The 72,089-nt window shown below is 36.2% G+C and overlaps 1 protein-coding gene, 1 long non-coding RNA gene and 1 pseudogene across 4 annotated transcripts; 2 read left to right on the plus strand and 1 right to left on the minus strand.

The window, feature by feature from the left end:
* Positions 1-12,355: 12,355 nt before the first annotated feature.
* On the minus strand, positions 12,356-21,308 carry LOC149160199 (uncharacterized). Of its 2 annotated transcripts, XM_089436661.1 has the most exons (3): positions 21,037-21,308; positions 12,843-13,158; positions 12,356-12,728 (listed from the first exon to the last, which is right to left on the minus strand). In XM_089436661.1, the coding sequence occupies exons 1-3, from the start codon at positions 21,108-21,110 to the stop codon at positions 12,480-12,482; spliced, it is 639 nt and encodes a 212-aa protein (XP_089292787.1). In that variant the 5' UTR covers positions 21,111-21,308; the 3' UTR covers positions 12,356-12,479. The 2 variants fall into 2 exon arrangements, with proteins under 2 accessions (XP_089292787.1, XP_089292786.1); XM_089436660.1 differs by having other exon boundaries at positions 12,356-13,158; positions 21,037-21,303.
* Positions 21,309-35,039: 13,731 nt separating this feature from the next.
* Positions 35,040-36,126, plus strand: LOC149160200 (uncharacterized). The gene is made up of 3 exons (XR_016261202.1): positions 35,040-35,174; positions 35,272-35,326; positions 35,416-36,126. It is a non-coding gene; the product is annotated as an uncharacterized LOC149160200 (long non-coding RNA).
* A 765-nt stretch (positions 36,127-36,891) lies between these two features.
* On the plus strand, positions 36,892-52,927 carry LOC149160201 (hydroxyproline O-galactosyltransferase GALT5-like; annotated as a pseudogene). Its single transcript, XR_016261353.1, has 5 exons — positions 36,892-37,042; positions 37,198-37,483; positions 40,791-40,800; positions 52,362-52,490; positions 52,649-52,927. The product of XR_016261353.1 is annotated as a hydroxyproline O-galactosyltransferase GALT5-like (transcript).
* The last annotated feature ends 19,162 nt before the right edge of the window (positions 52,928-72,089 follow it).

Below are 72,089 nucleotides of genomic sequence, written 5' to 3' on the forward strand. Positions count from 1 at the left end.
AATTGTGCCCTTTGATACCATGTAGAAATTCCCACTGTAGATCACCTGATAATGCAATATACTAAAGCAAAATACTAGATCTACTTCTACAATCAAACTTTATGGAAGCTTAATCAATTTGATCTAGATCAATCAAAAAACATATAATAGAAAAGAAGAAATCATACACATGAAATACAGAAAAATATTTTGGGGAATGCCTCAGCTAAAAACCTCGCCATCTGTATTATCATACAAGTGGAAATATCCCAGGATTACACAAAGCTTTAGCTCACAAGCTATCCATCTCTCAGTACAATCACTCACTGCTGCTCATAGACAGTCAAAGGCTTCTCATAAACCTTCTCCTTTGCCCTCCAAGCCTCCTATTTCCTTGTGCAGTTTCTCCTCGGTCCTCAAGCTGCCACCTGTGTGTAATAATCCCTCACACACTGCTCTGACCTCTGAAATAACAACACAAACATGAAGGAGATAATTCCTTTTGCATAGATGAGTTTCCTTTATAGGAAAAATCCATCCAACTGATAGTACATTGTCCCTCCTCTAATCTCAACTGGGTCTCTGTCTAAACTGACATGCTTGAGTTATTTATGATAGAATATTCAGTTATCTGAAGTGCAGTAATTACATGCATACAAGCATTAACTAACTGAACTTACATTAATTTAAACAAACTATTTAAATCAATCTAATTGGACTTGACTCTATTAACTGAGCCAACTAATTACAACTCAAATTAGAACTCATTTCTATCTCTTTAACTAATGGATAAATTCCTTAATTAATGGAGAAACTGTTGCATGTCCCCACATAGACTTCAAGTTTGATTTTCCTTAACTAATTAACTCAAAATGAATTAATTAATTAATTTACAAACTGTTGTTAAGTTCAAATTCGAATTTTAATTCTCAATTTTAATCCAGGGACTGACTAAAATTGGAATCTATCCCGAACTACTAAAAAGAGCAATGTTATTTTTAGCATTTCTATTTTTCATTCCATGTTGCTTAATCCAGCACTGGTACCCAAACTGCTATTTATAGCAGTGCTATTTTTAGCATTTCTTGTTGCCATTTTCCACAGTCCCTCTCAACAAGAAAGACATTCAACTCGAACCCGACCCTGTACCTTTGGAATGTTCTGCATGCAACACTTCTACCAAGTGTGGTTGCTCCAGCAACTCTAGAAACAAAAAAAAACTCCCAAATGACCTTCTTGTTGGGCTGGAAACATACTCTGATGTTGAAGCTCCCTCTGCCGCTGACAAGTGCTCCTTCTCTAACCTCTAAGCTGCTGCAACACTCCATGCATCTCGCACTGTTGCACACCTCTCTGTGCCATCCTGCACTAGTGCAACACTCCTATGCCTCTCGCATTGTTGCAGCCTGCTAGCTCTGCACTGTCTTGGGATTCCTGCACTGTAGCTTTCTCTGTCGCTCCATCTACATCTGTTTCTACCCACTCAGCCAGTGCTGCTACTCCTCGTCCGGGCTCCCTTAGCAAGGTCTAATCAAATAATTTGGGTACCTCAATGATCCTGCCCTTATTCCAGCCTTCTTGGGACAAACACTCCACATCGCCCCACCTCCTACTTGGAGGTATGGATGCATGTGATCCCTCTGCCCACTTGGCTTGAAATTTCCCCCTACTGGAGGTCTCTGCATGAGTGGATGCCTCCACTCGGTCTCCTCTCGACTTCTCCAATTGTGGCTGCTCCACAACCTCCTAAAGTTGCTTCACCAATTGTGGCTCCTCCACAATCGTCTGAGACTTCTTCTGGCGCTGCATGTTGAGAGGTAATGTAATCTCCCTCTCAACCACCAAGTCTCTAACCTTTGCCTTGCTCCTCAAGGCTTTGCATGCATCTTGAACCTCAAGAGCATACAGGTTCTTGGCTAGCACACCAATCTGTTTCATCTTTCCCACCGTCACGAAATTTTCTGGAAAAAATAGCTGATTTTAAATCAACGATATCTCCCTCATCCGAACTCCGATTCAGCCGATTTTTTTTTTAATTTGGGTATTTTTTTACAAAGAATCCAAATCTGCTATTTGTTTTTGAAATTTTTTCACAAAAATTTTCAGATCTGCTCTGAAAACTCGCGGCCCAAATTTATTTATTTATTTATTTTTATTTATTTATTTATTTTACTGCGATTTCTCTTCTTCGTATACCGTTCACAGCTCTGATCACCTTTGCTCCGATACCATGTAGAACTTTTTCTACAAAACCTCGCTCTGATACCATGTAAAATTTTTCTACAAATCAGCTAGCTCTGATACCATGTAGAAATTCCCACTGTAGATCACCTAATAATGCAATAGACTAAAGCAAAATACTTTATCTACTTCTACAACCAATTTAGCGGATTCTTAATCGAACATGAGTAACATCAATAAGAACACATCTAACTGATATGGAGAAATCAATAACACAACACAGAATAATTTACCTGGGGGAAGCCTCAGTCTAAAACCCCAACTTCGTATTATCATACAAGTGGAAATATAGCCAGTACTACAAAAAGAATCATCTCAAAAGCTATCATGCTCTCTCTGCAATACCTCTGCTGCTTATAGACAATCAAAGGCCTCTATCTAACCTCTTGTCTGCCCTCCAAGCCTTCTATTTCTTTACGCAATTCTGATTGGCTCCAGTGCAGCCACTCGTGTGAATTGACCTCTTCACACACTCACTAACCTCTAATCCAACTACGCAATCTTGAAGGAAATAAATCCTCATCCATGGATGAGCTTCCTTTATAGGAAAAATTTCATCCAACTGACAGTACATTGTCCCTTCTTTGATCTCAACTGGGTCTCTCTCTGAATTGACATGCATGAGTTATTCATGAGAGAATCTTAAATTATTTGAAGTGCAGTAGTTATATGCAAGCATGCATTAACTAACTGAACTCACATTAATTTAAACAAACTATTTAAATCAATCTAGCTGGACTTGACTCTGTTAACTGAGCCAACTAATTACAACTCAAATTAGAACTCATCCTTATCTCTTTAACTAGTAGATAAATTCCTCAATTAATAGAGAAATTGTTGCATGTCCTCACATAGACTCCATGTTTGATTTTCGTTAACTAATTAACTCAAGATGAATTAATTAATTAATTTACAAACTACTGTTAATATCTAATTCGAATTTTACTTCCTATTTTTAGTCCAAGCACTGATTAAAATAGGAATCCATCCTGAACTGCTAAAAATAACAATTATATTTTTAGTACTTCAATTTTCCATTTCCTGTTGCCAAATCCAGCACTGGTACCCAAACTGCTATTTACAGTAGTGCTATTTTTAGCACTTCTATTTTTAGCATTTCTTGTTTCTATTTTCAACAATAATATCAATCATGGTCAACCATGTTCAATAATAGCCAGCCATGGTCAACCATGGTCGAATATTTCATTTTGACAATGATTGTCTCAATATGAAAATTAATCATGGTCAACCATGGTGCAACGTCGCGTTGTGACAAAGATTGTCTCGATATGAAAAGTAATCATGGTCAAGCACGGTCAGCCATTTTCCCTAGGGTTTAGTATTAATCCCTAGTGTTTATACTCCCTTGGGTTTAATAATATGGTCCAACATATTAAATATTTATATTTAATATTTAACCATATAAATTGGGTTTAGAATATTAATCCCTAGGGTTTATATGCCTTGGGTTTATAATATGGAGTTGTCTATAGTGCAACTTTCTGGAGTTTCTGGTGTCAGAATCCGACGAGAAAATTTATGGTGAAATCTTGATTTGTGTTATTTAAACTAGTCTTTTGACTGTATATATGGATTCAACACTTTGAAACACCCTTAGGGCACTTCTATTGTACAGGGGTTACCCATAAAACTTGTGATTTCAACGAATTCCTGCCTGATTTTAGAGAAATTAGACTGGAAAAACTTCCAAAAAATCGCACTATAGACAACTCCTTATAATATTAATCCTTAGGATTTAATATTATTCCCTAAGGGTTTATAATTATTTGGTTTTTAGTAATAATCCCCTGGGTTATTATTATTTCCTTGGGTTTATAATCCCTTGGGGTTTTAGTATTAAACCTTATGAATATGAACCCTTACAAGTAATATGAACCCAATGGTTAATACTAATATTATTAAACCCAAAAGACTGATATTATAAATCCAAGGTATTTAAACCCTTGGATGACCATGATTTATATTGTACCTAAAGATATTATAAACCTATGAATAATATTATACCCTAAGGATATGAATTCTTAGAATAATATACCCAAGGGATTAATATTATAAACCAAAGAGATTAATATTAAAAACCTAGGAAATATAAACCCTAAGTTTATTATCCCTCGTGTTAATATTATTCCCTTAGGTTTATAATTCCTTGGAATTCTAATATAAAACTTTGGGTTTATTAAACCTTTAGCTTGATACCCCGGATGCGGGTGTCTAACGCTGCCTTCATTGCGATGGGACTGGAGTGGGCGGAGCCGAGACGCCACCTGCCAGCCTTGTACAGCGGACCGGAAGCCATGTGGAGGGAGGATCATATGCAGGTGGGTTTAACAGGGTGTAAGGGAATGTTTGATGTTAACATTAATTTGTCGTCCATCTTCGCACGCGCTGGCTGGTATCGGCTCTCGGCTCCCATGAATGCCATAGTTATGGCGGGAGGGTCTCGAGGCAGGGGAAAATGCTTATTAACCAGTTTCCGCCATGGTTACACTCTGTTGTTCCTTGTGTTGTGTTGGATGGGCGCGGGTGCTGCTAGCTCGAAGCCTCCGTGTTGGTTGGGCTCTTGCTCTACTTCACCGTCTCCCGCTGCGGCTTTGGGCTCCCGTCCGCTGGCCTGTGTGTTTGGACTGCGATATACCTCTCCAGTGGTTTGTTCTGTAATCCATTACGGTGTTGTCATGCCTCGGCTCCGCCAAAGAATGCTCAGCCGCAGAGGCACCGCGCGGGGCGCTCCTTCTCGCCCTTCCTCCGGTGATGCCACCTCGAGTCAGCACCCACACAGTGGAAGAGGGAACATTCTGAGGCCCAACCAATTTCTCGAACCCAGCTCCCCAGGCTCCTCGTCTTCACCCTCCTTTGGCTCAGCAATCTTCACTTTCAACTGTTCTCTTAATCGCCCTCGGATCACTGCCCATGTTTCAGTCCTCTTTCTAGAGGAAGCCCAAGAAGAGGGCGAATTCAGTGTTCCGATGCCAATTACAGGTTCACCGCGAGAGATGGAACCGCTGGCTAGCATTGTCAATGACACTACAATGGCACCTAAGCCTTCGGTTTCGAACGAGAATGAGGCGACCCAAGCTCAAGACCTGGCTGACGGAGGATGGTGCAGGATCGTCGAGGAGATTCCGGATGTTTAATCAAGCTTTGCAGCTTCTTAACAGGTTTTGCGGCCCAGTAGCGAGGGCTTTTTTGTCAAATGTGTCGATCTTAGTATCTGCTATTGTGTCGAGGTCAATCTTTTGTTTCTGCTGTTTGTTTTTGCTATTTGTGTTCCTCTAGATCCCCTGCGCAGGACTGCAAAACAAGGTCTTGTCCAACATCTGTGCTCTGGACACTTGCTGTTTCATGCGGCCTTCCTTTCTGGCTAGCTGGTTCATTTTGCTCACTATGCTGTAATTTTAAACTTTTAATGTGAATAGTAGTATAGTCTTATTTAGAAAAAAAAAAAAAAACTTTTAGCTTTATAATATCAATCGGATAAGCTTTATTAATCTAAAAATTCATATTTATATTACATTATTTAAAATCACTTATATAATTATTATATAGTAATAATAAATAACTAACATTCCATATATAATTATTATTAAATAATAATAAATAAATAACACGCAATATTTTATAATAATAAGTATTTCAAATAATTAATAATTATTATTAATTATAATGATAAAATAATATTTCTATTGCAATATTTTTATATTATTAAATTTATTATTATTATTATTAGTAGATATATTATATAATAATTAATATGTATAAATAATTATTATTAATTATAATGATAAAATAATATTCTATTATTAAATTTTTTTTTTATTATTATATTATTTTTTATTATTATAATAATTAAAAAATAATATTCTATTATTAGATTTATTATTATTATTAGATATATTATATAATAATTAATATGTACAAATAACTATTATTAATTATAATGATAAAATAATATTTTATTATTAGAATTTTTTATTATTATAATGATAAAATAATATTCTATTATTATTAATTATAATGATAAAATAATATTTTATTATTAGAATTTTTTATTATTATAATGATAAAATAATATTCTATTATTAGAATTTTTTTATTATCATATTATTATTAGATTTTTTTATTATCATATTATTATTAGATTTTTTATTATTATATTATTTTTTATTATTAGTAGTAGATATTTTATTATTATTATTATTAGAATTAGATATTTATTTGGTAAATACAAATGAAGCTTACGATTATATCAACCACATTAATATTTAATCAATATTTAATTAACCACATTAATATTTAATCAACCATTATTTAATGTGGTATAAATTTATTATTATTATAAAATAACAACATTAATAAATTTATTATTATTATTATTAAATATTTATCTAATAAATATTTATTTTATTATTATTATTTCTATTATCAAATATTTATATATTTATTTATTATTATTATTATTATTAAATATTTATTTAATAAATGGGAATGATGGCGAAGAACTGCATCCGCATTGCCAGAGAACGTGTGGAGAAAGCCCTCCAGTACTCCTACAGGGACCGTCGTTACAAGAAACGGGACATGCGTGGCCTCTGGATTCAGAGGATCAATGCAGGCACTCGCTTATATGGACGAAGACGGCGGACTGCGATGACGGAAACCCTGGTTTGAAGTGGCACGAGGAAGGGGCACACAGGCGCAGAAACTGAGTGTGCCTCCTCGCCGGATCCCATAGGCACGACCCCGGACAAGGCGATCTTCCAGAGAGCCCCAGCAAAGGACCTTGGGACCCAAGAAAACCCTCGGCAGAGTCTGATTGACTGTACGCAACCTGTCCAGGGCAAGGTTCTGTCAACTGATGGCTACGATGCCCGATCTGGCCATGGGCAAGGCGAGTTCATTATTGTTGGGCTCATCCGAATCAGCCCCAAAGCCGCGCACCCCATCGACCTTGGAAAAACCGTCTTGGCCTCCTGCATGCACACCATCGACCTTGGAAAAACCGTCTTGGCCTCCTGCATGCATAGGACTACAGACGTTAAGGAGATCGGCCAGAAGCATAGCCCAGATCGGAGTTTCCAGGCCCCTGGGGCAGGTGTGAGGCGGGAGGAAATGTTGATCAAGGACGAAGCCGAAGCAAGTAGACCTCAAGGCAACGTATCTGCGGTAAGGGTAACTCCATTCTTTACTTATCTTCCCTTTATACCAGATCTAGTACAAGAGGCGTCTGCAGGGCCGACTTATAGAGCTGGATCGGGTATCTGGACCACGGAAGGTGGTCAGACACTCAGATCCGCCATGATGCCCAATAAGCAGAACAGTCCGCACCAAACCCTACTCTGGATGCCAGATAACAAAAAGTCTCCTTCAGATCGGGCTCACATTAGACAGATTGGCCAAGTTCCTGCAGGTCTGACACCCCAGATGGAAAATCGCCATGGCAGATCTGCTCCCGGAAGCACAAGAAGCCCTGACACTGGGTCTAGGCTCTTCTTAGACTCCTTTCAGATCCAAATTTCTCAGCCTTCAGGCAGAACCATCCTGCATTGGGTCAGTTCTTCAGATCTGGTGCTGGATCTCAAACTGGAGCTAGAACGGTGGATTGGGATCCCTTCAGGCCTTCAGAGACTCCTCTTTCAAGGCAAGCAACTTGAAGACCTTCTTCCCCTCTCTTCTTACAGCATTTCCAGGAACAGCTCTTTGGTGGTAACCCTTCGTCTGAGAGGAGGTGCAGCGGGACAGTCATCCTCTGCTCCTCCTTTCTCATACAAAGATGCAGTACACTCTGAGAACCCCAAACCCCCGGAGGTCCATAAATCTAAGCCCTTTTTGGTTGATAAGATAGACGAAGTCCCCTCTATTGAAATCACCCAAGATCTTGCAACCCAACTTCAAGAATTTGCAGAAAGAGCCATCATTTGCAGATTTAACGGACTGTGGCCACGATCTCAGGATCTCTATGCATGGATCCATGCAAACTGGACTCATCATTGTAAGATCAGTTTCTGTTCAAAAGGTTACTTCATTGTTCTATTTGATAACAGTAAGCATTATAAAAAGGCTTTAGAAGAAGGCCCTTGGTTCATGGGAACTGCAGGGCTCTTCTTGACCCCTTGGTTCCCAGATTTTGATCCAGCAACTGCCGTCATTACCAGGACACCTGTGTGGATCAGGCTTCCAAATTTACCTGCCCACTTATGGCATACTATTGTATACAGAGCCATAGGCAACACCTTGGGCAGTTTCATCAGTGGAGATTTCTGGCGGGAAACCAAAGGTCTCCACACATATGCCAGAATATGTGTGGAGCTAGATTTAAGCAAAGGACTTCCAGACCAAATCATTCTCAAGATCAATGACTTTGTTTGGACCCAGAATCTTGATTACGAAAACACTGCCTTCCGCTGCCGCCACTGTCACCTAACAGGGCACCTGCAGAATTCTTGCCCATCGATGCCTGCAAAATCGAAAAAGGGCAACTTTGCAAAGACCAGACCCAAACGTTGGACCCCTTGTCCTCCGCCGCCAGCAGTGAGTTCTGATTCCTCAAGCTCGGAAGATGAGGAGAGCGATGCAGAACCGGACCAGGCGCCTCAGACGATGGATCCGTCCACTGATACTCCTGCGCACACCACTGTCACAGCAGTCGCCCAGAAACGCGTCCATGAGACCTCCTCTTCTGAATCAGAAAAGGAGATCCCCCTGTTGGAGAACTCTAGTCTTCAAGTTGTTTTAGCTCATACTCCCCAGGATGGTTGGATAAAAGTCAATAAAAAGAAAGGGAAAAAACATCGTGTTGAGAATTCTGCCCCTGTGGGGTAATTGTCAGTTTCTGCTCTCAAGTTAATTGATGTAGCTCCGTGAATGGTTCACCCCTTCTCCGGGACCGAGGTTGATAGTTTCATCATTTCCGGTCGCCCGGTTTCTTGTCACTCTGGATTGTACTATATTTTACTCAATAGAAATAGTTTAATTTTACTGAGAAAAAAAAAATATTTATTTAATAAATATTTTTTTTAATTATTATTTCTATTATAAATATTTATATATTTATTTATATATATATATATATATATTTTATTATTATTTCTATTATTATCGAATATTTATATATTTATTTATTATTATTATTATTCCTATTAATAGATATTTATATATATAATTTTTTGTTAATGGCAGATAGAAAAGCTTACATACAGCTGAAGCTTAAACCGGATTATATCTGCCGCATTAATATTTAATGTGATATGTAACTTACGATTATATCAATCGCATTAAGATAGAAAAACTTACATACAAGCACATTAAGATAGAAAAGCTTACATACAAATGAAGCTTACAATTATATCAATCACATTAAATAGAGCACATTATTCACATTAAATAGAACACATTAAAATAGAAAAGCTTGTAAGATTACAATTATATCAATCACATTAATATTTATTATATCAATCACATTAATAATATGATATGTATTAATCACATTAATATTTATTATATCAATCACATTAATAATATTAATAATCACATTAATATTTATTATATCAATCACATTAATAATATGGTATGTATTAATCACATTAATATTTATTATATCAATCACATTAATAATATTAATAATATAGTATGTATTAATCATATTAATATTTATTATATCAATCACATTAATATTTATTATATCAATCATTAATAATATGATATGTATTAATCACATTAATATTTATTATATCAATCACATTAATAATATGGTATGTAGGTTATGATTATATCCATGACATTAATAATATATCAATCACATATTAATATATCAATCACATTAATAATATGGTATGTAGGTTATGATTATATCCATGACATGGTATGATTATATCCATGACATTAATAATATGATATGTATTAATCACATTAATATTTATTATATCAATCATATTAATAATATGATATGTATCAATCACATTAATATTTATTATATCAATCATATTAATAATATGATATGTATCAATCACATTAATATTTATTATATCAATCATATTAATAATATGCTATGTATCAATCACATTAATATTTATTATATTAATCATTAATAATATGGTATATATTAATCACATTAATATTTATTATATTATATTTATTATATCAATCATATTAATAATATGCTATGTATCAATCACATTAATATTTATTAATAATATGCTATGTATCAATCACATTAATATTTATTATATTAATCATTAATAATATGGTATATATTAATCACATTAATATTTATTATATTAATCACATTAATAATATGGTAGGTAGGTTATGATTATATCCATGACATTAATATTTATTATATTAATAACATTAAATAATCACATTAATATTTAATATGGTATGTAAGTCACGATTATAACCATGACATTAATATTTAATGTAGTATATTAATATGGTATGTAAGTCACGATTATATCCATGACATTAATATTTAATGTGGTATAAATCGTCGACGTCCACCTCTTCTTGAAAATCCATTCTTCATCCTTAATCAATCCTTAATCAAGGACATTAATATTTAATGTGGTATAAATCGTCCACGTCCACCTCTTCTTGAAAGAAGTAGCTCTTTAATTTATCCATTCTTCATCCTTATTTCGCCATTGACATTGATTCCACACCTGTTTACTCTCTGCATGTTTTAAGATGTGATTTTTACATGTTTCAAAATTCAACAACTTTGAATTTTAATATTCGGACCACAAATCAATAGCAAGATGTGATCTTAATATGTTCCAAAATTCAACAACTTTGAATTTTAATATTCAGACCACAAATCAATAGCAATCTGTTCCAAAATTTGACAACATTAAGTTTTACTAAAATTCAGACTACAAATCAATGGCAATCTGTTCCAAAATTCTACTAACATTAAATTTTACTAAAATTCAGAACACAAGTCATTGGCAATCTGTTCCAAAATCAATCAGACCACAAATCAATGCCAAATCTTCATTTCTTGAATTACAGGTAATCATGTTGCACATTATTATACCTCTTTGGTATGTTCAACGATATCAATCATTTCAACCAATGGTGTTCATATGCTCAACAACTATCAAATCCTTTCGACCAAAAAGTGTCCATATATGATGATTCGTTGTTCGAAGGTCAAGCCTCCAGCTTGAGGAGAGCCTTTTAGGAGCATTTATCAACCTCTTGATTTTGGCTTTTTCCAACTGAAAAAACGCCTGGAGAAGCTTTCAATGTCGATTCCATACATGCATGAACACAAGAATACAAATGAGACACGATCAAGCTCGACTTATCAATATGTTTTGTCATTTCATTTTAATGAACATTTCTGTATATCTTTGTGTGACCATCCTATGTAATCAGGATTCTCATGCTCCGATATTCTAGGCCAACTAACCTGAGCTATATTTCTTCTGTCAAGTTCTGCAACAATGTTACTGGGCCAACTTATTTGATCCATATTTCTTTTGTCAAATTTTGCAACGATGTTTCCGGGGTACCCTATTATTTCTCTGTTGATGTGGGGTAACCATTATTTATTTTTATAGATAGTGGAGTAGCGGTTCCATTTGGTTAAAAGCACTTATGAAACTTCACGTGTTTCTTTCTGCATGCATGCTTCGTCCATCGACTTGACAAATTCTATGTCACAATTAAGTTGATGAATCTGTGCCAACGTTGACCCAGGGCTCAAATAAAAGCTATTTTGGCTATAGATTGCAGCATAAGCCTTTAATGAGCGTCTCATGCAATACAATGTTATATATTAAGAGGGATCACCTAGGGAATAGAGACCTACTTTTGAAAAATGACTATGACTAGTTAGTATAGGACTTACTCATGATCAAAGAACCATTTGTGAAATGCAAAGCACATCATGAACATCCTGTGGAATCAATTACAGTAGAAACCCACAATTACAGTATAAGCATATTGCATCTGATTTCCTTTATACACTTATGCCATTGGGCAAGGATTTATTTTATGCACATGGCAAAAATGTCCAATTCTCCTCGCAACCTAAAAAGAAGTCAGCAATCATCAACTTACATACAATACATACAATAAGAGTGTTGCACATATCAGTAAATTGATCCAAAACTGTTACCAAGAGGACTTTGCAGAGCGTGAACTTCTTTACAGTGAAGACTTTGCAGAGCGTGAACTTCTTTACCGTGAAGATAGTGGAAATCCCTGTCTTGGTGTCCCATCTCAGTTGAACCACCTTAAGCCTTTTTGAAGGAATTTTCCATGGCATTGACAACCTTGTACATCTGCTCTCTCATTTGCTCTGCTATATCCTCAATTCTACCCGCAATCTTCTCTCTATCTGTTTTTGCAGTCTTCTCTCTATCTGTTTTTGCAGTCTCTGGTGCTTTATCCCCTTGATTTTTCAAAAAGCCTTTGGATGTTTCTTGTCCATTTTCAGTGTCCTTGATTGAATTATTCGTTTCATCTTCCGTTTCTCCAGCCACCTTTTTTCTGATATTTCTGGCCAGATGCTGTGTTGAATCCTTGGCTCCTGCTGCCTTGTCCACAGCAGAGTCCTTGATTGAATTATTCGTTTCATCTTCCGTTTCTCCAGCCACCTTTTTTCTGATATTTCTGGCCAGATGCTGTGTTGAATCCTTGGCCCCTGCTGCCTTGTCCACAGCAGAGTCCTTCATCTCTACGAATTTATGTCCAGCACTCTGCAAATACTCCTTGCCTTGTTCAACACTGTCTTCGACTTTCTTTTTTATAATGCTTGCTTTATTCACTATAGCCTCTTTTGTATCCATGGCTTTCTGTGTTGCTTCGTCTTTAACCTCGCGGATCTTTCCTTTGGTGGCATTCAAAATCACGAGTTCATTATCCAGCTCTTTCCAAGGTCCACTTTTGTAATGACAAAGCAAAGCATCGTCCCTGTGGCATGCAAATAACAAGTGTTAAATCGAAACCATCAACAAGCCCCCTGGCTGGAAACCCCAAAGTGCTCACAATTTGACAGTTCCGAAAATATTGGTCCAAGTTGGAAGCAAAGAGATTAGATAACCACAAACAAACATCACACCAAATGTTCACACTCTGACAGTCCCGAAAATATTGGTCGAAGTTGGAAGCAGCGAGATTCGATAAGCACAAGCATATGTCACACCAGATGTTCAGTTCCGAAACATTGTTCGAAGTTGGAAGCAACGATATTGGATAACCATAAACATACATCACACCAAAGAAACTCTTCACATCCCAAAGAGATGCACCCAACGCATAACTACCAAGTACAAGATATGGGGAGGATTTTATCACATCTAATCCGAGAAGAGGACTTTGAGATCAGACTATTCACAGGGTTATTATGATGATGAAATTGAAGCAGTACATCTTCCCTGTGAGATGTAAATAATGTGTGAAATGTGAAAAATAAATAATGTGTGAAATATTGGTTGAAGTTGGAAGCAGCCAGATTGGATACAAACATAGATCACACAAAAGAACCAAAGAAACTCTCCACATGCTAAAGGGATGCACCCAATACACAACTACCAAGGGAAGCGAACTTAGCACAAGAGATGGGGAGGATTTCTTGATTTTCATCATGAAACCCGAGAAGAGGACTTTGAGATGAGAATCTTCAAAGGCTTTGTGATTGCGAATCGTGATGATGAAATATTACATCTTCACTCTCAGATATAGTTTGTATGATGCGGTTGCTCTCGTCGGGGGTTGTTTGTGTGGGCACTATGTTACGATGAAATAGAGGAGAAATATCCTTTTCATTGACATAGTGGATTACGCGTCATCTCCATTGACGGCACCATGGACATGAACATGAATTGCTTCGTATGAACATGAAGTTCGTTCACATAGCCGCAGCATAAAAATCTAGCTATGTTAAGGATTGATGTGACCCATGCCAATTGTGACCCCAAGTGATTATCATTAATTTATCAAAATAGTTAATTGAAATGATATAAACATATGCATTATCATGAAACACACTCTCATCAATATAAACAATGGTATTTAAAAAACCCTCCTAACAATGAAGAATTAAATGATATCAATATAAAACATAGGAAAATGTCCAAACAATACATGTCTAAAGTCCAATTTATTTAGATTTCAATAGTTTTCTTATTTCTTGAGACAGGTTTTCTTATTTCTTGAGACAGGTTAGTTTTCTTATTTCTTGAGACAGGTTAGTTTTCTTATTTCTTGAGACAGGTTTTCTTATTTCTTGAGACAGGTTAGTTTTCTTATTTCTTGAGACAGGTTAGTTTTCTTATTTCTTGAGACAGGTTTTCTTATTTCTTGAGACAGGTTTTCTTATTTCTTGCAATTTATTTACAAAAGTGGAGTATTAAATTTAGATTAATAACATTACTTTTTCTTGCAATTTACAAAAGTGGAGTAAGGTTTTCAAGAAAAGGTTTTCTTATTTCTTGAGACAGGTTTTCTTATTCTTGCAATTTACAAAAGTGGAGTAAGGTTTTCTTATTTCTTGAGACAGGTTTTCTTATTCTTGCAATTTACAAAAGTGGAGTATTAAATTTAGATTAATAACATTACTTTTTCTTGCAATTTACAAAAGTGGAGTATTAAATTTAGATTAATAAAATTATTATTATTTTATTTATTTTATAAAACATAGGAAAATGTCCAAACAATACATGTCTAAAGTCCAATTTATTTAGATTTCAATAGTTTTCTAAAGTCCAATTTATTTAGATTTCAATAGTTTTCTTATTTCAATTTACAAAAGTGGAGTATTAAATTTAGATTAATAACATTATTATTATTTTATTTATTTTATAAAACATAGGAAAATGTCCAAACAATACATGTCTAAAGTCCAATTTATTTAGATTTCAATAGTTTTCTTATTTCTTGAGACAGGTTTTCTTATTTCTTGATACAGGTTTTCTTTTTCTTGCAAGTGGAGTATTAAATTTAGATTAATAACATTATTATTATTTTATTTAGGTGAGTATTAAATTTAGATGTTTTCTTATTTCTTGAGACAGGTTTTCTTATTTCTTGAGACAGGTTTTCTTATTTCTTGCAAGTGGAGTATTAAATTTAGATTAATAACATTATTATTATTTTATTTAGGTGAGTATTAAATTTAGATTAATAACATTATTATTATTTTATTTAGGTTTTCTTATTTCTTGAGACAGGTTTTATTAAATTTAGATTAATAACATTATTATTATTTATTTATTTTTTCCTTTTCTTGCAAGTGGAGTATTAAATTTAGATTAATAACATTATTATTATTTTATTTAGGTGAGTATTAAATTTAGATTAATAACATTATTATTATTTTATTTAGGTTTTCTTATTTTATTTAGGTTTTCTTATTTCTTGAGACAGGTTTTATTAAATTTAGATTAATAACATTATAAAATTTAACTAATTTTAATTATATGAGTAATTTATTTATATGAGTAACAGGTGGTTTTATTAAATTTAGATTAATAACATTATAAAATTTAACTAATTTTAATTATATGAGTAATTTATTTATATGAGTAACAGGTTTTATTAAATTTAGATTAATAACATTATTATTATTTATTTATTTTTATTTATTTTAGGTTAAATAGTAAATTTAACTAATTTTAATTATATGAGTAATTTATTTATATGAGTAATTTATAAATTCATATTAATGATTAAATATATTTAAAATAAATAAAATTTAAAGCTTTAATTTTATTAAAAGTATATAAATTTTGGTGTTTTTTTAAATTTATCATGTTTTAACTTATCAGTTTTGTAAAATAATTAGGATGCGATATCTTCAATTTTATTGATAAATTTATATTATATTTTATTTATTTATTTGCAATTTAGTAAAAAAATAAGAAATATTAAACTTAAATTAATAAGGTCATTATATTGATTTTAGTTAACGTTTGTGATATATAATTTTACTTGTATAAATAGCTTGTTATATTGCGTTGACAAGTATATTTAAGATAATGAAACTTTCACAAAATCTTTTATTACGTACATTATTTTGATTATACGAAACCAAAATATTCACTGTAATATTATATATATAATAATGTGTGAAATAGAAGGATTTCACACAGATGCAGAGCCACATTGAAACTCTCAAGCCCATCGCAGTATCTTTATTTGTGGTTATGAATGAGATATATTCACTGTAGAACGTGACAATCCATAAGCCCCTAGCCATTTTCACACCTTGCTAATTACAAAAATATAAATCAGAGTCAAGAATGTGGGACTAGATAACAAAGATACACACCCAGATGGACACAAAAAAAAAAACTTTTCATAAGCCAAAGAGGTCCACTGAACACACACCAAGTGATTGGTGGTCAAGAGTGTGGGACTGGATACTCGCAAACGCATGAGGACACAAAAAATCCAAAGAGATCCACTAAACACACACACGTGGTGTTGGAGCGTGGGACTGGATAACCACAAACACAGGACACAGAGAAACCCTCGGGCCTCCATGCGTCAAAGAGATCCATTTAACACACATGTGGCGTTGGAGTGTGCAACTGGATACCCACAAATATAGGACATAGAAACACTTCATGAGCCAACGAGAGATCCACAGGACACACACAAGTAATGTTGGAGTGTGGGACTGGATACCCACAAAAACAGGAGGACACAAAGAAACTCTCCATAGGCTAAAGACATCTACTAAAAACACACAAGTGATGTTGGGGTGTGGGGCTGGACAGCTACAAACACAGGAGGACACAGAAACTCTTAATCGGTCAAAGAGTTTCACTGAGGGTATGGAACTGGATACTCCACAAAAACAGAAGGACACAGAAACTCTTAATAAGTCAAAGAGTTTCACCGAGGGTATGGAACTGGATACTCCACAAACACAGAACACAAAGAAACTCTTAATAAGCCAAAGAGATCCATACAGAGATCCACTGGGGGCCCAAACTCTTAATAAGTCAAAGAGTTTCACCGAGGGTATGGAACTGGATACTCCACAAACACAGAACACAAAGAAACTCTTAATAAGCCAAAGAGATCCATACAGAGATCCACTGGGGGTATGGGGCTGGATACCAACAAACACAGTAGTCTCTGGGAGTGTGGGGCTGTATACCCACAAACACAAAAGGACACAAAGAAACTCTCCATAAGCCAAATACATGCACGGAACACACAAGTGGTGTTGGGGTGTGGGCTGGATACCCACAAACACAGAAGGATACAAAGAAACTCTGGGTGTGGGAATGGATACCCACAGACACAGGACACAAAGAAACTCTTAATAACCCAAAGAGATCCACTGAACACACATATGTTGTTGTTGATAATGGCAAAAGGGAAGATTCTATTACATCAACTTTAATATTTTTCGGTGTGTTGTTGATAATGGAAAAAGGGAAGACTCTATTACATAAATTTAATATTTTTGGGTGTGAATGGAGTAAGGGAAGATTCTGGACACGGGATTCTGGTGCGGACATTGAAGCAGAGAGGACACGCACAAAATCTTAATAAGCAAAAAGAGATTCACTGAGAACATACATGTGTTGTTGAAAATGGAGAGGGAAAATTCCATTACATCAACCTTAGTATTTGGGTGCAGAGTATTTTAAGTCACATTGATATAGCAAAAAGAGTTAAGAATGTGGGATAAACATGAAAGGAAAACTGAATATTTTAGAAAGGTTTGGAAACATTTTCTTTTTCCACTCTGGTGTTTAATGATCGCATCCCAAGCCCTATACTCCATAGGGAAATATACTACATGCTAAAATAATGAAGGAAATGGAAATGACCGCAATAAGTACTGTTTGAAAATTCAAACACCAGACATACAAAAGATTTAGCCTGATTTGTTTGACACAAACAGGCTCAGAGCATGAAAGAATGACACGTGATTGTTGCTCATCCAGAAGAATTAAGACGAAATAAATTATATTAATGTCTACACGTGACGAATATATAAAAGGGAACTGCTAGGCATACCAAAAAGATACAGATAAAGCATAAACCGGTAAACCCTAAAAATAATATAAATAGGTATAGACATTTTAACGTAGATATAGATATAAAAGAGCTAGTGTGATCATCGTCAATCACTGAGATTGTTCCCCAAAGAATGGCCCGGACTGAGTGGATCAGGCCGGATAATATGGAAGAGCTGGGTGCTTTCATGATGGTACAGACACAGACAAAACTTCAATGTACCTTAAGCCATAAAATCACATTATTCATTTGCTAACCAACTCTTTCCTTACAAAATTTTCGGCCTGCTCTGTTCCTGAACAGAGCAAAGGTTGGTTCAAATCCACTAGTGGCATGCCCACCCACTGGAAGTGATAGAAGCAACAGACTCAAAAAAATGATCCTATGGATTATCAATTTGGTTAACAAGTGCATATCAGTTGGCAAAAACTTTGTCCAGTAAACTAGACACACTGCTTATCCCATATTCATGAGTGAGTGGTTTCTAAGTCATGACATGCGCCTTATGTTTTTCCAATAAAGGAGCAGGATTTAATTTGCAAATGCACATTTGATGAATTAAGATCCTTGTGGTCTAAGACTTCATAGCTTCTTCACATTTTAAGGAAGACTTATATAGTGGCTCACTGATACCATATTTATTCAAAAATAGTTGAAAACAGGTTTGGAGAAGTCTGTGTCTAAGGCATCGTCAGAAACATAATGTCTAACCAAAGACAAGAACTAGCATTTGGTGGTTAAAGAATTTGTAGAGGTCAAATTAAGGCATTGTCAGAAAGATAATGTCTACTCAAACATCAGAACTACTATTTGGTTAAAGAATTCTCAAAAGTCAGTGGGGTTTAGGTTCGAGAAACATTATGTCTACTCGATCATCAGAACTTGCATTTGGACAAAGATCAGAACTTGCATTTCATTAAAGAATTGATGTTTCACATTGTCTACTCAAAGATCAAAACTTGCATTTCGTTAGAGAATTGAGATTCTGGATCAAAATCTGCATTTGGTTAAAGAATTGAGGTTTTGGTTCAATATTGATGGTTAAGTGGGGTTAATAATATTATTCTAACAACGTTAATATCCCAGAGACATGTCTTGTCGATCACCATTTACCCGTGCAAGCTAGCAGCTTCAAGCAGTTGGGGCTAGCTACAAGTCCCAAGTGAATTGCACCTACAAATGAAGTTAGCTAAAAGTCACCATTGACCTGTGCAAGCGAGTTGCTTCAAGCAGCCGGCGCTAACTACAAGTCCCAAGTGAATTTGGCCCACAGGTGAAGCTAGCTACAAATCCCAAGAGAGTTTGGCCCACAGATGAAGCTAGCTACAAGTCCCAATTGAATTTGGCCCACAGATGGATCTAGGTGCAAGTACTATGTGAATTTGATTTCAGCAGTTTGGGGTTATGGGCAAAAGTTTTACATGAATTTGGCCTGCTTCAAGCAGCAGTTAGGGCAAGGTGAAGCAGCAGCAGGGGCAAGTTGCAAGATCTAAGTGTATTTATCTCGCAGATGACCTGTTAGAAACTAGGTGCAAGTCCTGAACGAATTTGGCCAATGGCCAACAAATAGGGTTAGGTGCATGTCCGAGTACATATGGTCGGCATACGGGTTACAGAAGGAGCACAACTCCTGAGGAACGAGTGAATTTGGCCCACAGATCGGGTCAGGTGCAAATCCTGACTTCTAAATGAATTCGTGTATCTGTTGGCCCATATACAAGGCCAGATTTAAGTCCTAAGTTCCTGAGAAAATTTAGCCTAGTTGAAATCCTAAATGGTTTAGGATGGTACAAGCAATTGAGGTTAGTTGCAAATTTTACATGAATTTGGTCCATTATTTCAAGCAGCTGGGGTACGAAGTAGGGCTAAGTGCACGTCCTAAGTCTCACAAATGGGGCTAGTACTAGTACAAATCCTATGGCCTAGTGCATACAGTTGGGGCTAAGTGCAGGTCCCATAGATGGGGATAAGTGCAGGTTCTATGGGACAGGGGTTAGGAGCTCTATGTGAATTTAACCCGCTTCAAGCGGCTGGGGCTAGCCTGAAGTTCTACGTGAATTTGACCTTATTTCAAAGAGGTTGTAGATAGGTGCTTCAAGCAGTGGGGATAGGTGGTTGTCCAGAGTGAAGTGAAATTGGCCGGATCAAGCAGTTTAGTGCTATGGCCGGATCAAGCAGTTTAGTGCTAGGTGCCATTAAGCACACTGTCAATTCTCTGTCAATTCTCTGGGATTGAAGAGAGGCTCCTTTGCCGCACAAGGATATTAAGCATCATGCTTAAAATTCAAAAAACCTAATGCAAGAATAACAGGTCGCTGTATCAATCAGTCAATCTATATACATATATGCATAACACATCATTCATCATTTGCAGAACACATCATTCATCATTTCGTTTTGTTCGTTTTGTTTAAGGGATTTTATGGGAAGAATTGATTAATCACAAAAGCAGGTCCATGGATTTTAAATAGACAGTTATCGGCTCATGTTAAGTTAATAACATGTTAAATTAATAACCCGTGAAATTATGCAAGTCACAAGTTCAATTCCCAATTCCCACCACTGCGCACAACAAATTCCCACCAATGCCAAACAGCTCAGGTTAAGTTAATAACATGTTAAATTAATAACCCGAAAAATTATGCAAGTCATAAGTTCAATTCCCAATTCCCACCAATGCCAAACAACAAAACAACTTGGCAACAAAACAAGAGTCCATAACTAAGAAACCAACCGTCCATAAGTCAGAAAACAGAAGCAAGAGTCCATAACTAAGAAAGCAACCGTCCATAAGTCAGAAAACAGGCATACCTTGGGATGGAAGGTATTAAATGAGAGGCCAGCAACCGTAGCCTTCGCTGCACAATCATATACTCATCGCTCATCTTGTTTTCTATGAAACTACAATACCATCAAATGATGAAACCCACCCGCAACAGCAATTCCGAGGCAAAATAAGGACCATGGCACACTTGATATAACAGATTATCAAATGGGTGATCGCATCCTCTTCACCTCTGCAATCAGTTATATCCACCTTTTGGCGCTCAAACGTGTCTGCAGGAGGTGGAGGAATGTGGCAAAGGACCATGTACAGCTGTCTTGCTGAAAGTATTCCACAGATAATGTATGTTTCGTGTAGAATTTGTAGGACTTCCATGGCATAGGTGTAAAGGTGGCCAAAAACTCCTCAACCCATGCAAAGATGGCGATAAGGTTGTATGTGTAGTGACCCCTTGACTTTTTGGTTTTTATCCACAGGCTCGTTTCTCGTCTTGCATTCAAATTAAATGTGATTGCAGACCTATGGGATTTGAACCAATGAGTGCCTAATAGCAAAGTGCATTCATTCATTACCCATCCAAAACCTAATGGATTTAATACTTAATTGTTTACCTAATTAAAAAATAGTTAATTTAGTTTTTTTTTTGGAATTTCAAGAACAAAAAGCATTACATTTTATGTGATTACTTTTTTAGTTGTTGATAAAGTTTAGTTATTTGAAATAATTTAGTAGTTAGGAGGATAAAATATATTTTTAAAATAATTTAGTAAAGAATTTAGGCTTTTGTGATCTATATTAATTTTGAGAAGAATTTTCCGCGAAAATCATATAGAGATATTATTTTGTGGACGCCAACCAGTGTGGTTCATTGTTAAGACAAGTTGAATGAGCAGATCTTGCTATGCATTATAAATAGATCGGGCAGAATGTCCAATGACCAAATTTCCAGATCAAACGGCTAAAATGATAATAACTAAATTTACAGCTAAAATGATAACAACTATCTTGTTATTCATTATAAATAGATCGGGCAGAATGTCCAATGACCAAATTTCCAGATAAGGTAACGGCTAAAATGATAACAACTAGTTATCATTTTAGCCATAAATTTAGTTGTTATCATTTTAGCCGTTACCTGATCTGGAAATTTGGTCACTGGACATTCTGCCCGATCTATTTATAATGCATAGCAAGATCTGCTCATTCAACTTATCCTGCCCATGAACCACATTAGTTGGTTCGAACGCATCAACAAAATAATATCTCTATGTTATTTTCGCCAAAAATTCTTCTCAAAATAATTTAGTAGTTAAGAGGATAAGATTTCAATCGATTATATTCGATGGTTTTAAGAACAAAAAGCATTATTACTTTTTTATTTGTGGATAAAGTTTAGCTATTTGAAATAATTAATAATTTAGTAGTTAGGAGGACAAAATATATTTTAAAATAATTTAGCAGTTAAGAGGATAAGATTTCAATGGATTATATTTTGATGTGTAAGTACAAAGATGTTATCATTTCTGTAAATGAGAATAAATAGCAAATTATTAATTTAATATAAGATATTTGCAAATAAATTTAGTTATTTAAAATAATTAAGAGGATAAGATGTCAATGTATTATATTTTAATATGTAGGAAGATGTTGTAGTATTGATAAATATAAACATTGAAATGTTAACTCAATGTAAAAGGGATGTTGTAATATATATAAAATGAAGCATTAAAATAAATAAATATTACTAAGCATAAGGTGTACTCAATTTCAAAAGTAGTAAATGATTAGGTCTTTATTCATTTTTATAATTTTTTATTCCCCTCCTTTAAAGTTTGGTTTTGATTATTTATTTATTTATTCTAAAAACTAGCGTTATTTATTAATATTTGTTTTTAATAAATTAATAAACTAATATTACAATTTAAATATTATTTTTCAAAAACTAGTAATATTTGGTTTTAATAAATTAATTTAGATATTATTTTTCAAAAACTAGCCATTTAATGTAGCCGTTACATATTAATATTTTAATAAATTAATATTATTATTTAAATATTATTTTTTAAGAACTAGTAATATTTGGTTTTTTAATATTATTTTTCAAAAACTAATCGTTTAATATAGCCGTTACCTATTATTATTTTAATAAATTAATGAAACAATATCATTATTTAAATATTTTTCAAAAACTAGTCGTTTAATATAGGTGTTACATATTAATATTTTAATAAACTAATATCATTATTTAAATATTAGTTTCATGAACTAGTAATATTTGGTTTTAATAAATTAATTTAAATATTATTTTTCAAAAACTAGTCATTTAATATAGCTCCTTACCTATTAATATTTTTAATAAATTAATGAAATAATATCATTATTTAAATATTTTTTTCAAAAACTAGCCATTTAATATGACCGTTACTTAATAATATTTGTTTTTAATATATTAATAAATTAATATTATAATTTAAACATTATTGTTCAAATATAGCCATTACTTGGAATTATGTCTCTACATTGCTATCTATTTAAGCCTTTGCCATGGTCTGTCTCTTCATCTGGTCTTAATGATGATGATGAACCACACTTATTGGTTGGAAACGTGTTAGCCAAAAAATTCTCTTATGTGATTTCTACCGAAAAACTTTGTTTAATAAAAAATTGATTTAATTAATGATTTAAAAAAATAAATTGATTTAATTCAATTTATTTTATAGTAATTTTTTTTATAGAAATATAATATATATAAAACATTAGTTATAAATTAAAATTTATTTGACCAAAAAAATAATAAAATAAAATAAATTTGATTCATATTACTAATTATTATATTTCTATAACATCCCCTCTCGAACCTTTTTTTAGTTTTCACTATGTTTGACCTTTATTAATATGGGGAATTAGCTAACCCCTTTTATTTTTGTGGAAATCTTCTTTTCCTATTACTTTCAAGGAAGGAACTTTTTGCTACTATAATTTTAATTCAGTCAATGTCCTCTGATAAACATATTCGCTATGATTTTAAAGTTTTGTTGAATTAACCTTCAACAAGGAATGCACATAAGGTTTATTCGTTTAAGGTTGTAAATCTATTTCAGTTTCCTTTTTTTGTGTATTCGTCTTTCAGGGGCATCTTAATTGGCTTGAGGATTTCTTGCTATTGCGGCAGAATTAGATCTCGTGTACTCCATTTTGCAAGCTAATCAAGGGTAAATTCTACTTCGTTTAAGAAACCCATTTCTCATTTATTGCACGGTTTCCGCTCCATCATGGCTTTCCGCTGAGTTGGTGGTAACTTGGTTATGCCCATCTTGGGTTGCTTCCTAATTTCTAGGAGCAACATTCTTCCAGTTTTAGCCCTTGAAAAAAGTCATGTGTGAATTGCTTCCTTATTCTCTTTTAAGCATATTGTTTATCTCACACTTACTGTGTTATTCTAGTATAATGGGATGGTTTTCTTTTATGTCGATTCACAGCACTTTATTCAACATTAGGTTATTTACCACCCTTGATTTTTTTTATCCAAATATAAGAATACCTAACTTACACAATAGTCATATTTGGTATCATCATCTCTTCTTTTCTTTTATATAGGGACACATATTATCTTTTTCTTTCGTACAAATGGCCTTGGTCATGCTCACATTATGTATGCATAGGTTTAATATTATCTTTTTCCTTCGTACAAATGGGCTTGGTCATGCTCACATTATGTATGCATAGGTTTTTTTTATATATATTCACGTAGAAGTCTTAATCAGGGTTTTTTTTTTAACTGGGGTGCTTTCTCCTTATCTAATTTATTTTTATTCCGCAAACCATCAAGGCTTGAAAGCACAAGGTGATACGAAGAAGAAACTACTATGGTAGTTCAAGGGCACAACTTAGAGTAATATAGGCATGCTTACAATCCACAACAGATGACAAATTACATCATGAAATCTTACCATTGTACAACTCTGACTCGTTTAACATGTGGGGTTCCACAACTCTCTTCTTAGATTCACGTCCCTTTATGTAATGCAATTCACTGATTAAAGTACCTGGGGTCATATGTGCCATAGGATCTTTCCCCTTGCATCATTTGTGGTGTCCATTGCCTCAACACAATGTGTTAGTGTGGTTGTCTTAACAAAGTGATTCTTTAATTATATGTGCATTCCCATCAATCACCGATTAAATTCCATTTGTGCCTAGACAAGTCAATGTAGTTCTTAAAGATACCTATTTGGGGTAACTTTAATTGGTGGCTCTGATAACCAACATATGTATGTTAGTGCTACTATTCTACCAACACTCTCTTTACCAAAGCTTAGCTTTTATATGATTATGTGTCACATTTCTTTAGTTACCTCACTCGGCTACCCATCGGTTTTTTACCTCACTCTACCTATACTCACTATCCATTAATCAAAATTCCTTTAGAAAAAGCATCAACCAGTAGGGTAATCCTCAAAATTTTAACTAAATCACCCATGACATTTAGCGTGCAATCAATCATGTGCATCTTATTACATCAATTTATCTCATATCTTTAGACATCAAAATTCCACTTAACAATCATTTCGATCACTCAAACTACTCTTTTGTCATCTTCTTTTCAATTGTACTTAACCTTCCCACTTGCGAATAGTTATAGTTCTCGAATCATTTTATGATTCATTATTGTGAGTTTGTACTCACGAAATTGTTGAGTTCTGCAGTGCTCATATTAAATTTCATATTTTTGAAGTTGATTTTGATCTTACTCACTTTATATGTGCTCATTTGATGTGTAGCAAATATTCTTAGGATACCAACAACACTGTTCTGATGTATTCCCATTTCCATTTGGGGTCGGGGTATAATTTCGATATAATTATTTTGTTGCTTACAAGCCAAAAGTTCCAATTATATCACTTTCTTCATTATTTCTGAGACTGATCTTCATCCACTATTTCTTATGACTTATATCTGTTTCACGGATCCTTGATCACGTATTTTATTCAACAATTCTATTGACATATATTATTATGAGTCTGAAGTTTACAATAATCTTGTGCCCTCCGCATCCAAGAAATTCAAGAGTTATATGGATTCCTTTTTGAGTATATTTGCATATTTATGAGACTATAATCATACTCACCAATTAAGTTTTAAGCTAATATGTTACTTTTAACTTAAAATTTTCATTCATATCGCTTACTTTATTATTTCTAAGACTAGTCTTTCATTCCAAGCTATTACCAACGTTCATCACAATTCACCTCCAATGAACAAGGATTTTACCCAACAATTCCACTACATGTCTTAACCACTTGAAAATTTTTATTTATTTATTTAGTTTCTTTTTTTTATTTTTTGTTTTGAAAATAAATTTATCCCAACAATTCCACTACATGTCTTAACCACTTCAAATTTTTTATTTATTTATTTTGTTTCTTTTTTTATTTTTTGTTTGAAAATAAATTTATTTGGCTCCAGTTCTCAGACCTTTTTTAGTATTCAAAGGTTAATTCTAACAATGTTTTTTCCACTCAAAGAGGTCAAAAAAGATTGCTCCCAAAATTCTAACTTCAATAGGCCATAATATCTCATCTTACACAAGAAATTGTGAGGCATTATCAAATGATTTATGTACAATCCTTCATGTTTATGGTGTGTGTCAATTATTTCGTTGTTGTAAGCAATCTTTTGATGACTCTCAACATCAAGGGACTCTCTAGAAAGAAAGTTTTTGGGTTATTCTCGCATTAAACTTATTTATAATTGGGTTATACTATTATCACATAGGTTTATGTTTTTTATTGCCATCACAAGCTTTTTGGTGCTTTATAATTGGGTTATACTATTATCACATAGGTTTATGTTTTTTATTGCCATCACAAGCTTGTTGGTGCTTGATTTGGTGGAAAGGATTCTTATGGATTACCCAAGATATGTCCAACAACTCATAGTTACACTTTTTTTTAATCATAAGGGTTCTATTTTCTCCACTCAAATTTGACCAAGTTGATGACTCCCATCAATAGGTATATTTTGAAGATCATTATGCCATCCTCCAGCCTTAAAATTATTATTTTCTCGCATTAATTCACATTTTTGGTTATATTATGCTTAGTAAGAAGAGAAAGTGTTTGTCATTTTATGTGGTTTAATTGCAGGAAAAAGAATCATTTTTTAGGCAATATTGCAGGGGCTTGATGGAGACAACCAAGAGAGAATCTAGAGGGTTTGTCCACCTCCTTAACTCCCTAACTCATCTTGGGATCACAGCATCCTCTCTCACGAGTTCTAATTTATTGGCATTTGAGTAACTCCTAGTGCAAGTGAATCTCAAGAGGTATCAGATCCACCATCCTTGAGATCAAGGAGGGAATCAATCCTATTTCCAAGGGAGTTTTTATCAGCTACCCTTTTGTATAAATAAACAAGATGAAAATCTCATTAGGATTCAAAGTTTTGATTCAGCTAGGTGTAGCTATTGAGCTCAGAACTTGACATTGTCATTTTGAACTTTTATGTGATGTATGAGACTTTTACTTTCTGATAATGAGAAGTTGGTTATTAAGTTGCATCTGAGTTAGTTTTAGAGGACTGAGACCCTTGGGTTTGGACCCAACCCAGAGGCTTTGGTTCCTCTTTTGTACTAGTGTTTTTTCCTTGATTTAAAGCATTTCATAACTTTCTTTCATTCCAGTAGAGGTTAAGCTATAAAAAAACCTGTGATTGCAAGCTTCTAAATCACCTCTCTTGTGGGAGAATGGTTGGAAGGATTCAAAATATCAGTCCAAAAATATCGTGTTTATGATTTCTTGGAAATAGATGAATGTTATTTTTTCTTCACCACATTTTATTTATGTAGCTTACAAGTCAGTTCAATGTTCAAAGTAGTGTTGTGGCATAAAATAGATGTTATTTAAATTCAACTCATCTTTTCCATCATAGTTTATAACACTTTGTTTATTATAAATGGATGTATGCATGTGGTTGGTTGCAGGGTTGAGTTGATCTGCAGGGCATCTTGGACTCCTACAACTTCTCAACTAGTGTGAGGGGATTTAACACCTACCAGTTTCAACTAGTGTGAGGTGGTTGTTTCCAATCTCAAAGGGAAACTGACTAATGAAAAAATAGGAAAACTCAATAACTTTGGGTATGGTGCCATCCTTATCTCATTTGATCGAGAGGATTCCTCTTATTTCTCCACATTTATCTATAGAGGCAGGAGGACCTCGTGATCCTCGTATACTACAGTGGGTTTCGTTGATGGCACGCCACAAAGGTGGGGATGGTCCAATTATAAGATAGACTCCTGAGTTTTTTGGGTGGCTAGAATGCCAGATTATCATGATCGAGGATTGCCCGTATGCGAGAATGGATTACACTAGTGATTCAGATATCCCACTTCCTGTGGGAATGTAGTGGGGTGACATAGGTAAAATTTCACATTTTTGTTGTTTTGTGTTTTTTCGAATTTTTTGTTTGTTTTGTACAATGTGTGAACAACTATTGTTTTTCTTTCTTAAAAAAGTTGCAAATGTCGATTTAACACATAATTAGCCAATGCATCATTTAATGTGTTTAAATGTCTTGGAATGTGTTGATATTTGATGTAATCAAATTCTCCCTCCAAGAGAGAAACCCGCAAAAACATCCTTAACGTCATGAAACTTCTTATTGAATAGATCTTGTTTAAATGTAATACTATGAGTTGAGAATCTAACCTAATGATTAAACAACAAATACCAAATGAAATGGCATCAAATAATAGCTCAATAACTACACTATATTCTGCAATATTATTCGTTGTTCGATTAATGCATATTCCATGAATACTAATTAACTCATCAGTGGGTGAATAAACAACCCAAGTTGCGGAAGACAAATTCTGATTACTATGGCTAGTGCCATCAGCGTAACCAATGTAAGTTTGAGGGAGCTTTGACATCTGTAAATCAAGTGTAACACAAGATTAGCAAGAGAAGTAGAAGAAGATTGTAAAAAGATGAAAAATTTCCACACATGCATAATATGATACAACAATTTACAATGTATCCATGCAGAGGCACATTCCCCCTGAGCTTCGTATGATCTGCTTAAGAAAATAACAAGTTACTAATAGGCAAATGAAATGAAGGTTCATTGACAAGATCAAATGTAAGACTCGATTTAGAGGGTGATTTGTTTCATTTTTTAACGAGCTTGAGACAGAACTATGCTCATGAATTTCATAGATGGGTTTCATTTTTATGCGAGCTTGAAACGAAAATAACTATGCTCAGAGCTTGTTTCATTTTTAATGAGGTTGACACAGTAAAGAACCATCCTCAAAGAAACTTGATCATGGCTTCCAAATACAAGAAACACATGTCAAGGGACATACCTCAATGATGGCTTCCAAGAGGCCTTCATCATAAGGAAGAATAATTCTCTAGAAAGAACACATGTGAAGAGAATCAATAGGGGTAAGAAAATTGGGTTCAAAATCCCCCATAGGGTACACCATGTCAATTGTAGGTTCTAAGTCAAAATAATTCGAACAAATAATGAGAGGCTCGCTTGCATCGGTAACCAGAAACATGGGACAAGTTGCCACATAATTAACCAGTGGTGGGGTAGGTACCACTTCCATATAAGGAATATTCAGGGATGTCAGATGACTGGTAGTCGAATCAAGATCGATGAACAAAAGTTGGTCAATAGTCACAATGTTTCCAATGTGAGGGAAATACATCACTCGAAAGAGTGTGGACACGATAGCTTTGATGGCATAGACATATCCTCACCCAAGGAGTAAATTGAAATCTAAGGGGCCTTGGACTACCATAAGATCGATATAGACAGTTTTTCCTTCTAGAGTAATAGGTAACTAAGGAAGGACCCCTAAAGGCTCACTAATGTTTTCGTTAAAAGCTAACAAATTCTGTGTAACAGACACAAGCTAAGGGGAACCCAAATCTTGCCAAGTAGTTGAGGATAAAATATTGACAGAAGCACCTTCATCGATGTTTATGCGACATACATTCTTACCATAATCTTTCACAATGATTTGGAAGGGGATGGAAGAAGGAAGACGAGGCTTTGTCAGTCTATTCCAATCAAAGGAAATGACCTCAGTTCTTGGAGGTGGTTCTATGGAAATAGTTGAAATGCCCCAATGTGTAGAAGAATATGAAGTAATAAGAAGAATCTGAGTGGTATTAATTTCACTCTCTACAAAGAGAGTGGGATCGAATGAATATGGAATCGATTTGACCACCGGATAAACCAATGTTTCATCAACCTTAGTGATATGCGTGTCACTCTCCATTGGAAGGGTGGGATTAACTGTACCTGGAATTAGCTCAATCACTTTTTCAACTAATGGTAGGTTGGGAAAAAGCATATGGTAACCAGTTGGAAGTTGTTGTTGAGAAACGGTAAGGTTTTCCAACAATTTTTAGGCTTCACCTATGTGAGGGAAAAGGTGATTTTATGACTCCCTTCACACAACCTATAAGGAAACCTAATTTTACCAGGTTTCCTAGGAACCTCGATGGAAGTTGATAAGAATTTTTGGACCAAAATTCTAATACATTTGGAATACTAGGACAATCAATAAAAAGATGGTCACCCTTACAAATCTTGCAAGGTAATTTTGGCTTGTGACGCACTTTAGACGGTTCTTCAACATGTTCCACTCATAGAAATAGTTGGTTGGTTGACTTCTTTCTTACCTTGCTTCCTCTTCTTCTTCTTAGTCACATGGTTACTAGCATCAAGGCCTTTACCAAGCAAAGAAGAATAAATGGAGAAATACATTTTGGGTGAAGAAGGTAAAGGGTCAACAACTGGTTGGTGTTGTTGAGAAGGAGAAATGGGTTGAGGTGAATAACTTGGTTGAGATGGAACAATTTGGGTATTTGGGACTAAATAAGTTGAAAACAACCACATTGGTAAACCTATTGTGAATGTAGGAAGTGACAACGTAGCCATATAAGGAGGACTGACATTTCTAAAGCTAGGAAAAGCACTAGGATTCCTGTTAAAAAGGGTTTCTTTATTGGTAAAGTTCGAAATTACTGCCCTTAGGTTCAAGTTTAGTGAATTTAATTGATAATTTAAACAATATTAGCAATTCAAATTCACAATCCACAATTCACATCTAAAGTTTATAAAAAATAAAAACAATCAAATAACATACGTTAATAAATCTAAGGAATCAAATGACGCAAACAACCTTTTCACAATGAAATCACTATTTGGTGATGAAACCCAACGTTGTAGAGATCAATGTGAAAAGTGAATAGAGATAGAGTAGGTGGAATTTGTTACGATAACTTCACTTATGCCATCTCGAGTGAAGAATACCCTCCAAAAAGGTTCAAGTGAGTCTAGTCAATGTTTGCTCCAAGTATAGCAAGGACTTCCCACCTGCCGTCACCTTGGGTAAAATCCATAAGGTAATGATCTCTAAGGCTACCACATATAATAATTTAACCTGGGGGAACAGTTCCAGATTGGGCGTACACACAAGGGAAAAGTAACAAAGCTCAATTCCCTTGAAGGTTCCTCAACATGATTAATTTGAGGTTTATCCTTCAAGTGACTCCCAAGCACCTTTCGGCATCATTTGTAATGCGTGAAAATCATGCTATCGTAACCAATGAAGTAGGTTCAATCACTTCACTGGGTCCGATATGATCTCGTGCTTAACTCCCTTGTAAGAGGAGCTTCCCAGAGTCAAATTGTAATAGATGGATTTACTCCCTACTGCAATATTCTAGTGTTTGTTTGCAGCTTTGGAAAGTTAACTCACTTCCCTATTCCAAAGCCCTACTATCTGATCTAATGTAGGTGTAATGAGCCCTAGAAATATAAAAATTCTAATTTATTTTATTAGTGTTTCTTTAAGTTTTTGTTTACTCAGTAGGTTGATGGATGAAGTAGGTTCAATCACTTCACTGGGTCCGATATGATCTCGCGCTTAACTCCCTTGTAAGAGGAGATTCCCAGAGTCAAATTGTAATAGATGGATTTACTCCCTACTGCAATATTCTAGTGTTTGTTTGCATCTTCGGAAAGTTAACTCACTTCCCTATTCCAAAGCCCTACTATCTGATCTAATGTAGGTGTAATGAGCCCTAGAAATATAAAAATTCTAATTTATTTTATTAGTGTTTCTTTAAGTTGTTGTTTACTCAGTAGGTTGATGGATGTGAAACCGATGGTGTTATAACCTGACTCAAAACTGAATGCAATTGAATATGATATTGTAATATTTTCACTTCGACGAGTAAGGAAAGAGGTTTCATTTACTTTTCAACAATGCAAGAATCAATGGATCATTTTCAAAATGTAAATCAAAGATAATGCAGAATACGTCATTTTTTTGAAAAATGCAACCTAATTTCCTTAAAATCCAAGCTACAAAATGCAAAATTTAAACCTTAACAACTTCTGGCATACCCAAAATCAAACAATTAATTCCTCCTTCAATAGACACAAGCCATAATTTCAACTTGATGTAATGAATTACGAATCATTGTAAGCAGGAAATTTTGTTACCTTATAAAAAGGAATAACTACTATTCATTTGGACAAAAACAACAAACTTCAAATCAATAGTGGTGCCTTGAAAAATCTTAACTTTTTACCAATAATAATGATCCTTTGAAATCATGAAAAGAAAGAAGTAATTAATCTAATATTTTGACAGAAAAAGGACAAACTCAAACTATCTCAACAATGATCAATCGTTCTTTTGATTATTCAACAATTCACCAGATCAAACCGTGGAGCCTAATTTGCAAAGATAAAGAATTCTTCAAGAATGCAATTGTTGGGTAATTTAGTTGAATGTTAAATTAATTGCATTTATATGTCAATCCGGGTACGTGAGCTTGCGAATTACACTACACCATATGTGCTAGGAGATTAGCTCTCAATATTTATGAAAAACTTAAATGAATTGGAAACTTCAAAAGGGAATTAGATTCATTAGATTATTTAATATAAACTATGAAAGTACTAAGTTTTTGGAAATGAAATTAATGTTAAACTAGAAAAAAAAACATAAATATTATTGATCTAAGAAAACATGAGATTATATCCTATGAAAGCATGGATATTTTGTTCTAAAACTTACAAAATTTAATCTATGGAATCATGAAAATTTTTAATCTAAGAAAGCATGAACATTTAATCTATGGAAAGCATGAGTTTTTAATCTATGATAAGCATAAACAATTAATCTATGTAAAACAAACCATTCATGAGAATATTAAAGAAATACTATTCTCACATACTTCTAAGGGCCCTCCTAAGGACTACAAAGTGTTGAAAACTCAGATCAAGAGAAGATATTTAAATCACCAATTTCATTCAGAGTTGCACCATATTAAAAAAATTACATTCAATGGAAAAAATAGAGTTTTTCTCCTTCAATTAGCAACAACAATTACAAATTATGATCATCTTTGACATCTTTGATCATCCCTCTCGTTGAATAGACTGCAATCTATAGAATTTTGAGACAATTAACAAACTCATAACTTTCTTGCTTGAGTTTTGGTCATGAGATCAAATCAAATAAAATTTCATGGATTTTTGGATCAAAGATCATCCCAGATCTGATCAAACTTATCTCTATGCCACGAATTTGCTAAAGAACAGCTCGTTTAGGCTTTTTTGTTGACTGTGCATTAAATGAAAAATTGAAAATAGTAAATCCACGTAATCTGCAAAATAAGGCTCCAAAGAACTTCGAAAATATCTCAAATGGTAACAAATTTGAGAAAACTGCTCATTGCGAACTTAATTGGGCCTGTTTTGAACAAAACCGATGTATTTTTTCCGAAAGTTGCTTGAATTTCTTAGAAACCGTGTTTGAAGTGGACTGTTAAAAAAAATTGCGCTTTTCCCTTGATCTTTTGTTGGAGGTCCACATGTGCGAGCTGGGTGGAATTTGACCAATACAAATCCATATTGGAGCTTCTAGAAACAATGTCCATGTGTCAGATTTCCTTCTAGAGTGGTGCTACTACCTCAACCATGGAAATAGCTACAAAAATTTGACAAAACTAGAACAACTTGAACTTGCTAAACTGGCATTAGTAAAAGCATGCAAAATTCTTCTTAATTCGTTAAAAATAATGGAAATAATAATAATAAACCATGTAAACATGTATGTGGGAATTTTGTGCATTTATGAATAAATATGATTTAAAATGATGACAATGGGTAAATGGAATGGTGCGAAAATGGATGGTTTCATCAACAAAATTATGACAAATTGGAAGCCCAACGGCAAATCAAAACATTGAGTCAAAATAGAGAGGACTTTTCTAGAATGTAAATATATCTAACTAACCACAGCAATCAAAATTACATGGTCTCAATAAATGAAAAACTCAAATTTAAAAAAAAAATCAAGATTTGCGCAGCCAAATAGTTTGATTCAGTGTGCATACACATTGTTGATGAAAGGTAAGTGCGCAGTGTGATTAATATTTTATATAATCATTAATAAATTACTAAACAGAGTCATAAAATATTTAAAATTTTAATAAAACAAAATAACTATTTAATAGCAAAATTTTGTTTTTAATTACACCATAAGGCATTTCCCTTTGAAAACAACTCCCCTAGCTACCACAATGTACTTGTCTGCAACATAGGATCTTATGTTAGACGATTAAAGAGTCCTCTGCCATAAAATATCTAATATATATATATATATATATATATATATATATATATATATATATATATATATATATATATATATATAATCATTAATAAAATTACTAAACAGAGTCAAAATATTTAAAATTTTAATAAAATAAAATAACTATTTAATAGCAAAATTTTGTTTTTAATTACGCCATAAGTCATTTCCCTTTGAAAAACTCCCCTAGCTGCCACAGTGTACCTGTTTGCAGCATAGGATCTTATGTTAGACGATCAAATAATCCTCCGCCATTAGATTGAAACAGTTATAATGAGCTTCCTCGGTTGGAGAAAATGATAAGTGACACATTTGCATTGCACAACACTGAAATCTCACGGGATTTCTTTATCAAACCACCACGATGCTTATAGGTGGTCACATGCGTCGCTCTACAACTGGTTATCGTTCCTTCACCTTCAAGCACACATAGGTCTCACAAAGTGTTGAATGCTCAGTTACTCGCCACAAGTAGGGTTTTGTGTTTTCCATAACTTCTCTTATGCCAAAAATTGATGATTCTTTTTAATTGTCGTCCACTGAGATTTTTCCTTTGTATCACTGGCAGGTTATCGTATATGGTTGCCGGAATGGTTACAAGAGTCTTGTCTTTTTATTTACATGTGATTAGCAGCAACCTTGAATGCTTGTAGCTATATAATTTTTCTTTTGTTTAATGTGAATTTAAAAGTGTTCTCTCCTCGATAAACAGGTTTTGGTTGGGTCAATGGACAAGCAGCTCTTTCACAGGTATTTCCTATCCCTCCAACAATTAGAATTTTTCTCTAATTTTATAGGGGTTTGGTTGTAGTTAAGATTTATATATGGATGAGATCCCATCTGGCTTTCGAGTGGCCTTCAAGTGTTTACAGGTATTGATTTCCGATGCCCTGGTGTTTCAGGCCATTTCAAGTCCAGTTCTTCTTCGAAAAGATATTAATTGATGACCTTTCGAGTGTTTACAAGTATGGCTTTCCAATGCCCTGGTGGTTCAACCCATTTGAAGTTCAGTTCTTCTCCGAAATGAGATTAACGGATTTGATCTCCAATGGGTTTCTCAATTCAGCAGCAGCAGAGAGGATCTATTTGAGATACTTAGCCTCAAATTCATGCAACTCGTTACAACCCTCATGGAATTGAATTTACCATCAATTGTCACTATCTGCGGGCATGCTTCTGCATGGGGGTTCATTTTCGCATTAGCCCATGACTACATATTCATGAGAAATGATAAATGATTTCTCTATATCAGTGAGGTAGATGTGGGTTTCGTCATTCCTCCCAGTGGCATGTCCATCATCAGGAGTAAGGTCGATTCTCATTAATTGATGGAAATTGTGTTGGGCAGATGCAAGTTCTCTGCTCCCATAGCCTCCAAAGTGAAAAATGGATAAATTGTGTTGGGAATTACTATTGGTGGGTCTGGGACCTTATGTGATTCATTGCTTCACTGTTGCATTGGTGTTGAATCTTATCAAGTTTTCAGTGTACCTTCTATGTGATTTATGAATTAATTAGGTTTTAAACTAGATTATTCAGAAACCCTTTAAAAATTCGGAAAATTAAAATAGACAGCAATTCAAACTTATCCAATCTTGAACTATAAATTCAATCTCTATATACCTAGCTTCTAGGGATGAAGCTCAATAATTTCTCTCTATCCCTCTCCCACAATATTATCTCTGATATCATAGCATGTATACCATGTTGCATAATGCCGAAAGTAGAATTTCATCCAGGAAGGATTTGGATATCGTATTGTTCCAGAGGAGGAACTATTGTACCCCAATTCCCTCTAAGAGCTTTAATGTTAAGACACCAGAGTATTGGGATACAATAAATGCATAGAAAATCTTTGAGGAACTTCAATTTATTCATGCCTTTGAGATCAGTTTTTGTTTCACCTATCATTCATAACCCTGCACAGTCAACAAAGAAATGATGCATGGCCTAATATTTTAAGGAATCATGCTTGAAACTTTTTGTGTGGGAAATTTTTTTTTTTTTGTATTTACCATTGATATGTAACTTAAAATTGACGCAAAATGTAATTTGACTGGGATTTGGAGGTTGTATTTGACCAATTTTGTGCATTTTGACAGTTTACAAACTTCCCAAATGTGAAAAGTGGCTTACTGATAATTATGATAAGAAAGAAGAAAAGGATACATGGTAGATGAATCATTTGATGGGGCGTGCAAAGAAGTTGTTATCAATTGATTAGCCATATCAATTTGTGGAGGGAAAATTATTTTTTCTTACATTAAGTGTAGGTTTGGAAGGTTATCATGTGAATGTGGACGGGAGGCATGTGACCTCTTTTTCTTATCGAACAATGAGTTGAAGAACCCTTTAGAGTACAATATTTTCTTTTATATCATCTCCACGTTCTTGTCCATGTTAAACGAGTGTTGCACAATAATTTTTTTCAAATTCAAGAAACTTTATGGCATTAATATAACTTAATGTATGCACTAAATTTATACGTCGTTAGACCAGGGATTTTTTCTTGAACATGCAACTGGATTCTCTGTAAATGGTGACATTGATGTGCATGCAGTTGTTGTTGCTTCCTTTCCTGTCTCACATCCAATATTTTCACCTCAAAGACTTCTAGACATGTCAAAAAAATGGAGAGCTCCACCTTTTCCAGAAGGCCCTGTGGATCTTTTCATTTGGATACTCTCTACAGGAAACCACTTTTCAGATCGAATGACTGTCAGAAAAACATGGATTCAGTCTAAAATTGTTAGATCATCAAATGTTGTGGCCTGTTTTTTGTTTCCTTGGTAAGTTACTGTACATTTCTTTTTGGTAGATTCTTTTTTAAAAGAGTTAATAGAGTGATGGAATGATGAAATTAATTGTCATTTAATTGTCTTTGTTGAACTTCACTACATATCAATATTATTAAGAGGAAATACTATGACATAGGGGAATATTATTTATCATCAAAGAAGATAATTGTCTTAAGATGATGCATAAGACACGGAACCAAGAGAAAACACAGAATATCCAACTAATTTTAATAGTAGCAAATGGGGAACCTTACTCACAACAACATTTGTAAATGAAGGAAAGATAGGTATAGAGAGGATTTCATAGAATACCAAAGAGATATTTTCTAACGAGCATCTCCTTGAAGGAACCTACCAACTTGATGAGCCCAAATTTTTGGTACAATTTGGGCTCATATTGGCCTACTTACCTTGCTCAACCATTCATCTTTTATCACTTATGCATTCATTTCTTAGTATATTCGTGTTGTTTGTAGGAAGAAGGGCAGACATTATATCTATGTGGCTAATACATGATGATTTCAGGTTTTTGGCATTAAAGAGAGCAAAAGATCACGCAAAAGGAGACAAAGAGACAACAAAGGTGACATTTCGGGTTCATAGGGAGGTTATCCACGGTCTTGATGACCTTCCTCGTGATTTTCACCTTAACTCCGAGCTCCAACAGCTCTCCCCACCGAGCTTAGAGGCAGCCAACACGTTCTACAGGATCAGCAGTCTTACAGCAGTTTGGCTTTCAGTTGGACAGCCAAGCTCCATGAATGGAGGAAGCCAGCTTGATCTTCATTTTGTATAAATATGAAGGTCGTAGCCTTTGTTAGGAGCTTTTTGAACTTTTGGATTGATATTGTAATTTCTGAGCACAGCTCGGTGTTTGTTCTTGTAAGCCAGTTTTGGCATGACATTAGACTTTTGATTATGAATAAAGGCAAGCAGATTTGGATCTAATTCTGAGATTTTAAGGGAGCTATAGCTCTCAGGTTAGGGCCCAACCTGAGAGCAATAGATCTCCTCTTCTTGTAGTGTTATTTGCCTTTCTTCCCAGCACTTTGTTTCCTTGTTTGATATGCATTTCAAGAACACAGTCTGCTGATTTGATTTCTTTAATGAGATTGAGTAGGATTAGCTTATGGTTAAATCACTTTCAGTTGCTTAGATCAGAATAGGAGGTTTGTAATCCACTGGAGCTCCAAGAAAAGGTTGTTAGTGCCTTCACTGCCATCTCTGTTTAGGGATTGGGGTGCAGTCTATACCAACCACCAAAAAAAACGCAGTCTTTTTCCACTTTTATGCAAGCTGCAACACAATCGTTTTAATCGGGGATCCTTCCATGCATTTTGCTCTTGAGCCATACTTCTTCATTACAATTCCATGCATGACTTTTCTTCATGATTTACATTGCTGTTCATTGGTTTAATAGCACAGGTAGCACAGGTTAAGGGATTCTCGTTTTTGGTGCAAGACATAAGTAATTTGTTTTATTTACACTGCTCGATATCATTCCACTTCCTTCTTCTTCTTCTTAAACTCGCCTCAAGCCACCTACTCGACCTCTGTTCAGCTCGTTTACCTTCCAACTCATCCATTGCCACGTAGCTTCATCTTTTTGACCTTTCGTTGTTTTCCATCCTTCTATCCACCAACCAACTTCGTGCACTCTTTCTCCATCCTGTTTCTCTGCCCCTGAGTCATCACAAGCTCCATCTCCACCTTACCTATCCACCCATACCATTCCATCACTTCACCATCACCCAAAACTTCCACTTACAGCACATCCTGTAGAAGTTAGCAGACTTCCTGTAGAATTCCTTAGTTTCCTGTAGGATCCCCTGCAGACATCCTGTAGAAGCCTGCAAACTTGGTTGTCGAGCATCTGAACGTTGTAGACTTCTGTGGACTGATGCTAGGGACCCTCTGGGACCTCTCCTAGCCATCCTGACCTTTCCCAAGCTTTCTCTCCCTTCGCACCACCTCTGCACAGCCAAACCCTAATAAGAAACAAAACCATAATCACTCCATCCATTTAAGCAAAAATACAAAAACAATGTTCTTTTCAATGGAAGTAGTTTGAGTTCATGCATTTCACATCATTAGAAGTAATGGCATCCTTTTTAGACATTTGCACTTTCACTATTGCATCATAGAGGTCAAACTAGTCAAATTAGGGTTTACTAGGGTTTCATGTTTCGGTTGGCTTTCAGTTCATTTTTTGCAAAGTAGATCAATTTCCCTTGAGATAGCCTTCGTCCATCATTTAGAAAGCTTCTTCTGAGAGCATATAGAAGTTGGCTTGAGCCCTAGCGGACTTGTGCCAGCTGACCAAGTGACAGCTGCGACAAGAGCTAGTACTTGTGCATACAGCACCGTCGCTTCCAAGTTTGTACGAACTACCGGGTTGATAAAATTAGAGATAGGAAGCTCCAGGAGTTGTAGCATTATTGCTACAATACTGGAGCCCACCATCTTTTTGGCGCCGTTTCCGGGGAAGCGTCAAAGTATTAGTAATTGTTGCTTTTCTTCTATTTTCTTACTCTTGCCTTCTGCTAAGTAGTTTATTTCATTTCCATTCTGCAAAAGTAGCATAGACATTTCCTGCTTTCATAGATTAGCATTTCCTGCTTTCATAGATTAGCATTTCCTGCTTTCATAGACTAGCATTTCATTTCTGCAAGCGTAGACTAGTGTTTCAATTTTGCAAGCGTAGACTAGCATTTCCATTCCTGCAATTTCATTTGAGCAAATTAGATTAGTTCTTTCCTGCTTTCAGTTTAATTATGCATCTTTATAGTTAGTTGTAGATCAATCTGTTTCAGTTTTGCAAGTACCAAAGAAGAAAAAAGCAAAAACAATAAAAAAGGAAAGTCTTTTCCATTTCATGCCTCGTAGGAACCGAGATAAATCAGGCAAATTCCTACCCAACACCCCCACCACTCACTGAGTCACCCTTCTCTCTTCTTTGGTGACAGTGATCCAAAAGAACCTATAGGTGAACATCCCGAGATATACGAAGATCCTATAGCAGAAGAAGGATTAGAGACCACTCCATCTGAAGCTATGGCTGACAATAGAAGAGAGGATGAGAGAATAGAAGGTGCCTTCCCCATCCGAGAGACCAATGGAGGGATGAAAATGAAGAACATTAGCCCCTCCGCCTTACCTCACTTCCATGGACTGACTACTGAATATCCTGATACCTTCCTGTTTGAGTTTGCTGTCCTTTGTAAAACCTATGACTATACTGAAGATGAGCAAAAGCTGAAACTCTTCCCTTCAACTCTTAAGGATGCAGCATTACACTAGTTCATGGGCTTACCTGGGAATAGTATCACCACTTGGGCTCAGATGTAGCAAGCTTTCAATACCAAGTACAGGGATTATTGTAGGTCTAAGGAAACCAAGGGAGAAATCTTTCGGATGGCCATGGGAAATGATGAGTCCTTAGAGGATTATGAGGAGAGGTTCCAACTTAGCTATAAGCGGGCCAGGTGCACACTTGACCCTGAATCCCTCAAGTTGGTCCTGCTCCGAGGAGTCCCTGAAGACCTGTTAGATACCCTTCACATGTTAGCTGGGGGGGACATTTACCAGCTGCCTTACGAGGACATCAAGACTGTGTTTAGAAATCACTCCAAGGAAGCTCGGAAACGAGGTAGAGGAAACCTCCTCTCAACTAGTGCCCCTTTCTCCAAACATGAGCTTGCAAATCAATTAGAAGATCTTAAGAGTGAGGTGAGACAGACCATTGCCATGCAGCTGGACACATTCAGGATCCAGCAGAAGAAAGAGGAAGCTGAGAGAGCCTTGGCTGTCTTCTGCCCTAGGTGCACAAGGAGACACCCTAAGAACGAATGCCCATTGCATTCGGTTGAAGTATGTTTCGTTTGTGAGGAGGACCATCCCACAAATCAGTGTCCAACCTTACCTGGGTTTAAAGCCATGTACCAAGGGACAGAAGCTCCCACTGAACCTCTCTATTACCTCAACCAAAGGAGGCCACAAGGATCTAGACCTTATCAGCAGGGAATGCAAGGGGCACCTCAAGCTTATTACAGCCCCAACCAATCGACTCCTATGCCTTCCTGGGGTCCCCCACCTCATCCTTCCTGGTCCATGCCTCCTCCATGGTCTTATCCACCTCAGTACCCTACTCAACCTACTTCTCATTCATATCATTCACATGCCCAGCCACAGCCTCAGTGGAATGCACCTCAGTCGGGGTGGAGGCCCCAGTACAATACTCCTCCCGCCATTTTGCCTCCACCACCAGTTCAACCTCAGACATTACCTCCTGCTCCTCCAAGGCAACCTCAAATGCCTACTCAACCGAACCCGAACCCCAACAATAGACAGGCCCAGCAGGTATACACTGGGGAAACATCATGCCCTACCTATGCTGTGGAGATCCAGGAGATCAATCTTCGATTTGGAAAGACTCTACCAGATCGCCAACCTCCTCCCCCAGAGGATGAGGAAGATAAACAGGAAAGTGAACCAAAGGCTATTCCACCCTTTCCTGAGAGACTAACAGCCACCACACAACCCAACCTAGAGGAGGATGAGATTCTGGGTGAGCTCAAGCAGTTGTGTGTAAAAATACCACTTCTCCAAGCCATCAAGGATGTGCCAATATACAACAAACTGGTTAAGGAAAAGTGTTTCAAACACCCAGGCAGGCGGAAGAAAGATGCTTCAACCATCAATGTCATAGGACGATTGTCTGACCTTATGTTAGGACAAGTCATCTGCCCAAAGTACCTAGATCCTGGAAGTCCTGTAGTAGATGTCCACATCAATGGCACCATCATACCTCACATCTTGATTGATCTGGGGGCTGCCATTAATGTGATGACCAGGGATACCATGCTCAAACTCAATCTTCAGGGTTCCTTGAGGAAGACCTCGACAGTACTGCAATTAGCAGATCGCTCCACTGTGACTCCCGAAGGGATTGTGGAGGATGTCTTGGTCTCTATCGACTCTTGGGAATACCCTGCAGATTTCTTGGTTCTGCAACCCAAGGCAAAGCTTACTGGGTATCCTCTCATTTTTGGAAGGCCTTGGTTAGCCACTGCAGATGCTTACATAAGTTGCTGTGCAGGAAATATGACCATCAAAAATGGTCCTATGTCCAAACAGCTAGTCCTATACCCTCCTGCCCAACCCTCCTTAGAGCATGACTTACCACTCTGGTTAGAGGAAGGAGAGGAAGACAAGGTGTACTCAGCACCTCTGTGCACCTTAGATACCACTAGAAGAGACCCCCCAACCGAGGATGACTTGATCGAGACCTTGATCCAGAATCCACCTTCTAGTGCACTATCCTTAGAGAAATTGGTGGAGGATGCCCAAGCTAGCACCTTAGTGGATCTTTGTACAACCAACCCTGTCACTCCCAGAGTCAAGAATGTGGAGTTCGGCCCTGAGAGAACGTTGAAGATCAGCTCCTCCCTATCTCCTTCCCAGGAAAAGGAGCTGTGTAGCCTGTTGGCCAGTCACCTAGATGCTTTTGCTTGGAGCTACAAGGAGATGAAAGGAGTCCATCCTTCGGTCTGTACCCATCACATATACATCAAAGAGGATTGTAAGCCGGTTAGGCAACCCCAGAGGAGAATGAATCCAGCCCTTAAGGACATTGTCAAGGAAGAATTGCAAAAACTGTTGGATGCTGGATTCATCTACCCCATCTCAGATAGTGAATGGGTGTCCCCTCTGGTGTTGGTTCCCAAGAAAAATGGGAAATGGAGAATCTTTGTGGACTACCGAGAACTGAACAAAGCTACCAAGAAAGACAATTTCCCTCTACCTTTCATAGATCAAGTGTTGGATGGATTGGCAGGAAAGAAGTTCTTCTCTTTCCTGGATGGGTTTAGCAGGTACAACCAAATCCAAATCAGCCCGGAAGACCAAGATAAGACCACCTTCACTTGTCCTTGGGGCACCTTTGCCTACCAAGTCCTTCCCTTTGGGCTATGCAATGCTCCTGCTACCTTCCAGAGAGTTGTCTTAAGCATCTTCTCGGAGCTGGTCCATGATGCAGTGGAAATCTATATGGATGACTTTACTCCTTATGGGGCCAACTTCCAGGAAGCATTGTCCAATCTGGGAAAAGTCCTAACCAAATGCATTGAGATGAACCTGTCCCTTAGTCTTGAAAAATGTGAATTCCTAATGACTGAATGGACCGTGCTAGGCCATACCATTTCTTGCCAAGGGTTGCAGGTGGATCCTAACAAAATTGCTCTCATCAAGAAGGTTCCACCTCCTCAAAAGGTAAGGGATGTTCGGAGTTTCTTGGGATTAGCAGGATATTACCGGAGATTCATTAAAGACTTCAGCAAGCTAGCCTCACCATTGTTTGGCCTGTTGGCAAAAGATGTGGAGTTTAAATGGACTGACGATTGTCAGAGGGCTTTAAATGAATTGAAGGACAAGTTGGTGTCAGCCCCAATTCTGAGAGGTCCAAACTGGGCCCTACCTTTCCACATCCACACTGATGCCTCGAACAAAGCCATAGGTGCAGCTTTAGGACAAGTTGAGCAAAAACTTCCATATGCCATTTACTTTGTTAGCAAAAACTTGTCCAAAGCTGAGCTGAATTACACTGTAACCGAGAAAGAATTCTTGGCTGTGGTCCATGCACTGAACAAGTTCCGACATTATATTACTGGCTATCAAACCTTTGTACATACAGACCATGCTGCAATTAGATATTTAATGAATAAACTAGATGTGAATGCTCGTATTATTAGATGGTTACTTTTATTGCAGCAGTTTGATTTGACCATTGTTGACAAACCAGGTAGAGAAAATGTTGTTGCTGACTTTTTATCTAGATTGGATTTGTCTGCAGATGAGGATGGGACGGTGGATGACCAGATGCCCGATGAACATCTGTTTGCTATTTCAGTACTCTCTCCATGGTTTGCTGATATAGCAAACTACCTTGTTTCAGCACAGTTCCCTCCGCACCTATCTTTAAGAGAGAAGAGCAGAATCATCAGAAAAAGTGCCTCATTTACTTGGATCGGGGGCAATCTGTTCAAGCTTGGCCCCGATCAGATCTTAAGGCGTTGTGTAAGGGAGGAGGAAGTCTTTGATATCCTCCTCACTTGTCATGATGGGCCTTGTGGAGGACACTTTGCAGCAAAGAGAACTGCCTTCAAAATCCTACAGGCAGGCTACTATTGGCCCACACTTCATCAAGATGTCAGAAGATATGTCAGCCAGTGTGACCAATGCCAAAGAATGGGGAAACCGACCCAAAGGGATGAGATGCCTCTCCAACCTCAAGTGACTCTTGAGCCATTTGAGAAGTGGGGTATGGACTTTGTGGGCCCAATCAACCCTCCTTCGAGGCAAAGGTCTTACATCATTGTGTGCACTGACTACCTGACAAAGTGGGCAGAGACCAAAGCAATCAAAGCAGCAACAGAAGAAAAGGTGGCCGAGTTCCTAAGAGAAAACATCTTCTATAAGTTTGGCTATCCAAGAGAGCTGGTCACCGATCAAGGGAGCCAATTCACCTCCAACCTGGTTGAAGATCTACTAGCTCATCACAAGATCAAGCATAGGACTTCCACCCCCTATCATCCTCAAGCAAATGGGCAGGTGGAAGTCACCAATAGAGCATTAGAGGGGATCTTGACTAAGGTGGTGAGCAGCAGCAGAAAGGACTGGGCAGATCGCCTGGTTGAAGCCACATGGGCTTACAACACCACTTGGAATACCACCACCGGCTTCACACCTTATGAGCTGGTCTATGGGAAGAAAGCTTTGCTGTCCATTGAGTTTGAATACAACACTTTGAGGATGGCAGCTCAGCTGGACCTAGATCTCAGCCATGCACAACAAGAAAGGATATTGCAGCTGAATGGACTGGATGAGCACCGAATGCAGGCCCTCCTTCACTCAGAAGTAGTTCAACTTCAGAGAAAGGTGTGGCATGACCAACATCTCCATGACAAGCAATTTCAGCCGGGAGATTGGGCTTTGTTGTATGACTCCAGATACAAAGATTTCAAGGGGAAGCTGAGAACCAGATGGCTAGGGCCATATTCAGTGGAAAAATGTCATGACAATGGATCTGTTCTTATTCGGACCATTGATGAGGAAGCCATCCCCATGCTTGTCAATGGGCATCGATTGAAGATCTACAGGAAGCCTCCCTCAAGACAAGAGTTCATCAAAACTATGGAGAAGGCAGTGTTGGTCATAGAGAAGGGTTCTGCCTCTGCTTTGGGCATACCCTGAAGAATCTAAAAAAAAAAAAACATAAATAATAAAGATCCTTGGGTGAAAACATTTCTGAGGCGCCCAAGGCAGGTGGTAGGGGTGAAAACCTCATTGAGGCGCCCCTATTGTCTTTCAAAAAAAAAAAAAAAAGAGATTGGAAAAATATCCTTGAGTGAAAACCTCTTTGAGGCACTTAAGGCAGATGGCAAGGGTGAAAACCTCATTGAGGCGCCCCTGTTATCTTTCAAAAAAAAAAAAAAAGAGAAAAAAAAAAAACAAGGTCAGCAGATTCATTATGTAAAATTGCATGCAGGTGTTCTATGGAGGAGAGGAAGCCTCTCAACTCAAAGTCAAGGGTCCTCATCATGCAGTCAGGACACCTCACCAGCACCTCCCCCAAGAATACTCATTTTCTCCAAGGTATGTGCAATTTTATTACAGCTTGAGTCTTCTACAGGAAGACGCAGATTTTCTACAGGAAGATGCAGACTTTCTACAGGAAGATGCAGATTTTCTACAGGAAGGTGCAGACTCTCTACAGGAGCGCAACCTTTCTACAGGAAGCTCTATATTTCTATAGGAAACTTCCTGTAGAAGCTCAGAACAGGCCAGAATTCATTTCATGAGGAGATCTAACGGCTAAGGATCGGTTTGGACGCATGCAAGCCACTGTTGTCACCCTTGCACATTGCTGTTATCTTGTTCCACCATCCTTGTCGACATGCAACAAAGTTACCTGCACCAGCAAAGCAGATCGATGAGTCTCGAGAAAAAGCAAATTGTAAATGGAAAAAACGCTAGAGATATCACACCATGTGCATCCCAGTCATCCATAAGCTCCGGGAGCGTGACCATGAGGCCATCCATCGTCGTGCAGCATGCACCCAAGGAGGAAAAATTGTTCCAAGACATCCCGCGGGAGTCCTGTAACAGTTAAGCCTGCTAGAGTGGATACCATTCACAGTGCAGGCCATATGCAATGAAACATGGGCGCATGCAACTAAAGCATCCCATCCATCGTTGGCAGCTCGTGAACATGGACCTCCGGGCCTGTGTAAGTTCGCCAGCAGCAGGAAAATCGACTTATCAGCGTCCAAAGAACCGAAACATCGTGTGCAGCCGCGCAGGTAAGTGTCTCGACCCTTCCTTCCATCAGATTGCATGAATGTTACTTTGATTGATTGCAAAGTGTAAAGGTGAATGGGTTGAGCGGCCGTATGGTCATTTGACCGGCCATGTCGGCCAGTTAATGGTCTAGTTGGATGCGAGGGTGGCGGCCATGACAAAAAGAATAGCAGCACGCACGTGAGAGCAATCCCGTCGAAAAAAACGAGTTTAACCGAAGAGGCGGCGGCAAATCTGCGGGAATTGATGCAGCAGCGAGTGAACGCGCAGTTGAATGATGGGATGACGTCACCCAACGGTCCGGCGGGGACAGCTCACCCCCGCGCCACGGATTCCACCGAATTCAAAATCTAATCGGCTAGATTGCACTCATGCATTTATCAACCACCGTTTTGAACTCGAGCGGCTATCCTGATCCTTCTGCAGTTTGATACGCCGAGCCTTTGGCTATCAGAACGATTGAGAAGCACACCCAAGGCGCAGACCGACTGCAGTCTCTCCCGAAAATCGTGCACTGCATTCTACAGGAACGCTGTCATTCTACAGGAACGCTGTCATCCTACAGGAACGCAGTTTCTACAGGAAAGCGGGTGCCTCACGTAAAAAAGGTGGCCAATTAAAAAGGTAACCCTGAACTCTTCATGCAACTGGTTATTAAAGGTGGCAGGATTGTCTTCCACAGTCTGGTCATAGAAAAACGGTGAAATTGTTGTATGTTGTGCCTATACTGTCATTCTACAGGATGTCGAGTAATTAAACTGTGTTAAGTTCCTCAGGGATAAGTTTTGTGGATTATGTGCATGACATTCTACGCTCTGTCTCAGTAAACCAAATTTCTTCCACAATCACCACCTCTGGTTAAGGAAGCTGTTTTTATCATGCCAGGTCGGTTTATTAGACGAGAACCCACTGATTCCACCAAGTTAAGGGAAAACCAGGAAGTGGTGGAGCTCTTCACACGGGTTCAATGGATATCTTTTTGTGACAAATTGCAGGGGTACGATGATGAAGTGGCAGAAGAATTTTTGCAGGCTCTGAAGCCGAAATCCAAGACACTGGCCACAGTGAACTTCAGGGGTCTAAGCCTCAAGCTCACCCCGCAATATATCAGTCAAATTACTGAGCTTCCGATGGGTTTGCCATGGGATAAGGAAGAAAGGAAGTTGAGCCAGCAGGCCAAGAAAGAATTCTTTCCACCGGAGGAGGAATTCTCGGAGGACAAAAATGGGGTGCGAAGAACCAGCTTGCTGCCACCATGGAATGAAGTTAGCTTGCAAATCATGAAGTATATAACCTGTGAAGGCCGTTTTAGCATCGTGTACGCATATCACTTTCGGTTGCTCACTGAATTGAGGCACCGGATTGATCTTCCTGTAGAAGAGAAACTGAGCATTCCTTATTTCTTGCTACAGTCCCTAATTGAGTGTGCCACAAAATTAAAAGAGGGCATACCATATTAGGTAGCCCACCATGGGTTGATCAAACTTCTTGTGGAGGATGCGCTTCATTCATATAAGGTTCCCCTCTCATGGGAATCGTTCAGGAATTTGACAAGAGATGGAGACATAAAAATGCTGATTGAAGAACCGGGTTCCTCCAGCAGTGAGGAAAAAGAAGTAGTGGCCGAGGGAAAGAAAGAAAAAGGTCAGAAGACCCCGACCACAGTGCAGAAGAAAGAACAAAAGAAGAAGCATGAGGAAAAGGATGACAAAGGAAAAGGTGACACACCCATCTTGTCAGCAAGAGAAAAGAGGTTGAAGAGCAGAACGGACAAAGCTGAGGTGGTCCACATCAGCCCAAGTACCTCATCAGCACCTGCAACCAAACCAAAAAGTAAAACCCATGCAGCAAAGCAAGCAAAGGTGGTGACACCCGTGTCTACAGGAAAGCAGAAACAGGCTTCTACAGGAAGCCCGAAAATCATTGAAAAAGAGGCTTCTACAGGAAGCCCGAGAGTGGCTAAAACAGGGTCTTCTACAGGAAACCCAAAATTGGTAAAGAAAGGGTCTTCTACAGAAGGCCCGGAAGTGGGTAAAGCAGGGTCTTCTACAGGAAGCCCGAAATTAGAAAAGAAGGGGCCCTCTACAGGGAGCCCTGAGAAAGCAAAACGCAAGAGAGAGAAGGCTGGCATTCTGGAAAAGGAGGCAGCAGCTACACTGGTTTCCCTCAGTACACCTCCAAAGCCGAAGGAGAAGAGAGAGAGGTAGATCCCTCTACCTTTTGAAGCCAGGAGAAGTAAGAGAATAAACACGGGCAAGCCGCAGCCTCCACCCATCAGCCAAACCATTTTAGGGGGTGTCCCTACTTCACCCAGTGAAAGATCCCCCTCTAAAACATCAGCCACCCCCGAGAGGGGAAGCCCAAAAATAACTTCCTGGACACGAAGGATAGGCCAATCGGCTTCCGAAGCCCGGCTCAAGGAAACAGGAAAGGGGGAGGAAGCGCCACCCTCGTCACCACCGGGGGCAGAAGAGGCAGGGCCACCAAGAACAGGAAAGGAAGAGCATGCTCCGGGCCCTACTTCTCGGCCAAGGACAAGGAGCTGGAGCAAAGTTGCTCAAGGATGAGCAAATATTTTAGCTGGGGGGTGATGATGAGCCCCAATTTTTGGTACAATTTGGGCTCATATTGGCCTACTTACCTTGCTCAACCATTCATCTTTTATCACTTATGCATTCATTTCTTAGTATATTCGTGTTGTTTGTAGGAAGAAGGGCAGACATTATATCTATGTGGCTAATACATGATGATTTCAGGTTTTTGGCATTAAAGAGAGCAAAAGATCACGCAAAAGGAGACAAGGAAACAACAAAGGTGACATTGTGGGTTCATAGGGAGGTTGTCCATGGTCTTGATGACCTTCCTCGTGATTTTCACCTTAACTCCGAGCTCCAACAACTCTCCCCACCGAGCTTAGAGGCAGCCAACACGTTCTACAGGATCAGCAGTCTTACAGCAGTTTGACTTTCAGTTGGACAGCCAAGCTCCATGAATGGAGGAAGCCAGCTTGATCTTCATTTTGTATAAATATGAAGGCCGTAGCCTTTGTTAGGAGCTTTTTGAACTTTTGGATTGATATTGTAATTTCTGAGCACAGCTCGGTGTTTGTTCTTGTAAGCCAGTTTTGGCATGACATTAGACTTTTGATTATGAATAAAGGCAAGCAGATTTGGATCTAATTCTGAGATTTTAAGGGAGCTATAGCTCTCAGGTTAGGGCCCAACCTGAGAGCAATAGATCTCCTCTTCTTGTAGTGTTATTTTCCTTTCTTCCCAACACTTTGTTTCCTTGTTTGATATGCATTTCAAGAACACAGTCTGCTGATTTGATTTCTTTAATGAGATTGAGTAGGATTAGCTTATGGTTAAATCACTTTCAGTTGCTTAGATCAGAATAGGAGGTTTGTAATCCACTGGAGCTCCAAGAAAAGGTTGTTAGTGCCTTCACTGCCATCTCTGTTTATGGATTGGGGTGCAGTCTATACCAACCACCAAAAAAAACGCAGTCTTTTTCCACTTTTATGCAAGCTACAACACAGTCGTTTTAATCGGGGATCCTTCCATGCATTTTGCTCTTGAGCCATACTTCTTCATTACAATTCCATGCATGACTTTTCTTCATGATTTACATTGTTGTTCATTGGTTTAATAGCACAGGTAGCACAGGTTAAGGGATTCTCGTTTTTGGTGCAAGACATAAGTAATTTGTTTTATTTACACTGCTCGATATCATTCCACTTCCTTCTTCTTCTTCTTAACCTCGCCTCAAGCCACCTACTCGACCTCTGTTCAGCTCGTTTACCTTCCAACTCATCCATTGCCACGTAGCTTCATCTTTTTGACCTTTCGTTGTTTTCCATCCTTCTATCCACCAACCAACTTCGTGCACTCTTTCTCCATCCTGTTTCTCTGCCCCTGAGTCATCACAAGCTCCATCTCCACCTTACCTATCCACCCATACCGTTCCATCACTTCACCATCACCCAAAACTTCCACTTACAGCACATCCTGTAGAAGTTAGCAGACTTCCTGTAGAATTCCTTAGTTTCCTGTAGGATCCCCTGCAGACATCCTGTAGAAGCCTGCAAACTTGGTTGCCGAGCATCTGAACGTTGTAGACTTCTGTGGACTGATGCTAGGGACCCTCTGGGACCTCTCCTAGCCATCCTGACCTTTCCCAAGCTTTCTCTCCCTTCGCACCACCTCTGCACAGCCAAACCCTAATAAGAAACAAAACCATAATCACTCCATCCATTTAAGCAAAAATACAAAAACAATGTTCTTTTCAATGGAAGTAGTTTGAATTCATGCATTCCACATCATTAGAAGTAATGGCATCCTTTTTAGACATTTGCACTTTCACTATTGCATCATAGAGGTCAAACTAGTCAAATTAGGGTTTACTAGGGTTTCATGTTTCGGTTGGCTTTCAGTTCATTTTTTGCAAAGTAGATCAATTTCCCTTGAGATAGCCTTCGTCCATCATTTAGAAAGCTTCTTCTGAGAGCATATAGAAGTTGGCTTGAGCCCTAGCGGACTTGTGCCAGCTGACCAAGTGACAGCTGCGACAAGAGCTAGTACTTGTGCATACAGCACCGTCGCTTCCAAGTTTGTACGAACTACCGGGTCGATAAAATTAGAGATAGGAAGCTCCAGGAGTTGTAGCATTATTGCTACAATACTGGAGCCCACCACAACTCCCAAGATATCGATTATAACAAATGAATCTTTGAGCATATCTTTCTCTTTTATACTGGAATGCTTCCTGTCACTTCTTTGTTCTGTTTTTTTATTTGGTTACAATGTTGTCTCTCCTATATTATTTCAAACTAAGAGGTTTCCATTATTGGCTTATAGGATGTTGCTAGCCATTATGAAAAGATGCTCCTATTTGTGGAACATGTCAGCCTGTGTTTGAAACTGTGTCATGGTACCACTGCTCCAAGTTTTTGCCAGACCACAACCCAGTGGACAAATTTGTGTCACTTATGCAAGCACATTATTCATAATTAACTAAAAACACACTCTTAACCAAGTTAAAGTCAGATATGAGCAAGCCCTAGAAAAGCATTTACACCCAACCATAGTATGATCTATGATAGGCAAGGATGGGAACATGAGTAATAATTTAAGGAGTGGTACTACTAAACTCTTTGCTTCTCATGATTTGAACTTCAAGCATGGATGATTGGATGGTGATCTCATGATGGCCCTTGCATTCTTTATCCTCACTTTCATATTAATTTGGTCCATTCTAACTACAATACCAACATGGCACATATCACTTATATAATCATGTGATGTGATCTATGCTAAGTTACTAACTAAACACATGGAATTGATCAAATAGTTAAATTCTATATATTTCTTTTACAGAGAGTAATGGGGTCATAACAAGAAAACCATTTTTTGGTTTCTTATTGAAAACTAACTTTACCGAACCTGGTAGGAATTTTGATCATATTGTATTTATTATTAACACTAAATTTCATCCACCATTACAGAATGCAAGGAAGGAAATAAACACACAATTAAAGAAGGAAGCATATTTTAATGATGATATGGTTATTGTGTTGTTCATGGACAATTATGAGCTCGTAGTTTTGAAGACTCTTGCAATATGTGAATATGGTGTAAGTGATTTTCCTAGTTGTGGTGACTTGTCTATTGTTGTATTGTTTCACATTACTTGTCTTTTAAAATGCATGGCTATAGTTAGTGCTATAAAAAATTAAAGTTATGAATTCCCTTCTTTTTAAGTATGTCAATTGATATTTCCAATTGGATGCAGGTTTGGAGGTTATCTGCTAAATATGTTATGAAATGCGATGATGATAATTTTGTAAGAATTGATGTTGTACTTAAGGAAGTTAATAGATTATCTCATGGAAAACCTTTGTACATTGGCAACCTGAATTACTTTCACAAGCCCCTCAAAGTAGGGAAATGGGCTGTCACATATGAGGTATTGAATTGTTTTGAAATTATCCTATGTTTGGTAATCAATTAATTTTTGATGATTGGGATGTTTCTCGAGTAGTTACAAATAAAATGTTTTGTTTGGAAAATTGTAGGCATTTGTCTGTGCTTCAGAGAATTTATATATTAGTGTTTTAGGGTTAGTTGATTGTTTTAGCACATTTAGAGTCGGACAAATTGTATAGCAGCTATTTAACTAAAGTCTTTGGTTTCCCTATTTTTTCATGGATTATAAGAATTATTTTGATCACACATTGTTCTCTCAACATGGTATTCTGAAGTTAAAAAGTTGCACTTATTGATCATTGGATGATTTTTTCTATTTTTTTATCAGAATTTCCTTTTATTTGATCATGTTGACATGTCCTGAGTGAACGATGAAGTGGGACGAGGTAGCGGGAGAGAATTGTCAGGGTGTTGACTTGTCTTTACACCTGATATGGTCGTCCTTACATTTCCAGGAAAACCTTTGTCTTCATTTAATGTTATATACAGTCTTGATTCGAAGACATTTTTCACCCTATAATTCCTCTTGCGAGGAATTTTCACACACATATTTTCATGTTTATATGCTCAACATAAGTATACAACAAGAAACATTCAATGGGATTTGGTATGTTTCCATAATTGAGTTATATAGGATTAGAGACCACAAGGTTTGCATGTCCATTTATGCAACTAGGTTTATCCTTTGTTTAAAGATGAAGTAATAAAATCTTACCTGGTTTTGATATGGATCCATTTTCAGTTTATACAGAACTTGAGGTCACTGAATTTTGCATAGTGGTGATCAAAGGAGTTCTTTCATGTGCAATAATTATGGAAGGATATAATATGAGAAATTTCCTGACACAAAAATCAATGTAAAGTCTTGCTTTCAATTAGGGGAATATCATTTATCATCAAAGAAGATAATTGACTTAAGATGATGCATAAGACACAAGACCAAGAGAAAACACAGAATATCCAACTAAGTTTAATAGTAGAAAATGGGGAACCTTACTCACAAGAACCTTTGTAAATGAAGGAAAGATAGGTATAGAGAGGATTTCATAGAATACCAAAGAGAGATTTTTGAACGGGCATCTCCTTGAAGGAACCTTCCAACTCCCAAGATGTCGATGATAACAAATGAAGCTTTGAGCATATATTTCTCTTTAATACTAGAATGCTTCCTGTCACTTCTTTGTTGTATTTTTTATGTGGTTACAATGTAATCTCTCCTCTATTATTTCCAACTGAGGAGAGGTTTCCATTATTGGCTTACAGAATATTGCTAGCCACTATGACAAGAGGCTCCTATTTGTGGAAAATGTTAGCCTGTGTTTGAACCTGGGTCATGGTACCACTGCTCCAAGTTTCTGCCAGACCACAACCCAGTGGACAAACTTTGTGTCACTTATGCAAGCATATTATTCATAATTAACTAAAGACACACTCTTAACCAAGTTAAAGTCAACTCTGAGCAAGCCCTCAAACAACCTTTACACCCAACCATAGTATGATCTATGATAGGCATGGATGGGAACACAAGTAATTTAAGGAGTGGGACCACTAAACCTCTTTGCTTCTCATGATTTGAACTTCAAGCATGGATGATTGGATGGTGATATCATGTTGGCCCTTGCATCCTTTATCCTCATTTTCATATTAAGTTGGTCCATTCTAACTGCAATACCAACATGGCACATATCACTTATATAATCATGTGATGTGATCTATGCTAAGTTGCTAACTAAACACATGGAATTGATCAAATAGTTAAATTCTATATATTTGTTTTACAAAGAGTAATGGGGTCGTAACAGGAAAACCCTTTTTTATTTTCTTATTGAAACATAACTTTACCAAACCTGGTAGGAATTTTGATATATTGTATTTATTATTAATACTAAATGTAATCCACCATTACAGAATTCAAGGAAGGAAATAAGCATGCAACTAAAGAAGAAAACAAATTTTGATGGTGATATCGTAATTGTGTCGCTCATGGAAAATTATGAGCTCGTAGTTTTGAAAGACTCTTGCAATATGTGAATATGGTGTAAGTGCTTTTCCTAGTTGTGGTGATTTGTCTATTGTTGTATTGTTTCACATTACTTGTGTTTTAAAATGCATGACTATAGTTAGTGCTATAAAAATTTAAAGTTATGAATTCCCTTCTTTTTAAGTCTGTCAATTGAGATTTCCAATTGGATGTAGGTTCGGAGGTTATCTACTAAATATGTTATGAAATGTGATGATGATAATTTTGTAGGAATTGATGTTGTATTGAAGGAAGTTAATAGATTATCTCACAGAAAACCTTTGTACATTAGCAACTTGAATTACTTTCGCAAGCCCCTCAGAATAGGAAAATGGGTTGTCACATATAAGGTATTGAATGGTTTTGAAATTATCCTATGTTTGGTAATCAGTTAATTTTTTATGACTTAGATGTTTCTCAAGTAATTACAAATAATAAAAAAAATGTTTGGACAATTGTAGATGTCTATTTTTGCTTCAGATAATTTATATATTAGTGTTTTAGGGTTAGCTTATTGTTTTAGCACGTTTAGAGTCGGAAAAATTGTATAGAAGCTATTTAACTAAAGTCTTTGGTTTCCCTATTTTTGCATGGCTTATAAGCATTATTTTGATCACACATTGTTCTCTCAACATGGTATTATGAAGTTAAAAATTTGCACTTATTGATCATTGGATGATATTTTATGTTTTTTAATCAGAATTTCCTTTTTATTTGATCATGTTGACATGTCCTGAGTGAATGTTGAAGTAGGATGAGGTAGCGAGAGAGAATTTTCAGGGTGTTGGTTTGTCTTTACACCTGATATGGTCATCCTTACATTTCCAAGACAACCTTTGTCTTCATTTCATGTTATATATGGTCTTGATCTGAAGGCATTTTTCACCCTGTAATTCCTCTTGCCAGGAATTTTCACACACATATTTGCATGTTTATATGCTCAACATAAGTATACAACAAGAAAAGTTCAGTGGGATTTGGTATGTTTCCATCATTGAGTTATATAGGATGTGAGACCACAAGGTTTGCATGTCCGTTTATGCAACTGGGTTTATCCTTTGTTTAGAGATGTAGTAATAAAATCTTACCTGGTTTTGATATGGATCCATTTTCGATTTATACAGAATTTGAGGTCACTAGATTTTGCATATTGGCAATCAAAGGAGTTCTTTCATGTGCAATAATTGTTTAAGGATACACTATGAGAAATTTCATGACACAAAAATCAATGTGAAATCTTGCTTTCAGTTTTAGTAAATTGATGTAATTTTAAAATGGCAATCCATTTGTTTCGAGCAACCAATGCATATTGACTAGAGGGTTATTGTAGTAGGCAATATCAATTTCCCAATTTATTTTGTATAGAAAACAATGTGTCCACTAAACACATTGAACTTACATCAACATTAACACTGTTAAAAAAATTCATAAATAAATGTACTTATTAGGTGCTCATTGACCAATATTGATAGAGCTCACCATCGTCGATGTGTGTAAATCCTACAGTAAACACAAAATAAGAAAGCAAAGGCATGACAAGGAGGAGAAAAGCAAATGCAGAGAGACAATACATGGCTGACGTAGATACCAGTGAAACAAAAACAGGAAACATAAACATATCATATATCATCTATATGTTTTGAGATTTATGTCATGTGAAATTATGTTGGGATTAATTTCCACATCCTTTGAATCAACATCAGTTCCCATTATATGGGAAATATGATGGTGGGATGGTATGTCGTGATGATGGCTCCCTCTCAGTATAGTTGAATGTTGTAAAGTCTTGGTTAGACTCCTTAATGGTAGACATTGGAGTTTTTCTCACTACAATTTTAGCGCAAAACTTACTATTAGAAAGAACACTTAATGATGTAGGTGTGTAGGTGTCTAGATTATTTTCTTTGACAAAGGGTTTAAGATGGTTTAAGAGGCAATCTTAGCTACCATCTAAGTGTTGGGAATGAGTTGCATCATCCAACACAAACAATTTTTAATAACTTCATAGTTATAATCATGGATACATTACTGGAGTTGAATTATTTATTTGCACTATAATAAAAGAATGTATCTTACTCACTGTAAATTTCAATACAGCCTCCATTTGACCAACTCTAATTTTAACTGGTCCTCCCTAATTATCTATATCCAAAATTTCTACCTAGATTCCAGGAAGAAAGAGTTTACATAGTGGATATTGTTTTTCCTCTAAAAATCCCCTAGCCATGATATCATGTTTGCCTCTGTGGATTCCCTCACCCAGATCTAAATGAGCGTGAGAGGAACAAACATATATGTATTTATATATACATACGAATAGGAAATAGATTGGTTCTAAATGTTCTCTAGTGATTTCTAGCATACTAAATTTTGCACCGTCATGTAGGCTCAATATAGTATCATTCAAGGCCAATATACATCAACCTTAAAAAAAAGTACCCACATGTTTCCCATGTAAAGTATTAATGTATTAACATAAGGCTTAGGCATCACTGGTGAAGCTACCAACAACATGGAGATGACAACTTGGATGAATAGATGATTAATGAGCTACCTCCTAGCTTTCATGATGAGGATTCATCTATAGTTTTTAGGGATCTTTGCCTTCTATAACAAAAATGGAATGGAGGCATGAAATATGCAATTGAAACTGCAAACTTAGTTGTGATTAATGTCAAGCAAGGAAACCTAATGGAAACACCACTGCTAAGATAGAAATAACATAGGTTATTGGAGAAACATTTTTTTGAGATGACACAAATTAAAACAACAAAAGGAGAGGATATAAAATTTCATGAATCAAGACTCTTAGTATAAAGTTTTCAAACATAATGTGAATGAATTTTTCCTTTACTTTCACAATTGTGAGGAACCAATTGTGCCACTTATCATTGACTTCTTAAATGATATTCTCACGAACAAGGATTATGATGCCAATATCATCATGGTCAAATAACAATTAGAATGGGGAATTTCACAATTGTGAGGAACCAATTGTGCCACTTATCATTGACTTCTTAAATGATATTCTCACAAACAAGGATTATGATGCCAATATCATCATGGTCAAACAACAATTAGAATGGGGAATTTCATAAGTGGCGAGAAAGATTCAAGATTTAGATGACATCATCACATGGTAAGAGCAATACAATTTTATCCCAACCAATGTACACTCCTTTCTACAAAGTGAAATATATTGGTTTTCCACCAACATTTATTAAACCAAATTTATGAAATGCATTTGAAGACATTGAGTCACTATGGAAAGAGAATGATGGGCACCTAGTTGAGGCTATGGAAATGATTGAGTTAGATAAAATAAAATGAGAGAACAAATAATACCATTCTTTTATAGTTTGGACATTTTACACTAGTGAAATAAGGATAAGAAGCAACAAGTAACTAAATTAACAACATCATATAACAAATGATGAGGGAGTTTATTAATGTTCCCCTTACTACTAAAGTCTTTCTATTAAGCTTTCCTCATAAAATTAGACCAATTTCTAATGAACAAAAACTATTATCCATTGCATTGTGAATTAAGGTGATATGAGATTACGTTGTTATGAAATGTTTGCTTTGAATCATTTATTTATAAAGATTCCATAATCTTAATGAAGATCATTTTCATAAATCCTTTGGAGTGAAGTGTTGTGCATTACCTTCACTTTGAACATGTCCTGGTTGGAATCTCCCTAAACATAACATATGATAAAAAATAAACACCAGTAAAGAAACAAAATTGCAAAAAAAATTGACTTCTTTCTTCTATGCTATTGTTTCTTATGCCATTGCCTTACGACATTTCCTTTGCAACATGTGGTGCAAATGCTAGTTTATATTATTTGCAAATTAAGATTAGTTTTAATTTTAAAGCAAAAATTTAGTCAAATTTTCTTTATTATATATCTTTTAATACTTTAAAAAGAAAAAGGAATATTTCTCTCAATTATTTGATTTTATCCTTTTTAAATGTGTAATAAATTTTGAATTAAAATAAATTTAGATTAATTTATATACTTATTTATTATATATATATATATATATATATAAAATAAAAAATAAAAAATTATTAAAAATAAATATTATAAAAATATAGTAAATTTATACATATTATAATTATATATTAAATTGTCATTATATAAAATTTTTAACAATCTAATTTTAAGATATTGAATTTAAATTAAATTAAATTAAAACTATGTGTTAGTTTTACAAAATTGTAGGTTTGCTAAATTTACAAGGTTCTTAATTTGTATATAGTATTACAAAAATATCCAAAAACAATACCATATTTTTTTTCTTTTTTGTTTCTAGTGAATATGGAATTTGTTGGGGTAATCTCTATGTGAGGGTCAAGATCAAACCCAATGGTTTCCACTATAACACCAAGAGTATATCCAAGAGTCCATAAAAGCCATATCTACCAAGAATTTATGACTTAACAAAAGCCAAGACTCCACAAGGGTGGATGAAGGAGAAGAAAATGTAGAGAGAGAAATACTACACACTGATTGTTAATGCAAGAATAATTTTCACATAATTCTTACTCCAAATGTTCCCTACACTAGGTTATGCATTAACATTGAGATCCAATGCATGTTCAATGCCTATGCCAACGTCAACATTCCTATTGTAAGTTGTAATGCAATGGAGAGAGTTCTCAAGTAGAAAAGGCATTAATAAGTGTGGCTTCAAATCTTGTGAAATAGTATAAATTATGTAAATTATCATGGTTATTTCACAGGCCCAATTTGTTTCAACAAATCTGCTAAAATGATTGAAATTTGTATTGTTATTTTTTCCTTAGATTCCATATTCTTTAGTTAGTTGATTTTATGTTGAATAAATTAAATTAGTTGAAATGTGAGAAATAAAAAACAAAAAGAAATACACACACCATCTGTTAGGGTCCTATAATTTATAGGATAGAATGATGATTGAATGATTTTTTTCATTATTTCATATTGTAAATAATATTGCACGTTGCAAATGATTTCCAAAAAAAATACATAAAAATGAAAATAAAAAATGAAAAGAGGGTAAAAATAGAAAAAGAAAAAGAAATGATAAAATAACCCCACAAAAAGAAGAAGAAGAAGAATAAATGTGAAAGTGATGCCAGTTGAAGTACCACTAATAATCCAATACTTCTGTAGTGAATAAATTCATGAAATTGTGTGCACCTTGTTTAAAATGCCACGACACTCCTTTTTGTTTAAAACATACAGTTTAATCATGTTCAAGCAAATTTCAATTTATGTCAATTAGATTAGAGTGAATAACTTATCCAAACATTGTAAACTTGGTGGAGATTATATAGGTAGAATAGGTGAATAAGTTAATCCAAGAGTTGCTCACGGGGCTTTGGATTGACGGTGAATGGGTGCGCTGTTAAGGCACTCCTTGCGATAGGTCACCGGTTCAATTCCCTGTGGGTGCTTAGTTTAGTCTTAACATAGAAAAAAAAAAGTTAATCCAAGAGTTCAATTTGGATTAATGTATTTGGTAGATTAGTTTAGTGATTTGAATGGATATTCTTAGTCCTTTAAAAATGGCAAAATAAACAGGGTTTGCACTCTCAAATGCACCCTAATTGGTTAAGTTAGACTAGTTTAGGAAAAATGAAACTCTTGTTATGAAAATATTTTTGTAATATGTTGCTTAGTCCAAAGTTTGGACTTTATGATAAAAATATGCGCACATCAAACATTATGGGACCATCGGCATTATATTTCACTTACCTTACCTCCCTCGATCACAATCGCCTTACATTTGATGGCCCTTACGCCTTTTCGGACCCCCCCATTGTGATTCTTTTTAATGGTAAGGGTGGGGGTCTGAAAAGAGGTTTCCCCGCTACTATGTGTCCTCCCCTTGTGATTTCGGACCCCCCCCCCCTTTCAAATACCACAAACAGCTATCACCCCCTCCAAAAGTGGTTTCCTCCATCCTGTTCTTTCCCACATTCCCGCCAATGCTCATCTACCATGACCCTGCTCAACCACCATGAATTTCTGACACTTCCCACACCTCCGTCCGCCTATCCTAAGTCGCCACGTCAACGACCATTATGCCAATTCCACTAGAACTCCTTCCCATTGCATCCTTCCCATTTCCTAAGTAAATGCAGCTCCCAACAATGACCGTTTATCCAATGGTCCCGCTCTAGTTATGAGTCTATAAAGCTCCATTTCTCCTGCGCCTCACATCCATTTCTCATTTTCCTATTGTTACATTGCTCCTGCCCTCTGCATTCTCGCCTATCGACAACTATTTACAGAGATATTCCCTCCAAGATTTTTCCAGTGAAATTTATTGTGACCATCTGCAAATTCCCTCTGTCACTTTCTCTCACTTTCATTCTGTTACCACTATGGCCCCCAAAACTGCCACTGTGGTGAATCCTATGCTCACCCCCTCTGTGGATTTAGACCACATCCCCCTTGCTGACCGAGATTACAAGATTGTTGAGACGCAGTGTGAATTCGATCTATTCAAATTACGTTGTTGGTTTCGTGACAATTACCTTGACTAGTTTGACGAAATCAGCCTTTGGTAGTCTAGACTCCCCCTGTTTGTTTTCCCCCAGTCTTACTATTTCCCTGAATTCTTCCTCAAGTGTCATGCCTCTTACCTTTCAAGTAAGAGGGCTATCATCTCCCCCAATGGTGAAATCCTTTTCACCATCACCTCTGAAAGTATAAACCAAATGTTGTAGGTCCCCTATAGTGATTCCCTCACTCCCTTTTCCCTTGAATCTATCAAATAAATCTATCAGAAACTTACCTTTCCCCAGAGAGCTAAAATATTTGAGGTCTTCCTACCAGAAGATTCTCAACTCCCTAAGAAGAATCCCCCTTATCCCTCTTCTATTTTCCCTCAAAGAACTAGACAGATTATCTTTGCCTTTTCATGCTTACTTGGTTACTATTCAGATGAATGGGTAGATGAGCCTATTTTAGGCTTTCTATCCACTCTTTCTACAGAGGAAGGGATATCAGTCACCTTTAACTATGGTCACTTCCTTGTTGATGTAATTCATGAACAATTCCTTCAATTTTTAACTGAAGGAATGTTAAGATATTCTTCAATTATTATGTACATGTTCATTTTATTTTAGACATACAAGTTTCCCTTTGCAGTACAGAAGCGCGATCAACAAGGAGAGCCTCAGTTTGTTATTTTTTGGACCTCCATGATCGGAAAACAATCACAGGAATTCGATTTCACAAAGTTTATTGATCGGTTTGTGTATCCAGGAACTTTTTTGCTGAGTGGCCAACAGGTTCTAAGAATCAGTGAGGATATTCAAAAAGTGTTATAGCTCAGTGAATAGGTGAAGACAGGAGATCAGTACCTATACCAATCATTTACAGAGATTAGATTTTATGGCTCATAGTTGCCACCATATAAGCTGCCCAAGTACCTTCCAATGAGGATATTTGCCTTGGAATACATCAGGCAAATAATCCACTCAGACAATATCCATTTTGTGGCAGCCAAAAAGAAGTCTCAATTCAGAATCAAGACACAGATAGGACCTTTTATCTGTAACAATAGAGCAGTAGGAGAGGAAGCAGACCTCCTGTTGAAAAAAATGCATTTCCTTCTTAGATTTACATGGTCTTATGACCCCTTCGGGGTAATTTCTAAGCTAAGAGTGGAACAGAAGGAAACTCCCTATGTGCATACCCAAAGACCAGAAATAGAGAAGTACATGAATCAGCAAAATTGGGTAGAGAACACATTGCAGGAGGCCAAAGAGCAGGTGCTTTCCAAGACTGCCTCAGAGACTCCTATACCCAGAGAAAAGACCGAGAAGAGACCGAGAGAGGAGGACTCACCTTTAGTCACAGAAGTCTCAGCCAAAGAATTTAAGATATATACAAAGAAGGTTAAGACAAGCTCTAAGATAGACTTCCCACCATTGGAGGAAACACAGGGTACCATTGTACTCTCTGGCCTTCAAACTTTTAAGTTTGATAGCAGTACCACCGATTCTCCATCATCCTCAACTACTAAAGAGATTCCAGCTACAATACCTCACACACTAGAGTCATCTACAAAACAAAGGCAACTGGATATTTTCCAGAGATATAAAGAGATTAAATAGAGGAATGAAGCCATTCATGACAACATCTCTGCTCAATTCAGGAAGTAGTCTTCCTCAATCCAGCACAGGCTCATCTCAGCCTATGACATAGAGAAGGGAAGAATGCACATGGCATTCTTACAGGCCCAAGTTCCACAACCAAAATCAACAGCTGACTTCAAGCAGACTACCTTTGAATTTGAGGCAAAGGATGTTCATCCTTTGGATCAAATGGACATGCACAGGAAAACTAGAGAAATGGTCTACTCAACCTTTACACATACTGCCCTCATTTCTTCCAAATTACAACTTTCTTTAAATAATATTCAATCTCATCTTAAACTGGAGAAATTTTCCTCTCTTGCTAAAGACAATAGAATTAAATATTTGGAGGAAATGGTGATTAAAGCAGGTTTTGATCCTGGAAATTCAAAGGCCATGGAAGAAATTATCAAGAAGAAGAATGTTGACATAGCATCCCTAAAGAAGCAATTGAAGTTTCCTGTGACTGAAGATCCCCAAGCAAAGGAGTTAGGAGAGACAGAGTTACAGAAAGAAGAAATTCTCAAGCTACTGGTGGAGCAGAGTGCACAAATCAAGGAGATGGAAGCAGAGATGGATAAGATGATCAAAGAGAAGGAGCAGAGCTCTCAATTAGCAGTGGTTCCTCTTGATGCAGTACTAATTGCATCCCTACTTCAAACAGGTATTCCTACAATAGCTACAACAGTAAGAGCATCCTCTTTTGCAGTACCTCCTTCAACTGCAGATGATTCAATTAAGTTGGTCAAATCCCTAGAAAACATGTCTATACAGGGAGAAGAGATAAAGAAACTAAGATAGGAGGTGAAGACCTTACAAGAGAAAAAAAAAAGATTTGAGAATGCCCTCCTAACAGAAGTACACAAATCCCAGACACTTTCCCAAAGATTGCAGCAGATGGAGAAAGACACTGCCATGGGTAATACCTTGGCCCAGGTCAAAGAAAATATTTGGAAAAGGATCAATGAAGATATGATAGATATCTGGCCTTCAATACAGATTATATTTGAGCAACAAGAACTGATCGAAAGGTCTAATGAAGCCATTGAACAAGTCAGAAAATAGTTGGGTGACAGACCCAGTGAAGCTACTGAGCTCATCAAGTTCCTCAACTCTAAAAACAAACAGGAATTAGAAGAGCTGGAGATTGAATATAGAATAGAAACAATACTAGAGGTCAAGAAGGTGTTGACTAAGAGAAATTTGGTGAGACAGCTTGAAGAAAAGTGTCAGATTCTAGACATTGGTGTACAAAGATTCTTTAAAAAGCTGGAAGCTCTCTACAAAAAGGGACTTCCTAATTTATTGGTAATAAATGATAAGCTCAGTATGTGGTCTAATTACAGTGAGAAACTAATGACCAAGGCTAAAGACAGTTCAAAGGTTACAGGTGGAAGAATCAGCATGACAGGAAAAGCATTCTTGGAAGCATTATCATATGACCTGGACATTCAGTATGAAATGAAACACATATTCATTTCCAAACTGACATTTTCTAAATACATTGAGGTCGACGAAGTTTACAGAAAGTTACTGAAGAAAAATATCCCAAGTGAACAACGCTGGGATAAATTATGTGAATTACTGGAGTAAGCAGTTGATTTGGTCGTGCATCTCAGTGTCAACATCATAGTAGAATTCAAAGGGCCAGATAGTCAGCGATTCCACTAATTTAGTGCCAGCACTACAGACAGTTCGAATTTTCCTAAATATTTGTAATAAGTTAGATAGATTCAGTTTAGGAATTCCTAAATACATCCTAGTCGGTTTTGACAAGATATTTTGTAAATATCTTATAAATACTTCTCTTTTAGAAGTATCAAGGGTTGATTACTGCGTGGATTTTTGCATTCCAAAATGCTATTGTACTATTTTCTATTTGATGGGTTGATCAGTAATAAAGAGGACATTCTTCACAGGATTCATGTGTTAGATTATCTGGTGATGTGCTTCTTACACTGTTAATGTTTTACTACTTTGTTTCCATACTTGTGTTTTCTGAATCTGAATTATTTTACAGAAAATTGATGAACATAATTTGTTGAAAAATACACTCTGCTTCTGGCTTAAAATAATTTCTATGTTTTCTTCTGATATCATGTTAAGGAATTCTTAATTTCTCTTTAACTTCTATTGAACTTATATATTTTCTTCCATTCCATTTCACTTAAATATAAAGGATCTAGTTAGTTTAGCTACCTTGCCCTGTGAAACTCCTTTCTAAAAGTTGAAACAGACCCCCTTTAAACTGTAGACTCCATAGCCCAATGGAAGGTTCAAGCACTTAATCAACCAATCAATTTAAAACCAAACTTCGAACAATCATAACTAGCCTAATATTTAATACAACAAAGTTAAATCTTACAAAGAGAGCCCTCTTTGAAGCTCGCAGAGCTAGATTCCAACTTCCAAAGTAGGTTTGTGGTTACCTTTGTGATTTTATTCTGCAACCTCAGAAAATTATAGAGTGTTAACACTATCCACAATATATACAAAAATTTGTCCTATGCAACCCTTATAGGAGAAAACTCAACTAGAAAGTGATGTTGATATGCACTCTTTTCTCCAATATGAAAAATGTGCAAGTACAAAGAAGAGCTACTCTCTATGGATTAACCTGAGACCTACAGCCTATATATATACTACAAAATCTAAATCCCCTCTATTTTTTCCTTTAACTTCCCACAGCGACTTTGCTCAACTATGGAATAAAATAAAATTGCCTAGAATGGAACCCCTACTCCTCCTAGTGTCCTGTTATATAACATAACCTAATAGCTAACTAGGGGTGAGGCTTAACTTCCTCAACCCTAAACTATGGAATAAAATAAAATTGCCTAGAATGGAACCCCTCCTCCTCCTAGTGTCCTAGTATATAACATAACCTAATTGCTAACTAGGGGTGAGGCTTGACTTCCTCAACCCTAAACAGGTGATAATATTCTTGGAACTTTTAGAGACTTCTTGAAATCCTGCACATGGCCAACCCTCCTGTGTGAGTAAGGGGGCTAATGCAATATCCACTTGTACCATGGTGATCAACTAAGTAGGTCAACTTGTGGAAGGCATAAATTTCCCATGTGATATCATATTGAGAAGAGTCTTATGCCTTTGTAAATCTATAATTGTGTAGAATATATAATCTTAATCCATAGTAAGTTTGGGACCACACAAATTTGTTATTTAAGGCCTGAAAATGGTTGTGAAAGTTTTTCACCCCGAATTTTCCAAACTAAAATCCTTGTTAAAATGACCCTGCAAGTTGATTCCTCTAATTTTTTCCACTCTAAAAGCTTTGATATGGATTAAAATTAATATAATGATCCAATCTAAATCATTTGCCTAATGACACTCCTCACACTCAAATATTTTTCTAGGCTCGTATAAGCAACGACACAAAAGCTTACTAATTCATTGTAAGGCACATACTAAACTTGCATATGATGAAAACTTAATTTAAAACCACACAACAAGCAAGAGCTATGTGTAACACTACCCCATAGAAAGTACTTGTTATGAATCCCTTACTTCATACAGTGCAAGTTTAGCTCTCATGACATCTCGTTCTCATGCATGTTAAGAAATACCCCACCAAAAATTGTATATACACTACAACAGTCATAGTCATTACATCAATCATTTAGAGAACATGAAGAACAAGATTATATGAGATTAGATGTTCCAATATAAACACATCCTCAGAAACATGCTTACTTAAAGTCTCCAACATCAAATATACCATTGACATACCTTGATATTGGACTTACAAGCATACCCTACAAGACCAATGATTAAAGGGTTATGTATGCAATGTCAGGTCTTATAGCCTATTGTAGGGAAAACCCAACACCCCCCATTATTTAAAACAATGGGGACCCTTTCCAATTAATTTTTGGCTAAGCATCTTTTATCTTTTTTATTTTTGGCTAAGAGAAAATCCTCTTCCAGCTACATAAATAGGATATTAAGCTAGACAGAATCGACCACCATATCCCTTACATACTGGAGTTGTATGATATGCCAGGAGCATCCACTAAGGATCTAGCACCCATTGCATCTACCTCCGAGAATCAGAAGGATTAGACTCTTACCCATGCATAATTTTGTCTTATGTAGTTAGCTTTTAATTTATATGTTGCAAATATTAGTTTTTACAATTATGTAGTGTATGGACATGAGATAGAGACATATCTAGCTTGGTTGGAAAGATTAAGACAATATTGTTTTTGAATGGCTTATAACGCCGAGTAGTGGCCAACAGACTTCGCTTCCCTTCGGAGCACATTGAGGCCACCTGGTTAATCTGTGTGGTGTAAACTTGCTTATTTTATAATAGAAAATGGAATGGACCTGCCAAGCTTAACAAAAAAAAGTTACAATTTTGTCATTTTCCATTTTCATTGGATTTATATTTTGGTTGTTTCATTGAATTTGAATTTTCACAAGCTTTCCATCGATACTTGTTTTGATTCATTTGGTCAATCGGTTTGTAAATGACACTCCTTTGAAATTTAATCGTTTTCTCGTCTGGACTAAAAATGTAAATAAATGTATAATATTTCGATTTTTCATAGCTAATTAAGTCCAATGGTCATTCATAGTAAATATTAACTCTTATTTAGTTTTACTAATATTCTTTCATTTTTTTCACTAACGGTCCTACAAAATGACCCAGCTAAATCATACAACAGATGAAAATGTGTTTTGGAATCTTGGTAATTTATTCCAATTTATTATTTTAAAGCAAATTGTCAAGGCCGGATTCTCAAAATTGCAAAGTGGCTATAGTTCAATTTGTAGGATTATTAATTCCATGTGAGCCTCACTTCATATCATTTTCTTTCTTCCAAAATCTCGATCTAAAAAAGAAATGCGATCCAAAACTTGTGATTTTAGAATTGCAATAAAAATTTATGATTTAAAATTGTGATCAAAATTTGTGATGCGATATTGCGATTACGATACATCACAAATCGCATATCAGAAATAAAATTGTGTTTTTTTGTGCGTCAGTATTAAATCATCCTATCTACAATTTGGAAAAAATGTGATGTTTTTTTTTTATATCCTAAATTTCTCACACTCCTTATACCTCCCGGTCCTACGTCACCTCCCTCCACTCCTTATCTCTCCATACTCTCCACTAATTTCTACACTCTCCACCCTCCTCACACTAATATATTATATGTGAACCTATTACTTTGTAATTTTAAAAAATGATTAAATTAATATAATATTATTTTAATTAATCATTAAATTAATTTTTTTTTAATTAAATTGTTAATAAGAATTAATAATGCAGTTATAATTAATTGTTATTAATTAATTAATAACAATCATTTAATTTAGAAATAGAATTTAATCAAAAAATTCATATTTTTAGCCTAGGCAACAGAATTTCCAGAATTCTCGCAATTTTAATATACCAACTTCAGAAGCTCATAAATGAAATTTTACTTGGCCAAATGAGGCCAAGGATACCTCATTGGAAAGATAAAATTGTGGAGAACATTTCTGAGGAGGTTTTATTAACATATTTTATCATTTATTGGGTCTACAGTCCAGCGAAAGATCAAGCTCCGAATTTTTAAATAAAACTAATTTTTCCGAGTTTTATTTTCTGCATTTTTATTTGCCCAAGCCTATTTTGAATGCAAATCCATTCATCAATGATATCCTTGGTCAATTAAATCATCATAGGTATCAATAGAAAGCTCAGATTTCCTTATCAATTATTTATTTAATTGAATTTGATTGGATTTCTTTTAATTCCATATTTAGCATTTTGATCTTATTTTTGTATTTTAATTTTGTTTTTATTTGTTTTGCAGGAAAAGAGATGAAGAGATGAAGAGGAAAGAATCCCAATCAATGAGAAGGCTCCAACAATAAAAGAATGGATTTTGAGTCAATGAAAATTGATTAAACAGATTTCTTCGTCAACAAACTTTCTTGTTAAGAATTCTTTTGAAACTATTATAAATGGCAAATTGTAGAATGTAATAAGGGCTTCTCTCTGCAATTCTTGAATTCTAAAAGCACTTCTATAATAAGGATTTAGAGTTGTATGTGAGAGGAGAAAAAAATATCAGATCTCGGGATTATTGAGGATTTTTCTTCTGCATTATGAATTATGTACGATGGGCAGTTTGCACTTCTGCAGATCTTGTTGTAACAACAGAAATTCAAGCAATGTAAAGGACTGTTGGAGACTAGAGCTAGAGAAATGGATTCAATACATTGGTATTTCTAATACTATTGTTTTAAATACTAGTTTCATTTTATGATGGCAGGAATGTGTCATTTTATTCATATTTGTGCACTATTGTTGATATGAGTAATGTGTCTCAATCATATGTTATTATTTATCTCTACTCTTATGGGTTGAATTCTGATTTCTGAGTAACTATTTACTCAGAAATCTATCTTTTAATATTGGTTTAACAAATAGTAATATGTTGTGGACTATTTCCTCATATTATTGTTTAATTATTCGAATTATTAATTTAACAATCACTATCATTTTTTGAACTACTTCCTAAATTTTATTGGTCTATTATTTCGATCAATAGGTCTCTTAATATAATGTGATTTGGTATTCATAATGTCAGTTAATTGAGCTACTTTGTTAGCTTGATATTCATCATAAGCCAAACATATTTAAATCTCAATCATTTAAATAGCTTGCTCTCAGTTGGGTTAGATCTATATCTGCTTAATTGAGATAGGATTAAGATTTAGTTTCTTTTACTTGCATTATAGAATAAGTTTGCATTTAGATTTAATTGTACATTCTTATAAGTCCTCTTCCCAAAGAGGCAAGCTTTAGTTGTGGCTTGGTTGAGCCCCAGATTAGCTTAAGGATCACTTTCTTTCCTGATCAGCAAGATGGATGATCTGATGTTTCTTCTCCATTGGTGGATGAAAGTTGTAATTTAAGCCATTTTTGAGATTGAGAGAAGGTAACTAGACCTAGTTAAACCAGTCGAATCCACCATTCCAAACAGAAAAGGAGTTGCTTTAAGGTTCAGACCGAGTGGTCATCCCCCATGTTGTTGCAACGAATTTCGAGGCTTCAACATAGCCATATACCCCTTATATCTGTAGATTTTTCTGTAGATTCAATAGCTTAAGTGATTTGCCAAAACAAAAGACAAAAATCTACTCTACTCTTCTTAGTGGAAACCAAAAATGATCGATGAAAACAATAAGAAGAAAATGAAGAATATCAATCGCACATAACACAATATTTCTCTGCGGAAAGAAACTACTAAAAACCTCGACTACATGTATTGCATTAACCAGACGATCTGAGAATAAAATATAATGCTTGTTCGTCTTGAACAATTCCTGCACTAGTACGATCTATCTCTTTGCCTCACAAGCCAGTTCAAGCCAACACTTATCCAATTTTGTTGCCTGTCAAGACCCTACTTCCTTGTGAAATTCCTAGAGGAATCAACCCATATTTAATTGGGAAATCCACTCTCCATGACTGTGCAATCCAAACATATGTCCCCAACTAATTTCATGCACCATCTGTACAACTTGAAAAATTATACAACTAATAGTACATTGTCCTTGAACTCTAATCTCAACTGGGTCTTCCTCTGAACTAATATGCATGAGTTATTTATGAGTGAGTATTAAGTTAACTGGTGTGGTACTAGTGATGCACTAATGCACTACTCCACTACTAGACCTCTACTAGTTCCTCCAACAGTTAGAACTAGTTTAACTGACTATAATTTAGTTAGATCGAGTTATCTAATTACAACTCAAAATAACTCAACCTAGGCCCCTAAAATTTAGGGATCACTACATGACTCTAGATAGACTTCCAACTCGAATTTCCTAAGTCAATTTAACTTAATTAACTATTACAATTTTCTATGAGAATAGAATTATAATTTAATTCAAGAACAAATTAAATTGGAATTTCTTGTTGCTATTTTTAACACTCCCTCTCAACAAAAAAGGGATTATGAGCTACCCCAATCTTGTCTCTATGAAACTCGAATTTTCATCTTGACAATTCCTTTGTCAAAATATCTGCATCCTTCTCCTCTATGGGAATGTACTCCAACAACATAAGTCTCCTCTGCACACATATATCAATAGGCTTAGACCGATCATGAAAAAATGGATTTTTGGAGAGTTTGATACAACTCTGGTTGTAACAGTAAATCACATTTGGATCCATCTACTGACTAAACAAACCAACCAAAATCTTCCTCATCCAGATGACCTCACAAGTTTCTTGACTAGAAACCATGTACTCTGCATTTTCTAAACTGAGTGCAACCGATCTTTGTTTCCCGTTGTACCAAGAAACAATTGTTGACCCAATACTAAAGATCCCTCCTGATGTGCTCTTCTTTTCAGAGGGACTCCCTAACCAATATGCATCGGTGAAGCCTTGAAGCTTCACTCCCTCTGTCTGTCTATACCATAAACCATACTGAGTAGTGCCTATGAGGTATATCAACACATGCTTTGTTGCCTTCTAATACAAATTGGTTGGCTTAACCATCACTTAACTTAGTTTGTTAACTTCATAACACATGTTTGTTCGTGTGTTCACCAAATACATGATTGAACCCACAATCTACCTGTAAATAGTAGCTTCCACTACTTCACTGGATGTAGCATCCTCCTTCCTCTAGTTACCTACTAGAGGAGTCTCCATGATGTTAGTGTCGGTATCTTCATCCCTTCATTAGTGATCAATTTCTCTTGTTGCATTGCATGTTAGGTGTCTCACCCGATCAGCTGCATTCCATTAGGGTCATGGATCATCTGATGGTAGTGGCATATTATACATTTTCCCTCATGGTATTTACCTATTGGCCGATTTTCATACATCTAGATCATCTACAATCATTTTTTGTATTTAAATATTCAAAACTCATTTTAGGGTTTTAGGTATCATTAGGTCTAGGGTTTCGTCAATAAGGTCTTCAAAATGCTCAATAACGGTCAGCAGGCGCATGAGGAGGTCAAATAAAGTCTCAGCAACAATAATTTCCATAATCACATGCTCAGTGATTGATTTTTCCTCAAAACCCTGTTTTGAGGAAAAAC

The sequence above is a fragment of the Pinus tabuliformis genome, chromosome 5_2, assembly GCF_031772625.1.
Source record: "Pinus tabuliformis cultivar Carrire ecotype Pingquan chromosome 5_2, CPIR1, whole genome shotgun sequence".
In the NCBI taxonomy this organism is placed as follows: domain Eukaryota; kingdom Viridiplantae; phylum Streptophyta; class Pinopsida; order Pinales; family Pinaceae; genus Pinus; species Pinus tabuliformis.

Coding starts and splice junctions, on each gene's coding strand:
- LOC149160199 (XM_089436660.1), bottom strand. CDS start 21,110: ATGAGCGATGAGTATATGATTGTGCAGCGAAGGCTACGGTTGCTGGCC. Junction 13,159..21,036: donor TTAATACCTTCCATCCCAAG/GTATGCCTGTTT, acceptor TGCATGCCACAG/GGACGATGCTTTGCTTTGTC.